The sequence below is a fragment of the Thamnophis elegans genome, chromosome Z (assembly GCF_009769535.1).
Source record: "Thamnophis elegans isolate rThaEle1 chromosome Z, rThaEle1.pri, whole genome shotgun sequence".
NCBI lineage: Eukaryota > Metazoa > Chordata > Lepidosauria > Squamata > Colubridae > Thamnophis > Thamnophis elegans.
The window spans coordinates 112170923-112243011 of record NC_045558.1 but is presented as its reverse complement, the minus strand read 5'-3'; the positions used below and the strand labels follow the sequence as shown (position 1 = coordinate 112243011).

General features: G+C 39.6%; 4 protein-coding genes and 2 pseudogenes across 4 annotated transcripts; all 6 read left to right on the top strand.

The window, feature by feature from the left end:
* The first annotated feature begins 9765 nt into the window (after positions 1 to 9765).
* LOC116521504 (olfactory receptor 14A16-like) lies at positions 9766 to 10716 on the top strand. The gene has a single exon (XM_032236169.1). It carries the CDS (start codon positions 9778 to 9780, stop codon positions 10714 to 10716), a length of 939 nt encoding a protein of 312 aa, XP_032092060.1. The 5' UTR covers positions 9766 to 9777.
* Positions 10717 to 20826: 10110 nt separating this feature from the next.
* Positions 20827 to 21741, top strand: LOC116522904 (olfactory receptor 14A16-like). Its single transcript, XM_032238006.1, has one exon. It carries the CDS (start codon positions 20827 to 20829, stop codon positions 21739 to 21741), a length of 915 nt encoding a protein of 304 aa, XP_032093897.1.
* An 8849-nt stretch (positions 21742 to 30590) lies between these two features.
* On the top strand, positions 30591 to 31529 carry LOC116520716 (annotated as a pseudogene).
* A 3536-nt stretch (positions 31530 to 35065) lies between these two features.
* Positions 35066 to 35980, top strand: LOC116520674 (olfactory receptor 14A16-like). The gene has a single exon (XM_032234965.1). The coding sequence runs from the start codon at positions 35066 to 35068 to the stop codon at positions 35978 to 35980; it is 915 nt and encodes a 304-aa protein (XP_032090856.1).
* Positions 35981 to 53346: 17366 nt separating this feature from the next.
* LOC116520453 (olfactory receptor 14A16-like) lies at positions 53347 to 54261 on the top strand. Its single transcript, XM_032234661.1, has one exon. It carries the CDS (start codon positions 53347 to 53349, stop codon positions 54259 to 54261), a length of 915 nt encoding a protein of 304 aa, XP_032090552.1.
* Positions 54262 to 61713: 7452 nt separating this feature from the next.
* On the top strand, positions 61714 to 62628 carry LOC116520791 (annotated as a pseudogene).
* The last annotated feature ends 9461 nt before the right edge of the window (positions 62629 to 72089 follow it).

The following is a 72089-nucleotide window of genomic DNA, read 5'->3' as shown; positions in this document are numbered from 1 at the left end:
CGCCCACCTGTGCTCACAGCAGAGCTCGGGCAGGTTGCCGCAAGCTCAGGTGGGCGAAAGAAAGTGCTTTAGTCAGTGGGGTGTCAGGAGAGAGGAGAGAATGCTGAGGCATTCTCTCATCTCCCCTGACACCCCATTGACTAAAGCGCTTTCTTTCACCGGCCTGAGCTCGCGGCAGCCCGCCTGAGCTCTGCTGCGAGCACAAGCGGGCGAAAGAAAGTGCTTTAGGCTCAGGAGGGTGAAACAAAATGCTTTAGTCAGTGGGGTGTCAGGGGAGAGGACTGCTTCACCAGCCATAAACCTCACCGAACGTCACTGTCTTATTCTTCTATCTTTTGTGTATTTTTTAAAAAAAGAACACTTGACTTTGTTATCATTGCAAATGTTTTTTACTTGAATAAAAGATGATGAAATATGAAAAATATTGAAATCTGTTTTGACAGATGGGTTGTGGTTGGGTTCTTCTGGGGAAATGGTACAAGCCATGTGGTGGGGAATTAGTGGTGGGTTCCAGATCCCATTGCAACTGGTGTGGTGCAATGGGGCCCGGAGTCCACCACATGAACATGTGCGACACACACGCATGCACGTGTAGCATGCACATGCGTCCTTACCTCCTGTGATGCTCCATGATATCTCTGTGACACACCAGCTGCTTGGAGGAGCATTGGGCAGGCACCGTACACTCCATGCCCATGCATGGAAGTGCCAAAGAGATCAAATACCAGTAAGGAATGTGGGCGGGCGGGCGGGTCCTTGGTAGCACTGTACTGGAACAGGCACCGGTATGCCTGTACCAGGGCATAGCGGTCATAACCCACCACTTTGGGGAAGGGATAAAAAAGAAATTCTAACGTCTTATTGCAGAAAAGAATTTATTTGGAAAATCAAAGATTATAGTCTAGTAAAATTGAGGATATGCAAATTTATTTTTAATACATATATTTATATGTTTTCTTTTTAAATCTTACTCACTATATCTTATGTTCTGTGAAATTTGTTAGCGATTTCCATGGATTTACTGTATTTATTCTATCATAAGTATTCATTTATGTCTCTGTAGGCTTCCATTGCATCTTGTTCTATGAGTGTTGTTTTGGGTATGTAACTGCTCGGTCTCCTCAGGTAGTCAAATGCAGCTTACAAAGGAGAGTGGCTTGAAATACCACAAAGCAAAACATATCCTGCTTGTTTGGATTCCCACCAGAAATTCAACTGGTTTTATTCCACACCTCATTTTTGTTGGCATTCCACTAGGAATTATTTATTATTTTACAGAAATATTTACATTTTTCACCCACGTGAATAATCTGTGTTTAGCTAACCCGGTTCTCAGCTCTTCTCCCAGCTATGGTAGGCAGAATAGAGCATAATTTAAAAACAAAAACTAGAGGTGAAATGGAATCCCAAGCAATGACAATTTCAGTCAAGTCTTATAATTTGATCCTTGTTTCACTTTTCCCAATTTGAACTGCTGGTATGAGTACATGATTTTAGAGTTATTAATGGCTAATTATGTTTGGATTGCTGATATGACTGCAACTCAAGCAATCTGAAATATTATTATACAATGTGATAACTGACACTGGAGCATTTGGGGGTGTCTATAGAGTTATAAAGGCTAATTATGTTAATGCCCTCAGAAGACGGGTGTAAAAGACTCTTGAGGAAAACAAAGCAGATAGTAATAAACATTCTGAATAGGAAGGCTTCAATGCAGGTTGTTGTTTCACTACATGAAATTAAGAAAACAGTATTACATAGTGGGAAGATATTTAATGCTCTTAAAGGATATAACAGAAGAAAAAATAGTAAATCACTTATAAATTAAATGTTTAACAGAAAAGAAATTTCCCTCTTTTCTGGTGAAATTTGATATTTATTTAAATATCTCTGACATGTTTTATCTTGTTGGCTTTATAAATTTTCTGCTTGGAAAAGAATTTAATCAAATGATTACATGTTCTGATATAATGGAGAAAGAAAATAAGTTATTTTGGGAGAGAGCAACAAAATTTAAAATTATTAAGATGAAGATCAACTCTAGACAACAGCTTCAAAGGTGGTATGACTCAGAATCCAATTTGAAGAGATTTCTGTCCTGATAGTAAACAATGAATGTCAGCTTCTGCTTTGCTGTTGCTTCAGCTGCCATGAAACGGGGAGGGAGGGCATGGTATTTGAGTGGGGTTACTCGATGTGCTGGAGGAATGTTCTGGAGTTCTCTGGATGGTCAGACTACGCATGCGTGGGTGTTTCCTGCCTGGACTAATGGCACCGACATTCCATCTTCGTGATGCCTTTTGAAGTTATCTCACACCTGACACTTGAAGGACTTATGATTGGACTAGGCCTATGATGCCAGGGGGTGTGGAATGGGCTATTCTATATATCAACTGCTTTCACGCCTAATTAATCAGACTTCGCTATGCAACCGCTCTTTAACCATTTTTAATTAGTAAAAGTACATTTGATTTTCCACGTATGGAGTCTCATGGTCTTTCTTTCCTAATTATTAAATGGAGAGGTGCTGACAAGTAGCGAAGTCTCAAAATCACCTTTCCAGGAGATCACCATCTACCGTGGAGGGTGCAAATGTCTTCGCCAGCCAGCAAAGGAAAGGAGGGAGAACTCCCCGCCGAACTCTTGCTTCATGAAGATTTGTCTCAGCTGCAGATATCAAGCCCGGCTGAACCACCTCCCCCCCGGTGGTCCACCTCGATAGGACAAAGAGAGGAAGAACCAGGCTGGGATGCGGGGGTTACCCGAAGAAAACACCAGGAAAGACCGCTGGAGGCGGGAGCCGAAAGAAGACCCCAGGGGGGAGATCAACCTGATTACTTGGAACAAAGGTACTTTGGGCAAATATGTGGGGAAGATGAAGAGGTCAGGAGGGGTTGGGAGTGAGAAAACCCACGTGCTGATTCACCCCCCCTCGAGCTAATTCACCCCCTCCTGCTGGGCCTTTTGCCAGACTAGGGGGGCTACCTCCCAGAAGACGCAGAATGGCTAAAATTCCCCCCTTGCCTGTGAGATATGATGGAAGCCCTGCGAAACTGGGGTCTTTTATCATGCAAGTTTATAATTACATGGAGATCTACGGCCCAGATTTTGAATCAGATACCATGAAAATAAGGATGATTTTACTATCATTAGACGGTGAAGCGTCTGACTGGAGTACTGGTTTACATCAATCGATTTCCCCCCTCCTGAGGAATTTCAATAGGTTTATGGAGGCTTTCAAAAGACGCTTTGATGACCCCCTTACTGAGAAACGAAGCAAGTTAAAATTTATAACCCTCGAGCAAGACGACAGACCGGTGTCCCAGTATATTCAAGAGTTTCAATGCCTTTCCCAGTACATGAGGGGGTGGAGTGAAGAAGCCCTTTTGGACAAATTTGCTTTGGGCTTGGATGAAGATATCTATCAGCATTGTGTCAATCGAAATCTCCCCAAGCGCTTAACCGTTTGGTTTGAACACGCTGCTGACATCGAGCTGGATTTAACGAGGCTCCGTTATGCAAGAAGGGAGAGACAGAAAAGGAAGGAGAAAGCTGCAAAATCCACCCCCCCCTACCCGGAAAGCCCCGTTCGGAGGGAAGGGCGAGGGGAGAGGTGGCCCCTTGGGGAAATCAAGGCCAGTAACGTGTTTTCGTTGCGGAAAATTAGGCCATCGCGCACCCGACTGCCGGGCTAAATTACCCTCAACCTCCCAACCCCCATCCAAGCGGGAGGAGAGATCTGGCAAGTCCTCAGACAAGAGAAAGAAGGAAGCTGCCTTCGCTGTGGATTCCAGACCCCCTCGCTTCAGCCAGGCCTTGGAGGGAGAAGCGGACGCCCCCCCCCCAGCTCTTCTGATGACTCAGATGACGACACATCACCTCGTTGGGTGAGTTCAAACAAGGGCCCCATGCTAATCCCCATAGAATTAAAAGTTCCGCCCGATGGGGAGCCGGAATCCCTTCACGCCTTACTTGACTCAGGGTGTTCCTGGTCAATGATCAATCCTGCTATGGTGGAAAAGTTGGGCCTCAAATTACGTACTTTAAAAACCCCCATTGTCTTTTGCCAAATAGATGGGTCCATCGCGGGGGGGCGCTCATTTCTTTACTGAGCCCTTGGAAATGAAAATGGGTTCTCACACAGAACTAATCTCGTTCATTGTGGCTCCTGGGATGGACAGGCCACTCATTTTGGGCCTCCCTTGGCTTCGGAAATGGAACCCTCGCATAAATTGGAGGGAAGGCTGGTTATGCATTCGCACGAAAGAGCCTCCGGAAGGGGAGGGCGTTCCTGAGAAACCTGTTAATTGCAATCCTGAGGTGGCCGCCAGAGGGCAGGAGAGGATTGAAGGAGAGGAAAAGATTCCTAAAGTGTATTGGGACCTAAGGGGAGTTTTCAGTGAAAAGTCTTCCGACAAACTTCCACCCCACAGACCTACTGATTGCTCTATTGACATTCTACCCGGGGTTAAACTACCAAAACCCCAAATATATTCCATGTCACCCAGAGAGATGGAAGAAATGCGGAATTTCATAGATAAAAATTTGGAACGGGGATTCATTGAACCTGCTCGTCCCAAGGTTGCTGCCCCTGTACTTTTCCATGAAAAGAAAGATGGCTCTCTCAGATTATGTGTTAATTTTAAAAATTTGAACGGGATATCGGCCCAAAATGTATACCCACTTCCATTAATGAAGGACATGTTGGCCCAGTTGGGGAAGGGCCGCATTTTCACTAAATTGGACCTCAGGGAAGCTTATTATAGGGTCCGCATAAAGGAGGGAGATGAATGGAAGACTGCTTTCAACTGCCCTCTTGGTTGCTTCCAGTTCCGGGTCATGCCTTTTGGCCTGCAGGGGGCCCCTGCAGTTTTCATGCAATTAATCAATGAGATCTTGCATGACCACCTCTACAAAGGAGTTATCGTATATTTGGACAATATCCTTATCTATATTCACTCCTATGATGAACATGTCGCACTTGTGCGCACTGTTTTGAAAAAACTCAGAGCTGCTGATCTTTATGCCAAATTATCCAAGTGTGAGTTTCACCAAACTAAGATTGACTACCTTGGATATTGCATCTCTCCAGCCGGCATTGAAATGGACCCTGAAAAGGTGAGGGCGGTCACTGAGTGGGACGCGCCTAGAACTCGTAGACAATTGCAAATTTTTTTGGGTTTTGCTAATTTCTACCGTCAATTCATTCCTTCTTTTGCCGAAATTGCGCTTCCTATAACTAATTTGCTGAAATCCAGAGGTGGTCCTAAACCTAAGCCTAGCAAGCCTCTTGACTGGACCATGGACTGCCAAGCGGCTTTCGAGAAACTGAAACGCCTTTTTGCTGCGGAGCCGGTGCTGAAGCATCCTGACATGGACAAGCCTTTCGTCGTCCAAGCTGGTGCCAGCGACGTCGCTGTTGGGGCTGTCTTGTTGCAATCCAACGACCAAGGTAACCTGCAACCTTGCGCGTACACCTCCCGCAAGCTCACAGACACTGAGAGACGTTGGGCAGTTTGGGAGAAGGAGGCGTTTGCGGTGCAGTGGGCCCTGACCACGTGGCGCCATTTTCTGGAAGGCGCTAAGCACCCTTTCGAGGTGTGGACTGACCACAAGAATCTGGAGGCTTTGAGAATGCCGCGCCGTCTCTCCCCCAAACAAATGCGGTGGGCCCAACATTTCAACCGGTTCAATTTCACACTCAAGTACATCCCTGGTGAGAAGAATTTCATGGCGGACGCCTTGTCCAGACTCCCTCAATACAACTGCTCTAAACTGAGCATCGTGCAACCGGTGGTTCCCACTTCCAGCCTGGCGGCTCTGGTGGTTACTCGCCAGCAGGCACGAGCAAAAGTGCACGTGCCTCAAGATTTTCTTTCTGACCTCAAACTCGCCCTTCCCCAGGATGACTGGTTCCAGAAGCATCAGGATGAGTGCACAATGAGGGACGAATTGCCATGGATCGGCGCCAAATTGTATGTCCCCACCTCCCTTCGTCCCGTTGTCCTCCAACGTGCTCACGACTCCAAATTGGTGGGTCATTTTGGTTTTTTAAAAACTTTGCATTTAGTGAAGAGACAATTTTGGTGGCCATCTTTGAAAAAGGACATTGAACTTTATGTTGCCAGTTGCCCCGTTTGTGTGGCCGCGAAATGGCCTCCTGGGAAACCGCAGGGATTGCTCCAGTCTGTCGCCCGACCTGTTGCCCCTTGGAAGGAGATCTCTATGGACTTTATTGTTGAGCTCCCTGAGAGCCAGGGGCACACCGTCATTTGGGTCGTTACGGATTTGTTTTCAAAACAAGTTCATTTCGTCCCCTGCCACAAAATTCCTTCCACTAAGGCGCTGGCTAAACTCTTCATTTCCCACATTTACCGGTTGCATGGGGTGCCTGATCGCATCATCTCCGATAGGGGTGTCCAGTTCACCTCAGTGTTCTGGAAGGAATTTCTCAAACGTATTGGCTCCGCCCAGGGCCTTAGCTCTGCCTACCATCCTCAGACTAATGGCGCTTGTGAGAGGACTAATTCTGTTCTTGAACAATATTTACGTTGTTTCATCAATTATCAACAAGATGATTGGGTGGACTTATTGCCACATGCTGAGGTGGCCTACAACAATTCTGTCCATTCCAGCACTGGTTTCATGCCTTTCCGGGTGGTGTATGGTCAAGATTTTGTTCCTATTCCTGAATTGCCTCGTGACCAGCCGCAAGTTCCGTCCGTCGCTGACTGGAGCGAACGTCTCAGCCGTATTTGGCCTTTGACCCTGGCAACTCTGGATGCTGCACATCGTGCCCATAAAAAACAGGCGGATAAGAGGTGTACACAGCCATATGAATACCGGGAGGGTGACTTGGTTTATTTGTCCACGAAGTTCCTTCACACCACGCAGAAGTCCAAAAAGTTGGGGCCGAAATATGTGGGTCCGTTCCCCATAGTGAAGGTCATCAATCCTGTCTCTGTTCGCTTGCAGTTGCCCAAGCACCTTCACCGGGTTCACCCGGTATTCCACATTAACCTCATTAAACCTATTCGTGTTTCACATTTACGTCCACCTAATGACCCTCCGCCTGCTCCTTTGCTGATCGATGGTGAACGGCATTTTGAAGTTCGTCAAATACTTGATTCCCGCAAGCGGCGTAATCGCATCCAATACTTGGTGGCTTGGAAGCATTTTCCTCCCTCTCATGCGGAATGGGTTGTCAAGTCCCATGTTTGTGCCCCCCGGCTGGTTCGGAAGTTTTATGATGCTTATCCTGACAAGCCTTAATTTTTCTCTTTTCCCCTCCCTGTTTCTTTTTGTGTTTTGTTGTTCGTCTGTTTGTTTGTGTTTTTTTTTAGGCCTGAACGCCTTTTTCCGGGGGACGGCCGGATGTCAGCTTCTGCTTTGCTGTTGCTTCAGCTGCCATGAAACGGGGAGGGAGGGCATGGTATTTGGGTGGGGTTACTCGATGTGCTGGAGGAATGTTCTGGAGTTCTCTGGATGGTCAGACTACGCATGCGTGGGTGTTTCCCGCCTGGACTAATGGCACCGACATTCCATCTTCGTGATGCCTTTTGAAGTTATCTCACACCTGACACTTGAAGGACTTATGATTGGACTAGGCCTATGATGCCAGGGGGTGTGGAATGGGCTATTCTATATATCAACTGCTTTCGCACCTAATTAATCAGACTTCGCTATGCAACCGCTCTTTAACCATTTTTAATTAGTAAAAGTACATTTGATTTTCCACGTATGGAGTCTCATGGTCTTTCTTTCCTAATTATTAAATGGAGAGGTACTGACAATGAATTAATTTCAGATTTAACAGCTTGGTACTTTTCCCACAGGAGAGCTATAAGGAATAAAAACAGTTATAATCTGCAGGAATTGAGTCCAAACCTTCACACAGATAAAATATTTTTGAAATGAAATTAACTGAGTGAACTGATCACTAATAGATACATTAATTATTATTATTAATATCAGTACAGACATTTCACCATATCTCTGGAAATGAATAAAAGAAATTAATGGTAGGATTTCTAAATGTCTTTTTATTTCTTTGTTTTTAAACATTTAAGTATTACCAGTAGCCAGGTGGCATAGTGGAGTATTGCAGACTAAATTTTACTATTGCCAGGATTTTGATCAAGGTTGACTCAGCCTTCCCTCATTCTGAGGTTGGTAAAATGATTGTTGGGGCATTGTAAATTGCTCAGAAACTGCTGGAAAATATTATGTGGTGGTATATAAGTTTAAATGTTATTGCTATTGCTATTTTTTACAAAATGTGAGTATGTGATGTTCCACCTTGTTCAAAGAAATGCTGTCAGAGTTCATAGATATGCTGTGCCTTATTTTATGTGCAAACTCTCCTGGATGGAATAAAGATTGCTTTCTCAATTTAAACTATCACTTTCCTTTCTTCTGATTGTTGGAAAAAGGGATTTATTAATTGATAATTCTAATGTCTGATTTCTATTTGTGAAAAATATAATGTATAATGATAAAAATATTTTATAAAAATATAAAAGTATAATGAGATAATCATCTATAATGGTTACAAATATTATAAATGCTAATAAATACTTAAATTACAGATAACTTGTAAGTGCTTCACTTTTCACTGTTTAGACTGCTGGTATAACTGCAAGCTCAATTTTGTTATTCAATATGATAACTAGTACTGGAGCATTCATAGGTAGCTAGAGTTAATGGCCAATTATGTTAATAAGCACACAGAAGTCAGTTTTACTTTGGTTTGCTAATTTTATTAAAAAGCACTCTGAAGTAAATTTTATTGTGGTTTTCTAATTATGTTAATAAGCACACAGAAGTCAGCTTTATTTTAATGTACAAGACGATTGAGGGAAAAAAAGACAAATATTAATAAACATTCAGAATAGGAATTTTTTCAACTGCAGATAACTGTTTCACTGCATGAAGGGAGAGATTTAACACCATGAATCAGAATCCATTTTGGAGAGGTGTCTATATAAATAGTAAACAACGAATTAATTATAAGTTCAAAATTTCCAAGTAAAAGATATTGTTATATTTATTTGCTATATTTATATTGCCTTTCTTCTAGAAGTAGGAATCACTACACATAGGACATTCTTCAATTTTCCAACATTTCCACAATCCTGTAGAAGTTGTGAGACATAATGATCCGATATTTGCAGCAATATCCCAGGGATGAAAATGTATCTGAATAGGGTTTTTTTTTCTATTAGCAATAGCAGTTAGATTTATATACCGCTTCATAGGGCTTTCAGCTCTCTCTAAGTGGTTTACAGAGTCAGCATATCGTCCCCACAGTCTGGGTCCTCATTTCACCCACCTCGGAAGGATGGAAGGCTGAGTCAACCTTGAGCCAGTGAGATTTGAACCGCCGAACTGCAGATAGCAGTCAGGTGAAGTGGCCTGCAGTACTGCACTCTAACCAATGCGCCACCTCAGCTCTATTCCCAAGCAGTCATTTTGTTCAGTAAATGAAGTAAGAGAACTAGAAAGAAGTAACAAGGGTAAATGTGATGTTGTTTGTTTGTTCTTTAGTATAGATGGTTAGAAAGTGGCAAAAGTGTGATTTAATACTGTATATGCCCATCCTGAATATATTTTTCTCCATGGTCTGATCCTCTGTTAATCCTGACTGTGCTTTATAATTCTTTTAGTTTTCTATTCTCACACTATATCAAAATGCTACTTTCAAATTTTATCTAACTGCATCTCTTTCCTTTGATTCCTTACAGCTATGCCATACAGCTTTGTCATAAATGAAACATGGATAATCAAACCACAGTGCCTTATTTTCTACTCCTGGAATTCTCAGCAACTCGGCAACTGCAGCTTCTGTGTTTCTTCTTGTTTTTTGTGTTATACCTGGCAATCACAATAGCAAATCTACTCATTGTCTGTGCCATAGCCTTTGAACAGGAACTGCATAGACCTATGTACTTTTTTCTGATGAATTTAGCACTGCAGGATGTAGGCTCTGTTTCTGTTATTGTTCCCAAATCCATGCTGAATTCCCTTATAGGTATCAGATACATTTCTTACTTTGGTTGTGTTGTTCAGGTTTTTCTCTTTATCTCTTTTCTGGGTTCTAATGTATCCCTTCTGACAGTCATGGCATATGATCGGTATGTTGCCATTTGCCATCCATTGCACTATGAGAAGGTTATGAATTGGAAAGCCTGCACTGAAATGATGATTCTGGTTTGGGTTACCAGTCTTCTTTATGGAATGTTGCATACCACTGGAACCTTTTCAATCCTTTTTTGTTCTAACGTCAACCAATTCTTTTGTGAAGTTCCACAATTGCTAAAACTATCATGCTCTGGTTTCAATCTAGTTGAAGTTGGAATTATTGTGGCCAGTGTAATTGCAGGATTAGGCTGTTGTACTTTTATAATTGTATCTTATGCCATGATCTTCAATGCAATGCAAAGAATTCCTTCTGAACATGGAAGGCAAAAAGCCTTATCAACTTGTATTCCCCACCTTATAGTAGTGTTTATGTTTTTCTTAAATGGATTTTTTGCCTACCTGAGACCTCAGTCTAACACCCCATCTTACTTAGATTTTGGGCTAACTGTTATGTATTCGCTTCTTCCACCACTGTTCAATCCAATCATCTATAGCATGAGAAATAAGAATATCAAATATATTCTTTCTAAACTATGCAGATTCTACACTTCCAGTGAAAAGATGGCCAACTGACACATATCCAGGGAAGGATCCTTGAGGGATTTTCCTCTTGAATATAGCTTCTTCAAATACCAACAGAAGAACCAGCAATCCTTTAACTTACATGTCTCTTCTGGTTTAGGGAAAGTCTCTGAATTATCTCACAAGATCCTCTGATACAGCAAAAGATCTGCAAATTGCTTCAGGAGCTGCTGTTGTGCTGAAAGCTGGGGAGCAGGGTTGTAATCAGTTTGTGATTGAAGAAATAGTCACCTTAGAATTTATTTTTTTAAATGGATAGTAAGTTGTGCCTTTCATTTCTTGATCATTTTTAAAGGCTATTAATCTTTATTAAGCTAAAAGGGGCTCTTTTTTGCTACAGCCTGCTATTTCTTTTTGAAGATCTCCACCATTTGTGAGCCATTCTTTTTATTAAAGAATAAGGAAGAAGACTACTAAGGGAAGCTAAAATAAGGAAGTGAGACTATTTTTTTTAAAAAAAATGATGGATAAATATAAGGGTATAAAATTGTGATTCTAGTTGATTATTTTTAGAAATTTGTAGCTTGATCTGCTTTGCTGTGGATGGCTAAAACTAAATTTTTCTGATTTTTATGACTCCTGATTGGGCAACAAATCTTAAGTGACTTATCAAAAAGCTAAGTTTTTCCCCTGATGTCTCTAATATATTCCTCACAATTTTGCTTTTTCCTGTCTTTTTTTTTACTTCTATCAATAAAATAATGTTAGAAAGGAGACATACATGAGATGAAGGCCTCTCAAAACAAAAGAATGGTAGAACATCAGATGTTGCTTAGAGAATATCCTACATCCCTAATTGCTAAATGGGGATGTATAATGGCCTCTTTTTCTAAAAAGCATTGCCTCCTTCCTAGAGCTCAGAGAGAGAGAGAGTGACTGGTCTAAAATTAGTCAGCTGACTTTGTGCTTAAGGTGGTAGAAGAACTCACTTTTGCCAATTTTTTTATGCTGCAGCTTGATTCTACAGTTGTTGAAATTCATTTTTTCTCATTAATCTATACTCAATATCCTGAAGAAGTAAAAATAGAATTTTAGAAATGTCTGTAAATTTATTTTTTTTAAAAAATGAAATATATTGGCATAAGTATTCAAACCCTTTCAACAACACTTGAAACTTAAATCAGGTGCCTCCCAGTTCTCTTGATCATTGCTGACATTTCTACATCTTGATGGGAGTGAGTCTGTAGTAAATTAAATTGATTGGACATGATTTGGAAAAGCATACACCTCTCTATAGAAGTACCCACAGCTGAACTGCCTGCAGAGCTCAGAAACAAGATGATTGCAAGCCACAAATCTGCCCAGCCATATGCCCAGCCATGGGCGAGCAAAGATAGACAGTGAGTCAGAGCATTCAGGCAGCTGGACGACTGCCCAGCACTTCCAAAAGGCTGGATCATGTGGCTCCTCCCTGGTGCATCTGTATCCACCTGCAGCTTAGGACCATCTGCTGGTCACAGAACGCAGAACCCACCTGCACGGTATGTGCTATGGAGCTCCTTGGTGGGCAGGCTGCTGCCAGACACTATAAGCCCCTGCACCCTCACTGTCTCCTGTGTGCACTTGGAGGCATCCAATCCCTCATTGTCTCTGTAGTGTCCTGCAGACCAAATCTGGGCCTTATGTTTGACATGTCTGGTTGAAAGTCATTCCTGCACTCAAACAATAAGGCTAGGGCATGTGAGCAAGCAGCAAACCTGGGCCATGTATGGTGTTGGTTCCTGAGCCTGGCCTTAGATATGACCCATGGGATCGCCCTGCCACCTCACCCTCATCCCCAGGTGGGCAGACAGGAGGTGGTGAGCACATGAGCGCTGGATTCCTGGGTTAAAGTTAAGTGCTCAGACCACAGCAGGTTTGCAGGGCACCTGCACGGTATGTGCTATGGAGCTCCTTGGTCCCCATGCATGCTCACTGCATCCTGTGCACACACCTGGGGGCAGGGATGGGTTGGCTCCTCATAGGCTCCAGGGTGATCCCATAGATCTAAGGCTGGTCATGTTCCAGCCTAGGTGGCTGCCACCAGGTTGTAGATCAGCACCGGTCAGCCTGGGCCAGGCAAAAATATCATAGGGAGGTCCTTCACTTCTTCCAGGGCAGCCTTGCCTCCAAACTACTCATGGATCTGATTTGTGGCCCTTGAATTTTACAACCCTGCTTTACACTATACTAGTGATGCCATTCTTGGTATATTGTGTTCAGTGCTGATCACTACAATACAAAAATGATGCTGGGATCCCAGAAAGTGTACAGAGAGGAGCAAAAAGATTATAAGGATCTGAAAGATAAATGATATGATGAATGGTTGAGGGAGCTAGGTATGTCTAGCATATTGAAGAGAGGGATTTGGAGAAATGATATATGTCTTCCAATACTTGAGGGGCTGTCATAGAAAAGAGGGGATTGGCTTATTCTTTAAAGTACCAGAAGGCACCATAAGAAGGCACCATAAGAAATAGTAAATGAGAGCTTGTTAAAGAGTGATTCTAACTAGAAATAAGGAGAAATATGACAGTGAGTATAGTCAGTCAAAGGAATAGTTCGCCTCCTATAGTTTTGGATGTTCCATTGCTGGAGGTTTTCAAAAATAGACTGGGCAACCATTGGACTGGAATGATGTAAGGTATCCTGCCTTGAGTGTGGGTTTGGACTAGAAGACCTCTAAAGTTCCTTCCAGCCCTATAATTCCATATTCTAATAAAATAGATAGATTATTCCTTTATTTGGACAATGTTAGTTGGCATATTGCGTAACGCACTAGGAAACAAATCTCCCAATGCCCTGAAAATGGTTGTGTTTGTCCTATGATTGACAACTTTTTAGCTGTACATCAGGGATGGGTTTCAAAAATTGTTCGAACCTACTCTGTGGGCGTGGCCTCCTTTGTGGGAGTGGCTTGCTGCCCATGTGACCAGATGGGAGTGGCCTGTCACCCATGTGACCTGGTGGGAGTGGCCAAGACGATGTTATTACTAGATATTACTAATTACTAGATATTATTAATATTACTAGATCATTATTAATGCATAGATAACTGCGGGACATTACACACCCACCCACACCCACACCCACAAACTATGACAGTGCTAGGAAAACACCAAAAGAATACCCCCCCCCCCCAAAAAAAAAGACTGCCAATGAAACCAGTTTTTTCCCCCTAAGCCTAAGAACAGGAAAGACAAAGTCACTGGAATAAAAACCATCAAGGTAATGTGGAAAATTATAAAGGACAGGCACTCACAGAACCATCAACCACCTCAGAATTACCTAAACAAGGAGGGTGAAACACACTGCCTTGCAACAAACCTGGCCTGCCCATAGAAAAGCAGCCACCTTGAGACACATAAACCTGGTCTAACACTTAAAAGCAACATATTGCATCACAAATAAAACATTTGCAAAAAGGAATAACATTTCTTGTAATAAACATTCTATAAACAATAAATAAATAAAAATTCCCTAAACTAATTAAAAACTACCACGTTCAGAGAACACCAAAGGACCCGACAATCCTCTCCCTCCTTATCTTTTTCTTTTTTGTCCTAACTTTCTCCTCCTCCCCCCCAACCCCACTCCCTTCTAGCACTGATGATGTTACCAAACTAGGAGTGCTGGAGAGGAGCTCTCACAGGGCGAAGAGTTTCCCGCTACAGGCACAATCTATCTGCAGCTGTAAATGACTGCAAGCAGCAGCTTCAGTCACCTGCTCGCAGCTGACAGTTGCATTTGGGAGCGGAGGTGGTGGCAGCAGAAGTGGGCACAGATGGGATGTCCCCGCTTGCTGAGTAGAACGAGGCGGCGGGGATGCGTTGTTTCAGGGCGCCCCAAGCGCCGGCTCCTCTGAGTGTAGCCCATTCCCCCTCCCAAGAAGACCGTTTTCTTTTTAAAAACGCCTCTGCAGACGATCTTGAAAACCTGCGAGGCATTCCCCCACCCCATTTCTGGTTGCCTGTAGCCTTGGAAGCTTCCACAGAGAAGCTTCTGCAGAGGCTTTTTAAAAAAGAAAACGGTCTTCTTGGGAGGGGGAATGGGCTGCGCTCCTGGTTCTGGGGATTTCCCCCCCCCCCAAAAAAAACCAGTTGCCCATCTCTCCAAATCCTTTCCAGGATTTTCTTTTTAAAAACGCCTCTCTGCAGACGATCTTGAAAACCTGCAAGGCATTCCCCACCCCATTTCTGGTTGCCAGTAGCCTTGGAAGCTTCCACAGAGAAGCTTCTGCAGAGGCGTTTTTCAAAAGAAAACGGTCTTCTTGGGAGGGGGAATGGGCTGTGCTCCTGGTTCTGGGGATTCCCCCCCCCCCAAAAAAAGACCAGTTGCCCATCTCTCCAAATCCTTTTCAGGATTTTCTTTTTAAAAAATGCCTCTCTGCAGACGATCTTGAAAACCTGCGAGGCATTCCCCCACCCCATCTCTGGTTGCCTGCAGCCTCGGAAGCTTCCGCAACTTCACAGTAAAAGAAATTAAGAACTTCTCTCACTCGTTAGATTTTCTTTACTGTGCAAAGGCTTGCTTTAAAACTGCAGGCTCCCGGGAAGGGGGGCAGGGGGAAATGCTGCCCATATGTCCCCTTCCAAAGCAACCTTGCAGGTTTTCAAGATCATCTGGAGAGGCATTTTTTTAAAAAGAAAAACCCTGCAGGCACCCAGCGACAGGGGCTAGGAGCTAGGAATCCGGAAGTTAATTACTTCCGGGTTCACTGATGAACCGGTTCGCATGAACCGGTGTGAACCGAGAGGAACCTACCCCTGCTGTACATATAAATGCAGAGGGTCTTCTGAGATCTAAACAAAAAAAATTCAAATAGCAAAATAAAAAAAGTCTAAATTGTATCTAATTTATTCATCCACCTCTCTTTTTTCAGGTACAGTATATGCATCTGCTAAAATGAAACATGGATAATCCTATGCCTTACTTTCTATTCATTTGATTTTTAAACACTTGACAACTCTAAGTTTTGCACTTCTTCCTGTTTGCCTTATACTCAGCAATTGCAGCAGCAAATATTCTCATCATTTTCTGCAGTAATTTTGGATGTTTGAAAAAATCCATTCATTACTTTCTCATTAATGTGGTCCTCGGGAAGGCGGTGCACCTGGGGATCGAGTGATCGCCTTCCTCCGCTGCCACCATTCCTGGCTCTGGTCATGGCCTCCTCTTCTCTTCTGTTTCATCTCTTGAACAACAATACCGCTGCAATGACTATGAAGATCTTCTGGCATGTCGGTAGCTTTTGCGTTTTTGCCCCATGTCATACGCCCCTCACAGAAGGAGACAATGAAAGACAGAGAAGACGCGGATGAGGATCCAGCACCCCTTCCAATTGATGCCTACCCCCCTCCCTCCCAACCACTTCAGCCACCTCAGACTTTGGGCCCTTTTTGCACTTTTCCGGGCCTCTCAGGAGGGAAAAGAGAGAACAAGGAACTCTCCCTCTCAAACCACTATTAGTTCCAGGTATTCAAACTTGTGCAAACCGCTTGTGCAGAATTAAGATCTGTGTTTAACCTGTCTGTTGAGTGCGTGAATGTATGAATGAAGAAAGAATGTGCCCACTTTTAAATTAACTAATTTATTATATTAGTGTATTCTTTTAATGATTATTGTGGGGTGTGTATGAGAAGAGTGCTTGTGTGGTATATATGATAGGACTGAGAATGCGGCCTGGAACCCCCTCCACTGAGTGCAGAAGCAGAAGTGGATTGGGGCCCAGATCCGCCTCCCGGCCTAGAACAAATGGTATGTGCGGCCTGCCGGGAAGAATGGGGGCCATGGGAGAGGGGGAAGGGTCTATGGGGATGGGGGCGGGATGTCACTTGGAATACAACAATGAACTAATATCTGACTCATTTGCACTCCCACCACAAATGCTATTGGTTTCTATGGTTTTAAATTATACCTTATTCTATTGGCATACCACTAGGTTTCTCTTTCTTGAACTTCTGTCCCGCCTTTCACTTTTTGTTTTACAGAAAGGCTTAAATCTTCTATTCCTGTGTTAATAATCTGGATTTAACTAGTCCAGTTTGAGCTCTTTTCCCAGTTGTGGCAGGTAGAATAAATGGAATTTCTTAAAAACTAGACTTAAAAGATAATTTCAAGTGATAAAATATAGTTTAGGGAGATCTTCTCACTTGATTTATGTTTCACCTCTTATAATTTGCACTGCTGGTATAATTGCCATCCCAATTTTCTTAAGAACATTGTGAGATATTATTATTCTATGTGATAACTGGTAGTTTGGAGATTTGGAGGTACAGTTATTACTGGCCAATTATGTAAGTTAGTTAAGTCAGCAGTCAGTTTTACTTTGGTTTCCTAATCATATTAATGAGCCCACATTAAGCAGTTTTATTTTAGTGTAGAAGATTCTTGAGGGAAACAAAACAGATATTAGTCACATTCAGAATAGGAAGCTCTTGAACTGCAGACAGCAGTTTCACTTCATGAGAATTAGTGGAACATCATTTACTTTGTAAGATATTTAATACTCTTAAATGCATATAAAAGAAGACAAAATCCATGGAGAAAAATAGTCAATTATAAATTGCAAGTTCATCAGAAAAGGTATTTCCCTCTTTTTTTGTAGAAAATTTGATGTTTATTCAAATGCAACTTATATGTTTACAACTTTTTGCTGCAAAAGAATGTTGGCAAATAATTACATAATGATTTAATGAAATAAGTTAGGCTATTTTGGGGAAGAGAACAAATGGGAGGTTTTTTAGATAATATTTTAGAAATTGGACTTCAGACAGTAGATTTAAAGGGAATTTTGAAACAGAATATATTTTGGAGACATTTCAATGTAAATACTAAACAATGAATTAATTACATATCTAACATGTTGATACATTTTGTGGTATTTACAAAGAGTACATAAGAGATATTACAGAATTTTTGGACCAAGCTTTCATGCATGGACTGATATCTCTGGATACAAATAAAAGAAATGGATAGAAGGATTTCTAAATCTCTTTTTATTACTAATTTTAAGCATTTAAGTAGTATATTTGAAAATGTGCTTACATGGCATTCCACAATGTTAAAAAGATGCTGACAAGTCAAGACTTCATAGTTGCAAAAGCTTGTGCCTCATTTCTGACTTAGCATACTTCAGTAAATATACGGAGGTAATACTGGCTTGGTAATATTACTATAGGTAATATTGGCTTGTACTGGATAGGAAACTGTTTTTTCAAATTAATGTATCACTTTCCTTTTCATTGTTTGATAAGGGGATTTATTCATTTTTTCTGCTAAAGTTTGATTTCTTTTGGTTAAATATATATTTATTGTGAGATAATTATGTCTAATATTGCCAAGTGAATATCAAAATACCAGTATTGTTATAAATAGTTATTTTTTCATTTACTATATATCATTAAATACATGGCAAGAATTTAGTATTTATGTATTAAATTTAAGGGGTTTTATGCTATTTTTAGCCTAGCAGCTTATGGGGAAATTGAGAAAAAACCACCTCCATCTCTTTCTCTCTGTCTCTCTTCCCCTCTTCCTCCTCCCTCCTCCCTCTTTATGCTCACACGCATGCACACAAACTCACACTCATTATACAATAAAGAAAATTTTTCTCTCAAAATTTCTGTGTTAAAAAATACAGCAAATTAGAGTATTTCTGTATTTATTGGCTAGATTTACATTGCCTTTCTTCTAGAAGCTCAAAGAATCATTAAACATTTTCTGATTTTCCAATATTATCCTGTTTGAATGTTTAGACATTATGGTGGGTTAAATTATTCCCAATAATTTTCCATTGTTGAAAATGAATCTGAGCAGTGCTTGTCTTCTCCTAGAAATGCTTTTGATCATTAGGTGAAGAAACAGATCTGGAAAGAAGGAAGAAAAAATTGAGGTTAGTGGTTGGTTCTTTAGTACAGACAAATAGAAATTGACAAGAGCATGCTCTATTAGCTCCATACTTCATCTATGTTTACCATGCTATGAGCCTTTGTTCATTCTTTCTGTCAGATCCCTAAGCTAAAAAGCCCCATAGCTTTTTGCCAACTAGATGGTTCAATAGCAGGGGGGCAGCCAGCTTCATTTGCCACAAGCCTCTACAGATAGGCACCAGAAGCCACGAGGAAATACTTACATTTATAGTGGCACTTGGCATGGAATGGCCAATAGTTATGGGTCTTGCATGGCTGAAAAAATGGAACCCCAACATTAATTGGAAACAAGGTACCATAAGAGTGCAGGTGCATGTGACTTTTGCTGAGAATCCAGGCAAAGAAACTGAGGGGGCAGAGCACCTAGAAACAGCAATGCCTGCTTACACTATGCCAACCCAGGGCATACCCAAAGAATATAAGGACTTGGCTGAGGTTTTTAGCGAAAAAGCATCTGATGAGCTCCCCCCCCCCAATGTTCCACTTACTGTGCAATAGTCTACCCAGAGCCAAATTCCTTAAACTCAAAATGTATAGCATGTCTCCAAGGGACCTGGAAGAACTGAGGGCATTCATTGAGAAAAACCTAGCAAGGGGTTTCATTGAACCAGCCTGGCCAAAAATTGCAGCCCCAGGGTTGTTTAGAGAGAAAGAAGATGGCTCTAAACATTTATGTGTCAATTTTCAAAATTTGAATTCCATCAGTGTCAGAAATATATATCCCCTCCCACTCATGAAGGATATGCTAGCACACCTCTCTAAAGGGAAAAAAATTTTCAAAGCTGGATTTAAGGGAGGCTTACTACCGTATCAGAATTAAGGAAGGAGATGACTGGAAAACGGCATTTAACACCCCTCCTAGATGCTATTTAAAGAGCTACCATTTGGGCTACAAGGGGCCCCTGCAGTATTTATGCAATTAATAAACCAAGGCAGGAGCATTTATATAAGGGCTGCTTGGTCTACATAGATGACATTTTGTTATATTCTGAGACCAAGGCAGAACATGTAAAACTAGTCCGGGCAGTTCTGAACAAACTTTGCTTTGCAAAACTTTATGCTAAACTTTCCAAATGGGAATTCTATCAAGAAAAAATTGATTACCTAGGATACCACATTTCACACCAGGGCATAGAAATGGATCCTGCTGAAATGGATCTGGAGATAGAGTATACTTATCTACAAAATTCCTGAAGTCATTGAAGCCATCAAAGAAATTAGGACCAAATTTCATCGGACCTTTCCCGATCACCAGAGTTATTTACCCAGTAACAGTAGAATTACTCTTTCCAAAGACACTCAGGCAAGTCCATCCAGTGTTTCACATTAGTATACTCAAATGAGAAGTAATCTCACAACTCAGACCACCTGCACCTACACCTCCTGTTCCTATGATAGAAGGCAAACAACATTTTGAAATTAAGGAAATCCTGGACTCAAGGACCCACAGGGGGAAAACCCAATACTTAGTTCTTTGCATTTACCTTCATCCCAAAATGAATGGGTAGTGAAACACCATGTTAGGGTCCCTACCCTATTGAAAAAATTTCACTCCCAATACCCAAACCTTGTTAAAATAATATGATGCAATTTCTTTTCCTATCTTTTCACAGGTGGATCTCTTCTTTTTCTAAAGAACGGCAGCATGTCAGGGGGGCCTCAGAATTAAATCACTAGCTGTACCTGTAACAACTGAGATTTACAACTTTTACAACTGGTTTCCTGTTGCCCGAAAGACTGGAGGTCTCAGCACCTCTGGAGGCCATGTGGGATATCTTACTTTAATGTCTAACTAGAAATAGCCATGGGAACATGTGTTTTATTTGACTCTCAGGGCAGAAGAGTTAAGGAAACATCTTCACACTTGTATATTGGTCAGAATCTGTATTCTGACAAATGGGAGGGGTCATTATCAGTTTAATCCCACTTGCATTGCCTAAAGGGTTTCAGATGCTGCTTTGCCTCTAATAGTTTCCATCCTGCTTAATTAAAGGTTCCTTTTGAAATAATCTATTTCAAGAGTCTTTACTTTCTTAAGTTAGGAGAGGAGTCATTACACTTTCTGTACTTTATGTTTCTTTATGTTTTCTATTTTAATTACATATAAAAATACTACTTCCAAAATTGTATTTAATTTTATTTTCCTTCCTCTCTTTCTTTGCAGTTAAACCAGCTTTGTCATAACTGAAACATGGATAATCAAACAGCAATACCTTATTTTCTGCTCCTGGAATTATCAAAAAATCGTCACCTGCAGCTTTTGCATTTCTTCTTCTTCTTTGTGTTATATCTGGCAACTCTAACAACCAATCTTCTCATAATCACTGCAGTAGCTTTTGACCATCAACTTCACAGTCCCATGTACTTCTTTCTCATGAATTTAGCTCTGCAGGACCTGGGCATTGTATCAGTCACTATGCCCAAATCCATGATCAATTCTCTCATGGATACCAGACATATCTCTTATTTTGGTTGTGTTGCTCAAGTCTTCCTCTTTCTGTCCTTCGAAGCTTCTGATGTATCCATCCTGACAGTCATGGCATATGATCGGTATGTTGCCATTTGCAATCCGTTGCACTATGAGATGGTGATGAATTGGAAAACCTGCATTGAAATAATCATTCTGGTGTGGGTTGCAGGTGTTTTCTGTGGAATCTTACATACAATTGGGACTTTTTCAGTACCTTTTTGTTCTAATGTTGTCAACCAATTCTTCTGTGAAATCCCACAATTGATAAAACTATCCTGTTCTGGCTTCAATCTAGTTGAGATTGGAATTGTTGTGGCTAACATCACTGCTGCATTAGGTTGTTTTAGTTTCATTTTCATATCTTATGGAGTGATTTTCAAGGCAGTATTGAAAATCCCTTCTGAACAAGGAAGACAGAAAGCCTTATCCACTTGTATTCCCCACCTTATAGTAGTGTCTGTGTTAATATTAAGTGTATGCTTTGCCTATCTAAGACCTTCCTCTAACACTTCATCAGAATTGGATTTTGGGTCAACTGTTGTATATTCCCTTCTTCCACCCCTGTTCAATCCAATCATCTATAGCATGAGAAATAAGAATATCAAATTAATCCTTTATAAATTTTGGAGATTCTGAAAAAAATATTTTAATGTTTTTATTGTGTTCCCCACAGTTTTTCATTTTCCTGGCCTTTCTTTTACTTTTCTGAATAAAGGAATATGGTAGAGATGGAGGAAATCCAATCTCTCACATCAGGAAAATACTTGAACTCCATATATTGCACAGCAATCTTCCTGCATCTCTAATTACTGTCAATGTAGATGTTTGACAACTCTGCATCTCTAATTACTAAATGTGGATGTTTGACAACATTTTCAGAATGTGTTTACCACTGCCTCCTGCCTTGCTGATGGAGTGAGAGAGGCCAAAGTCACCCACTTGGATGCATTTTTTAAGATTTAGGTTCTGGTTTCTCGCCTGATGTGTCAACATCAACCAATTTTCAAATCCTATAGCCCAGACTATTTTTTTTTTCATGTAGAAATGGTTTGGCAAGACAAGACAACTGGCATGCTAGGGAAGATATGTGAGCTGATACTATCTCGCATGACATTTTCAAATTACAAGAAATGAAAAAAAGTAAGAAATTAAATTAGAATAATGCATAATTCTAATAGAACACACAAAAAAAACACCTTTCAGAAATCTTAAAACTTGATACAAATTGGAAGAGATAATGCATGTTTCCTGATTTAATATCTGGATAAATGAAAGTAGATAGATCTACTCCAAGAATGATATCTCATTGAAATGTGCTGGAGAAATTATGAGTTTCATTTAAGCTACTGATATCAAAAATCACCTTACTGTTTTTATGATATACTGTATCTGCAATCATCCTTATAATGCCTTTTAAAATGTATACAAATGGAAGATTTATTATGTAATTTGGGGCTTAGTATAATTGTATCTGAGAAAGTGTAGTATACTTATTGAAACACTTAGACAACATGAGCAACTTTCTTTGATGAGGATGAGGGGCTTTCAGCTAAAGGGATATGAAATTTTGTTCTATATTTATAGTCTTTTATTGAACTTTGCAGTCTTGTTTTCTTGCCTTATCTGTGGATATTTCTTGTCCATATTATATTTTACTGTTAAAGTTTAAACTTTCCTCTGCTTTGCTCAATAAAATGTTTCAACTTTTAGAGATCTTTTTTTTGTAGATGGTTGTTTCTAATGCACAAACCTCCTATTCACATCTCCTGTGGCAAAAAGAAATGAGCCCATACTTCTTTAAGAATCTTTCTAATTCCAGTTCCATCTGGAGATGTTCATATGAGCCCTTTGTTTGATGAAAGAAGTCAGCATTCTATGAAGGATAAAGACAAATATTAGATTTCTGCAAATCTGTTAATGGATTTGCCTTTGCTGAGTTGTTTAATTCTTGAAAGACCTAACCAAAGAAATTGCTTGGGATATTTTATTAGCAGAGATGTTGTGATATTTCACATTAAATGATGATTAGTGATTTTATTGTGGAATAAACCACAATTTCCCAGAATGTCAAAGCAAGCTAAGTCATAAATCACAATTATAAAAGATATTAACTAGATTAACAATAGCATACTAAGACTCAAATCATGAAACAATATGATTTAGCAAGTTATAGTAAGTAATAACTTCTAAAACACCATTATTTTTTCATATTTATATTTTAAAAGAAGTTTCAGAAAAGTACTTGGCATTGTTACTTCTGTATTAGTTTTTTATGCATTCATATTTATATATGAGGGCATTTTTTTTCCAAAAATAAGAAAAATAAATTATTCCTTTATTTGAGGAATATTAGTTGGGATATTGGATAATACTTTTCTGAACAAACCTAGTAATGCCCTGGAAATCTCACTATATAATTGTCAGAATTGACCACATTTGATTGTAGACATTGCCGAAAAAGATCTTCTGAGTACTAAAAAACATTTTGTAACTATAACAAAAAGTGAGATTGTGAGGGATGAAGAAAATACAGTAGGTATTTGGTTGTTTCTTCAATATACATACAAGTACCAAAATGCAAGTTGTAATCTGTTATCATTTATCTCCCTTACTCCTCATGTCTCTCCCTTTTGCTTTCTAAAATCAAGCTGTAACTTTCTAAATCATATTTAATTTTATTGTCCACTTCTGCATCAGTCATCTTTGTTATCAGTGAAATATGCAAATGTGGACATAGTGCTTTACTTTCTGCTCATTTGTTTCTCAAAATTAAACAGATGTTTCTTTTGCACTATTTTTGGCAATTGCAATAGCAAATCTTATCCTCATCTCTGCAATAACTTTGGTGATTAATTGTACAACCCCATGAATCTCTTTCTCATTTGACTATGTGGCATCTGGATCTGTTTCAAGAATTTTCCAAAATATTTTTCATTTGTTACTTTGGTTCTACTGGTCAAATCATTCTTCAAACCCCTTTACAGTTCTTGATTTCCTCCTTAACTTTTGCCAAATGTCAAGGAAGTGATCAGATGCCCAAACATTTGGTTTCTTTGGAGCTATAGTGAATAAAGAGATGAATAAATATATGTTAACTTTTATTATCAATCAATGTAAACTGATTTAAAAGTAAAAAATAAAAATCATACAGAATCCAATTTGAGTTGGTCACCGGCACCAAAGGTTTATTCTATTAGAATTGGGCTCATGCTGGACCTCATCCTCGGAGAACTTATCTATTGTATTGTATTGTATTTATTTGTCTTGTATGCCGCCCACTCCCGAAGGACTCCGGGCGGCTCACAATAGACAAGGGAAGGGGGAAGACTAGACAAAGACAACACTTTAAAACAAAATCGCAACATTCACAATTTCCGCGGGGCTGGATGTTTCACAGGCCCCCAGGCCTGCTGGAGCAGCCAGGACTTGGTGGCTTTGCGGAAAGCCGGGAGGGTCGTAAGGGTCCGGATCTCGACAGGGAGATCTGTCCAGAAGAGGTACACTGGGCATTATATTCATAGGATTCCTGGTTTGTGTTGCTTTAAGTTGTTATCTCTCCCCATGGACTCACTGGAGAAGAGCCTAATGTTGGGAAAGATTGAGGGCAAAAGAAGAAGGGGATGATAGAGAATGAGGTGGCTGGATGGAGTCACTGAAGCAGTAGGCATGAGCTTAAATGGACTCCAGAGGATGGTAGAGGACAGGAAGGCCTAGAGGAATGTTGTCCACAGAGTCACAATGATTTGGACATGACTTTGCACCTAAAAATAACAAGTTGTTATCTTGGACGTTGATGGATGACTATTAAGTTCTTGGTTGTTGCTTCCTTGTGCCACTGTGCTCTTGGTCAGCTATCAAGACCCTAGTTAACAACTTAAAGCTACCCACTACCAGGAATCATGTAAGTACAATGCCTACAATAGGCAAATGCACATATTCTAGAGAGAGAGAAGTTCTCAGTGATGGGCTTCAACACAAGCCTGAAACCTTGGGAAAAAAAACCTTTGGTCCTGGTGACCAACTCAAATTGGATTATGCAACATTATCCTGGAAAACATATATGTACTTTCATTCACAAAAAAGCATACATCCAAGCAATATTTCTTATAAGCTACCAGGAGTTTGTTAATAACAACAGACATAAAGCAAGTGTGGCCAATTTCTGCATTACCCAATAGTAGGTTCTCTGCCAAAGCTCCCAGCTTAAAGGCCAGTACTGGGTTTTTATTAAAATTTGGCATGATGACTTCATGTTTTTCTTTCTATGGTCATGATACTACAAAACCTACCTTGACCAAGTGGCATATGAATCTGGAATGAGAATTGAAAGTCTGAGAAATTCACCAATCAGAAAAGCTACACAACTATGCAAGATTTACCCCATGCAGAGAAGGAAGGAGGGAGACAGGGAGAGGGAGGGAGGGAGAGAGAGAGAGAAGGAGGGAGGGAGGGGGAACTTTATTCAGCCTGCAAGAGTAAAAAGCAAACAGGTTAGCTCAGAATGGGCTATAAACTTTTAATCTTTTTAAATATGAAGTAGAAATCAAAACATATGGCTAAACTCCTCAAAATATAATGGTCTTCTGCATTGCCATTAGATTTCCTGATAATCATGGCATATTATTATTTGAAATCAAGTATAATTTGAGACATTAATCAGTTTGAAAATTGAAGTGAAATAATGATTCTAGTTTGGATCACCAGTCTCCATGGAATGTTGCTTACCAGCAACATCTTCCGAATCCCTTTCTGTTCCAATGATTTTAATCAGTTTTTTTGTTTATGTGACATTCCAGTTACTAAAAATATTCTGTTTTAGGCTCAACTGGTTGAAACTGGAGTTGTTTCAGCTGCATGATTAGACTGTTTTGTATCATATCTTACATGACAATCTTCAAAATAGTGAGGAGAATCCTATTTATGTAAGGAAGGCTAAAGGCCTTCTCCCTTGTGTTCCCTATCTTACAGTAGTTCACATATTTCTGTAAACTGTTTTGTTTGCATATCTGAGTCCTCTTTATAGCATCCCAGCTTGGTTAGATTTAATGTTATCTATGTAAGGATTCCTCTCCTAGCTTCAAAAGTAAGACTCTTGAAATGGAGTATTTCAAAAGGAACCTTTTATTAAATAGAATGGAAACAATTAAGTTCAAAGCAATGTCTGAATCCCCTTAGGCAATGTGAATAGAATTAAAGCAGTAGAGACCTCTCCCATTAGTTAGAATGCAGATTTTAGCCAATACACAAGTGTGAAGATGTTTCCTTTACCAACTGCCCTGAGAACCGAATAAACATACATTCCCATGGCTATCTTCCATTAGACATTAAAGTGAACCATCCCACATGACCATCATAAACATTGTAAAAAACCAGTTGTAAAATATCAGTTGTCATAGGCACTGCTAATAAATCGACTCCAAGGTCCCCCTCCTCTCAGATGAATGTCAGTATCATTTTCAGGGATAGGACTATCCTAAATTCCAGTATTCCTTTACTCTTTAATCCAACGTGAGAAATAAGAATATCATTTATGCCCTATCTAAACTGTGGAGTTTTAAAATATTTCTTTCAGTGAGGTTTTTTCTTCTTTTTTCTCAGAAATTGACTTTTTTCTTATCTTTGCTCCATTCTTATAGTAAATAGCTACAAAGGGCATTGTAGCTGAGATGCAGGTTTAGCCTCTCAGTTCAATTCTTTGTAAGTCATACTTCTGAGAAATGCTAGATATTTAGCAGCATCTGAACTGCCCCAAAATAATGATAGAACTTTTCACATTCACAAAACCAGAATCAATTCAATTACTGAATTAACACCTTAAACAAAAATCTCTGGAATTGCAGCTCCACTGAGAGATTTCTATGGGAGCTGTTTGCTTCTGCCAAAAGAAAGGCACTCCATTAAAAAAGAGCCAACATTAAAGTTCAATCTGTGTATATTAATTGCACATGAATCTATTCTCTGAGGCTTCTTCAGAGTTTCTAGAGTCTTTGAAGAAAGGAGAATTTCATTTGGAAAACCGTTTTCATAGTGGCTTTCATATCTCTTATCTTGTCAGGCCTTTTAAATCATGGTTTATAATATAACCCACCACTTGTGAGGGACATGAAATATGCTGGGGAAAATGACATTATAGGTTTGATAATGACATCCATTATGATGGAATGCTAATATTACTACAACTCAGGCTGTAAACATAGAATCTTATTCTGAATTTGAGGAGATATCAGGTTCAACCCAAAATATTAACAAAACTATTTTGTTAATAAAATATTAACAAGGAAGAAATGAGGTTGACCAGAACCAATAAGAACTGGGGAGCAGAAACCCTCTAGAGATCATCAAAAGTTGTAGGAGACACAGTCAAGCCATCCTAATAAAGGAGACTTGAAATGCCATGAAAGGCTGTCTTCCATATTGCTTTCACATATAAATGTGAGACTTTAAGGCAATGGTGGGTTTCAAAATTTTTTGGAACATACTCTGTGGGTGTGGCCTGCTTTGTGGGAGTGGCTTGCTGGCCATGTGACCGGGTAGTGCTATATTGACTTCGTCAACATGCCTTTATCTATAGACACTGCTGTCTTTGTTCCTATCTGTTTAGTGGTGTGTATGTATTCTGTACCTCCTTGTACATGCCCTGATTTTCCAAATGGGATGTTCACATTTTTCTTTATGGTCCAGATATTTTTCTGTTCATCCCAGTGAAAACTGTGGAACTGCTAGATACAGAACAAGGTTTGGTCATCCTACAATCTACATCTAGGAATCTTAACATTATTGTACTTTGCAGGGTATATTCTTCAACTGAGTGAAAGATGCTGAAATATGAAACCATTGAAATCTACTTCTTTATGTTTTGTTGCATGGGCTACAGATAGATTCTTCTGGTGAAGTGGTCGCAGCTTCAGGAATTCCCTGCAGGTAATTTACTATTACCTTACTGCAGGTAACAATTTATTACAGGAAACACATTGTTTCCCAATAAAATTGAAGATATGTAAACTTATTTTCTAAAACATATATCCATATGACTCTATTTCTAAATCTTATTTGCTGTGTTTCTTCTGTGTGTTTCTTATTGATTTCTATGGACTTACTTCATAACTTATTCAAAGTATTTTATAGGCTTCTATGGGCTTACAATGTATCTCATCTTATGAGCTTTGTTTTAGGTTTGTATTTGCAGTCTTCTCATGCATCCAAATGCACCCTACAAAGTGGTGTGGCTAGGCATATAATAATGAACTATTATTTTGTTTGCACTCCCACTACAAATGTCACTGGTTTCTATAGTTTTATTGTATACTTTATTCTACTAGCATTCCACTAGATTTCTATGCGTTTGGTGCAGAGGTGGATTCCTATCAGTTCAGATCAGTTTGGCTGATTCGGTGTTAACTCGGCCTGCCATTCCCCTGAACTGGTTCTCTTGGCAGTGCTGTAGGCGCTACCATCTTGTTTTTTGCTTTATTTAAGCAAAAATGAAACAAAAAACATCTTGTTTTTTGCATTTTTTAAATACTGCGCATGCATGTGTAGCATGCACATGTGCAAAGCGTGTCCCTGAGTGAATAGGCAATAGCAGCAGCCAGACCCCACTCCTGGTTTGCTGATATTTCTTTTTCTGCCTTTTCCCCATTTTATTTTGCAGCAAGTCTTAAATTTTCCATTCCTGCATTAATGTTGTGCCCTAACCTAGCAGAGTCCAAGCTCTTTCTCCAGTCCTGGTGTGCAGAATGGAAATTGGGATTATTTAAAAGCCAGAGGTGAAATAGTATCCAAAGTGATGAGACATTCTTCAGGGAGGTCTTCTCATTTGATACAAGTTTCACCTCTCATAGTTTGCACTGCTGGCATGACTGCAGCCCCTATTCTCTTAACAGTCTGAGACATTATTATGCAATATGTTGTTATTATGTTACAATGTTGTTAATAGCCAATTATCTTAATAAATACCCAGAAATACATTTTATTTTGGTGTTATTTTGCAAGACTCTTGAGGGAAACAAAACTAATATTAATATACATCCAGAATAGGAACAGTGAACTGAGTGCACATAGATTTTTTAGTACATGGAAATTATGGGGATAAAGTTTATTTAATATTTAATTTATTTAATACTCTTGAAAGCATACAATAGAAGAATCAATCTATGGAAATAAATAGTAAGGTTTAGAAATTGTAAACGTAACAGAAAATGCATTTTTCTCTTTTCTGGAGTAAATTGGTGTTCATTTAAATATATCTGACTTGTTATTCTCAGGCTTGGCTTTATAACTTTTCCATTGGGAAGAGAATTGAATCAAATAATTGTATAAAGTAGTGTTCAGGTATAATGGAATAAAAAGCTAAATTCTTTTGGAAGAGATATGAATTTTTTTAAAAAGATTATTTTTACAAAATGTGAATCTTAGCATATTTAAAAGTAAATATCAATCAGAATCAATCACAATTTGGAGAAATTTCAATATAGATAGTAATGGTAATTTTTCAGTTACATATGCATAAATTTTGATTAAACCTCTATGCATGTAAATGAATTTTGAAAGAAAATTGAGTGGTTGAACAGATCACTAATAAGTAAATTAGCATGAACAAAGTAATTTACAACCTCTGAGGAATGAATGAACGAAATGGATGGTAACATTTCTAAATGTCCTTTCTCCTTCTTTCATTTTTGCATTTAAGTATTATTGTTGAAAATGTGGATCCATATTTTTGTAAAAATGCTGAGATGTCAGAGATTATAGTTGTAATAGGTTATGTCTCATTTTTCCATCTAAACACTCCTGGAAGCAGGATAATCATGTATATCACCAAGGGAATATTAAAATAGCAGTTACATTTTAAATAAAGTGCTATCTTACTTCTTCTAACCATGCACCATTATATACATGTGTAGGAATCTCATGTATCATTTTAAGGAAATTTTATGCTATGTTTTTAATCTAACAGCTGCTAGGGCAACTGAAAGGGAAAAAAATTCCATCTGTTTGTCACATAAACAAAGACACCAGGATTTCCAAGTAAATGATACAGCAATTTATTTTTCTATTCCTTTGTTAGATTTACATTGCTTTTCTTCTAGAAACACAGGGCACCACACAAAGCACAACCTCCAATTTTCCAACATTACCACCATCCTTTACAAGTAGTGAAAAGTTGTTACTTCTCCAAATATTTCATGGTTGAAAATGGATTTGAGCAGAGTTTTCGGAAACCTAGGCAATCCTGTTGATCAGCAGATGAAGTAATAGAACTGGAAAGAGGAAAGAAGGAAAAATGTGAGGTTTATGGATTTTCTGGGGGGGGGGGGGGTTGTATTTTTGTTTTTAGCACAAAAATGTTGTTTTTTCCCCATTGTCTGATTCTATGTTTATTCATCCATGCTTTACTTTTCATTTTGTTTTCTGTTCTCAACTGAAACGGTCACTTTACAAATTTCATTTAACTGCTTATTACTCTGCTTTCTTGCAGTTATGACATGCAGCTTTGTGAAAAATGAAACATGGATAACCAAACTGCAGTGCCTTACTTTTTGCTCCTGGAATTCTCAGCAACTCGGCAACTGCAGTTGCTACATTCCCTCTTGTTCTTTGTGTTATACATGGCAATTACAACAGCAAATCTTCTTATCATCTCTGCAATAGCTTTTCACCAACAATTGCACAGACCCATGTACTTCTTTCTGATGAATTTAGCTCTGCAAGATGTAGGCTCTGTTTCTGTCATTGTTCCGAAATCCATGGTGAATTCCCTCATAGATACCAGACACATTTCTTACTTTGGTTGTGTTGCTCAGGTATTTCTCTTTGTCTCCTTTCTGGGTTCCAATTTATCTCTTCTGACAGTCATGGCATATGATCGATATGTTGCCATTTGCCATCCACTGCACTATGAGAAGGTTATGAATTTGAAAAGCTGCACTGAAATGATGATTCTGGTTTGGTTTGCAGGTCTTCTCTATGGAACATTGCATACTACTGGCACTTTTACAATCATTTTTTGTTCTAATGTTGTCAACCAGTTTTTCTGTGAAATTCCACACTTGCTAAAACTATCCTGCACTGGCTTCAACCGGGTTGAAATTGGAGTTCTCATGATTAGTGCTGCTGCAGCATTAGGCTGTTGTACTTTTATTATTGTATCTTATGCCATGATTTTCAAGGCAGTGCTAAGAATTACTTCTGAACAAGGAAGGCAAAAAGCCTTATCCACATGTATTCCTCATCTTACAGTAGTGTTTATGTTTTTTATAACTGGATGCTTTGCCAATTTGAGACCTACCTCTGACACCCCATCTTACTTAAATTTTGGATTGACTGCTTTGTATTCTATCCTTCCACCCCTATTCAATCCAATCATGTACAGCATGAGAAATAAGAATATCAGATTTGTTCTTTCTAAACTATGGAGGTTCTGAAGAAAATCTTTATTTTTTTATATTCTATTCACTACAGTTTTACATACTTTTATTGCAAAGAATAAAGGAAACCAAAAGTAAAATATAGTGAAGGGAATAATAGTAATGAAGGGACACTTATCATTCTATAAACATTTGTTCTATTGTAGAAATATATTATGCCGTTATTAAAGTATTTTCCTTTTAATCATTTAATTGTTAAACATGTACTGCTGTAAAAGATATGCATAAAATCAATTGTAACCTTTTTACATTATAAATCCTCTTATATGATTCTTTTATAAGAAAGGACATCATCTCTCATGAAGAACTTTCATTTCTATCTTTTTTTGCGTACATTCCTTAATGCTAGAAGAGTTAATGTGTAACAGATAGATATGAGAGAAAGTAATTTGAGCAAACAAAGTAAAAAAAGATAACTTAGTATTCTGATATAGGAAATAAGAAAATTCAAAAATAAAATAATATGTAGGTATATAGGTAGAAATATAAATAAACCTTAGTCTGCTTTATAATAGTTAGAGAAAAGGACGTATACAAATCTATAACAGTGTTGTGTGTTAGAAATAAATGTTCTTTTGTTTGAAGATGGTTAGAAAGAGGTCCTGCTAAGGAAACGTTCCTTAATGCCCAGGAGATTGAGATAGGAAAAAGCCATGCTAGCAAATTACATTATGGCCAGTTTTGGGGTCGTGTTGATGAACATGTAAAGAGATTATGTTATCTCAAAAGGATTACCTGTGATCAGTCAATGGATCTGATGTAGAAGGGGCATGAGGGGGCATCAAGATAGAAAACTATAAAATGTAATCTTTTGAAATCCAAGGTGTGTTTCTTGACTAAAAACCTCCTGTTGAAGGTGTAGCCCAAGGGCATCACACTTTCTAAACTGCTTTCTTTTTTTTCAATAAAGTCCTTTTGTTTTCACTGACCCAGTTTTTGTTGGCTGTTTGTCATTTCCTACATTACCTTTTCTTTTTCTGATCTGAAGAAGGGTATATGTTAGAAATGGAGACATAGGTGAAATATAGGTAAATCCAACCTCACAAACAGAAGAATAGTGGAATTCCAAAAGTTTTTCAGCAAATATTTTTCATCCCTTATTACTGTTAATACACATCAGCATCACATGACATATAGGGACTTTCCCCCACTTCGCTAAATTGGATGGCAACCAAGGACCAGAAGCCAGACCGCAGCTGCATCATAAGCCACTTTAAACCCCTCCATTCCATACATGAAGCAGACTGACACCCACCATGAAGACCTGACACAGACACAAACACAAAGCCAAACCACAGCAATGCAGTTTACCAGCTCAAATCCCCCGGCAACTCAGACTAAGCCGAGCACAAAACCCCCAACCAATCAGAACACACCTCCACCCAATCAGAACAAAGCCAAGCTCCCACCCAATTAGCTCACAACCCCACTGGCAGTTAATAGGAAGAAACAGCTTCAATCTCACCTTCGTGGAAGTTGTTGAGCATCTCGGAGGAGGAGCTGTGCTCGGGTTCCCCAAGTTGGTGGCCCAGGAGAGTGAGATGTCCAGGATCTCAGAGGAGGAAAAATCCTCAGTGTGTCACCTCACAGGGCACTGAGGGGCCACCCAAGCCCTGCTGCACCTCAGGCTGCCACCGCTGCTGCCACCCCGTCAGAGCCGCCTTGGCAAGGCCCCTCACTGTGAGAGGGGGCTGAGAGTGCATGCGGCCAGCCGGGCTGAGGAGATGCTCCACCTCTGCTTCCTCTGGAGCTCTGCTGGGCTGGCTGAGGGTAGGCTGGCTTAAGGGTGGGGGGAGGAGGCTGAGGGATGACGCAGCTGGCGCCCTGCCACAGACAAAAAAGTCTGGGCGGGAGGGGAGGGGGAGGTTGAAGGGCTTCGGCTCCCCTTGGAGGAAATGGCCAAAGCTCATCAGAGGAGGGGCGGAAAGGGGAAAGGGTGTGGCTGCAGCCCAGCCACACATATAAAGGGACCATCGGGACGAAGCTGGAGAGAGGCCGAACTGTTCCAAATATAGTATACTCACTAAATGAATGCTATGGTAAATGACACAGCTCAATTACAATGCAATGTCACATGAAATAATTAAATCAAAATGAAAATAAATTGAAATCTCTGAAAATTCAATATAACAATGCAATCGGAAACATTGAAATGGAATCATGAAATATTTAGTATAGCGTGTGTTGCTTTTATGGCCACCAGATAGCGCATGATACAAAAAATCATGTTTTTACCTGTCACAGGTGTGACATCTATGTAATATACGCATATAAAGCATTCACGTATTTGAATGCAATGTTGTGCCAAAATTTCAAAGCAATTGGTAAAGAACTTTTGGAGATTAGTGATTTTGAACAAACAATCATTATATTTTTATTTATATAGATATATAGGTGATGGTGTTAACTTGGTTAGAACTGATTTGGATTTAATTACCTTTGTATCATTGTCATTTAGTGTTGGTTATCACGTAGTTTCTTAGATAGAGATAAAAGTTTTTCACCAAGCAAACTGAATCTCTGTTTGTTTGCAATGTGAACGCCGGAATGTGACAGCAATACAATAATCATAATGGATTTTTTTGCACTCCAACTACAAATGCCACTAGTTTCTGTGATTTTATTGTGTAACTATTGACATTCCATCAGGTTTCTATGGGTTTCGTGGTAATTCTTTTTTCTGCCTTTTCCCTTTATAATTTGCAGAAAGGCTTAAATTTGCCACCCCTGCATTAATGATGTGGCCCTACCCTAGCCTAATTCAAATTCTTTCCTCAGACATGACATGCAGAATAGAGGATGAAAATTTTAAAATCTTAGACGTGAAACAGAATCTCATGCTTGAGGGAGATTTTCTCATGTGATCCATGTTTCACTTCACAATTTACACTGCTGATAAATTGTGTTAACAATTTGAGCTATTATAATTCTGTGGGTTATAATAACAGTCCCTGTAGTATTTAGAAATAGCTATTGTGTTCTTAATGACTAATTATGACAATAAACGAACTTTTATTTTAGGATACAAGTCTCTTGAGGAAAACAAAACAGAAATTAATATAGTGTAGAAAATCTCTATGAGTGTAGATAAATGTTTCACTACATGAAAATTAGTAGGACATCATTTACTTAGTGGTAAGATATTTAATACTCTTAAAAACCTAAAAGATATAATCTATAGAGACAAGTCAGTTATAAATTAAAAGTTTAACAGAAAAAGTATTTCGTTCAATTCTGGAGAAAATTGGTGTTTATTTGAATATGTTTTATATGTTACATATCAGAGTTGGCTTTATAATTTTTCTGCTGGAAGAGATTTGAAGCTAATAATTGCATAAAATAGTTTTAGTATAATTTGGAAAAAGTAGATAACAAGGTTTTTAAAATATTTTTTCCCAGAAATTGGAATTCAGGCAGTATATGAAAAGATATTATGAAACAGGAATAGAATTTGAGGAGATTTCTGTATAGAAATCAAACTGCATCTCCCTTCTCTGTTTCCTTGCAGTCATGTCAGCTGTCATAAATGAAACATGGAGAATGAAACTGCAATTACATACTTTCTACTCTTGGAATTCGCAAACAACCGGCATCTGCAGCTTTTGCATTTCTTCTTCTTCCTTGTGTTGTATCTGGCAACTATAACAACAAACCTTCTCATCATCTCTGCAGTAACTTTAGACCATCGACTGCACAGCACCATGTACTTCTTTCTCAAGAATTTGTCTCTACTGGACCTGGCCATTGTTTCAGTCATTGTACCCAAATCCATGATAAATTCTCTCATGAACACCAGATACATCTCCTATTTTGGTTGTGTGACTCAAATCTTTCTCTTTCTCTCCTTTGGAGCTGCCGATTTTTTCCTCCTGACAGTAATGGCATATGATCGGTATGTTGCCATTTGCCATCCATTGCACTATGAGATAGTAATGAATCGGAAAACCTGCATTGAAATAGTTATTCTAATTTGGGTGATAGGGTTTCTCTATGGAATGTTGCATGCCATTTGCATTTTTTCCGTCGTTTTTTGTTCTAATGTGGTCAATCAATTTTTTTGTGACATTCCACAATTGTTAAAATTATCATGCTCTAGCTTAAATCTATGTGATATTGGAGTTCTTCTAGTTGGTATCATTGCTGGACTAGGTTGTTTTACTTTTATAGTTCTATCTTATGCAGTGATATTTAAGACAGTGTTAAGAATCCCGTCTGAAAAAGGAAGGCAAAAGACCTTATCCACTTGTATTCCCCACCTCATAGTAGTGTCTACATTATTATTAAGTGGATGCTTTGCTTATCTGAGACCTCCCTCTAACATTTCATCTTACTTAGATTTTGGATTGACTGTTCTCTACACCATACTTCCACCCCTGTTCAACCCAATCATCTATAGCATGAGAAATAACAATATCAAATGTGTCCTTTCTCAACTATTGGGATTCTGACAAATTATTTCAATGTTTTGTTCTATTCTGTTCATTACATTTATTCATTTTACTGACCTTTCTTTTACATTTCTGAATAAATGAATAAAAATAGAAAAGAATGGTTGGGAAGGATGTAAATACTATCTCTCAAACCAGGAAAACTCTAGCATTCTGTACATTACTTAACTAAACCCTGCATGCCTAATAACTATCAATGCATTTTATAGATGCTGAATATGGATATTTGGAAGTTTTGGAATTCCAGAAGCTGATATTTCCTGATTTGTAGTGAAATGAGGATCAGGGTGTAATGCAATTGGGTAAACGCCTGAAATGCAGAGGAGTTTAAATTGTGTGGCCTATTTTTTCCTGTTCTTTCCTGCATAAAATGGCTCCCCTTTAATACTAGCCTATAATATGGATAGTTATAGCTTCAGCCTTTCCAGAAGTACATAGGCCTTTTAACACTTATCTCCTGAAATAGTCATTTCCTCACAAACTTTGTTATTTAGCACATTTCAGTCAACCTCAACTCCTGGCAACTGCATGATCAAGTTTCTACAGCTTTCTTGGCAATAATTTTCAGAAGGGATTTGCCATTGTCTCCTTCCAAGGTCTGAGAGAGGGTACCTGTCAAAAAGTCACTTACTTCTACATTTTCAAACTCCTGGTTTTTAACATGATGTCTTAACTTCTACATTAAAATGCTTTCCATATTCTTTAGCTAACAATATTATTTATCTCCTTTAGAAGTGTTTTGGCAAAGCCAGACACTTAGCAGGTTGAGCTGATATTATCTTGCATAACCTTTTGATAACCACAAGAAATGAAAAAAATAAAATAAATTAGGATGATACATAATTCAGCTAGTAGATCAAATAAGCTTTCAGAAATTTTACAAATTGATGCAAAATAGAAGAGATAATATATGTTTCCTGGTCCAATACCTGGAGAAGGAAATATACATAGATCTACACCAAGGATGGTATCTTTTTGAAATGTACTTGAGAAATAATGATTATCATCTAAGATACTGATAGCTTATACCAAAAGCCATATTGCTATTTTGTAATATCCCTGCTATCACCCTTTGATTGTGTACAAAATGGAAGATTCAACAAGTATTTTGTGGCTTGGTATAGGTTTACTTGGGAACGGTGTCATATACTTGTTGAATAACTTAGGCAGCCTCAGTAACTTACGTTGATCAGGCATTTTCATGAAATGGAACATAACATTTTCTCCTACATTTATAGTCCTCTATTGAATTTTTCTGTCTTGTTTTCTTGAATTATCTGTGGGTGTCTCTTGTCTGTGTTATATTTCACTGTTAAAGATATTGTTTTGTTCTGCTTTACTGAATAAACTAAACTTTTAGGGGGGGGGAGTTGTGTGTATGGTTGTTTCTTTCTAATCAACCTCTTTAAGTATCTTTCTAATTCCAATTTCATCCAGAGATGCCTATATCAGCCCCTGATAGACTTCTTGTATGAAAGAAGTCAGTATTCTATCAAGGAAAAAGAGAAATTTGATTTTCAGTTCAGTTCAGTTGAGTTTATTTATAGGCCGCCCTTTTCCCTGAGGGGACTCAGGGCGGCTAACAACTTATATGGGAGGGGAGGACATACAATAACATAAAAACACAATATATAATTAAAACCAAGCAACATTCATACAACATTCGGGTGGGGGCGGACTATGGTCTTACCCCCAGGCCTGACGGGATAGCCAGATCTTGAGGGCTGTGCGGAAGGTCTGAAGGGTGGTGAGGGTACGAATCTCCACGGGGAGATCGTTCCAGAGGGTCGGAGCTGCTACTGAAAAGGCTCTCCTCCGCGTAGTTGCCAGCCGGCACTGGCTGGCAGATGGCACTCGGAGGAGGCCTAATCTGTGAGATCTTATGGGTCGAGAGGAGGTGATTGGCAGGAGGCGGTCTCCCAAGTACGCAGATCCACTACCATGAAGGGCTTTGTAGGTAGTAAGAAGCACCTTGAAGCGCACACGGAGATCAACAGGTAGCCAGTGCAGCTCGCGGAGGATAGGTGTTATGTGGGCGAACCGAGGTGCACCCACAATCACTCGCGCGGCCGCATTCTGGACTAGCTGAAGCCGCCGGATGCTCTTCAAGGGCAGCCCCATGTAGAGCACATTGCAGTATTCCAGTCTAGAGGTCACGAGGGCGCGAGTGACTGTTGTGAGAGCCTCCCGGTTCAGGTAGGGTCGCAACTGGCGCACCAGGCGAACCTGGGCAAATGCCCCCCTGGTCACAGCCGACAGGTGGTAATCAAAGGTCAGCTGCGGATCCAGGAGGACTCCCAAGTTGCGAACCCTGTCTGAGGGGTGTAAAATTTGGCCCCCCAGCCTGAGCGATGGAACACCAACCAAATTTTTGGGAGGGAAACACAACAGCCACTCGGTCTTTTCTGGGTTGAGTACAAGCTTGTTAGCCCTCATCCAGTCCCTAACAGCTTCAAGTCCCTGGTTCATCACGTCCACCGCTTCATTGAGTTGGCACGGGGCGGACAGATACAGCTGCGTATCGTCCGCATATTGGTGGTATCTTATCCCGTGCCTCCGAATGATCTCGCCCAGCGGTTTCATGTAGATGTTAAATAGTACGGGGGACAGGACCGACCCCTGCGGCACCCCATATGTTAGGGGCCTCATGGTCGATCTCTGTCCCCCGACCAACACCGACTGCGACCTGTCCGAGAGGTAGGAGGAGAACCACTGCAAAACAGTGCCTCCCACCCCCACCTCCCGCAGTCGTCGCAGAAGGATACCATGGTCGATGGTATCGAAAGCCGCCGAGAGGTCAAGGAGAACCAAGATGGAGGCGTGGCCTCCATCCCTGGCTCTCCAGAGATCATCGGTCAATGCGACCAAAGCGGTTTCTGTGCTGTAACCAGGTCTGAAGCCGGACTGGAAGGGGTCCAGGTAGTCGGCTTCCTCCAAGGACCGCTGGAGCTGGTAGGCCACCACCTTCTCAACAACCTTCCCAATAAAGGGGAGGTTGGAGACTGGACGATAGTTGTTAAGTACGGCTGGATCCAAAGATGGTTTCTTCAGGAGGGGTCTCACCACCGCCGTTTTAAGTGCAGCGGGGAAGTGCCCCTCCCGAAGCGAGGCGGTAATAACCGCTTGGATCCAGCCCCGTGTCACCTCCCTGCTGTTAGCAACCAGCCAGGAGGGACACGGGTCCAGTACACAGGTGGAGGCACTCACAGCCCTCATGGCCTTGTCCACGTCCCCGGGGGTAACATCCTGAAACTCAACCCAGAGATGGTCTACCAAATTGTCCTCTCGTGTCTCGGCTGGCTCTGCGAAGGTGGAGTCCAAATCCGACCGAAACCAAGCAACTTTGTCCGCCAAGAACTGGGCATAGTCTTCAGCCCTACCCTGCAAGGGGTCCCCCGTATCCCTCTTATTTAAGAGGGAACGGGTTATCCTAAACAGGGCGGCTGGACGGGACTCGGCGGACGCAACCAAGGTGGCAATATAAGATCTCTTTGCTGCCCTAAGTGCCCTGATGTAATCCTTGGTGCAGGTTGTTAAGAGTGCTCGGTTCGATTCGGATTTATCGGACCTCCACTGGTGCTCTAGGCGTCTCCTCCGGCGCTTCCTCTCCCGGAGCTCCTCGGTGAACCAAGGAGGCCTCCGGGATCCGCCGCCTCGGAGGGGCCGTAGTGGCGCAATCCGGTCGAGGGTCTCCGATGCTGCCGAATGCCAGGCAGCAACCAGAGTCTCTACCGGACTGTGGGCGAGAGTATCAGGAATAACTTTTAAATAGGTTTAAAAAAATGTGATGGAGATTGGTATGAAAATGTAGGTTGTATCATGTTCTCATATCTCTTTTCTTCCCTCCCTCTATGTCTCCCTTTTGCTTTCTGATTTCACTAAATATCAAAATGTACCTTCCTAAATTGTATTTAATTTTATCTCTTTATCTTAATTTTATTTACCACTTCTGCTTCCACAGAGTTTCTGGAGTCTTTGAAAAAAGGAAGTTTTTATCTGGAAAATCACTCTAGCAGCTTTCATATATCATATCTGGCTAGGCTTTTTAAAACATGATTTATAATGTAATCCATCACTTGTGGGGGTGGGCAAATATACTATGGGAAATGACATTAATGGTTGATAATGACCCCTTGTGATGGAATGCTACTGTTATTAAAATCATGTTGTAACATAGAATCTCATTCTGAATTTGAAGAGATGCCTGATTTTTTAAGATAGGTCAATCAGGTAACCAACTCCACAAGCTTAACTAAAATTATAGTTTTAGAATCTTGAAATACACGTCATGATTAAGCATGGCTTGTAAAATTAGAACAAAAGAAAAGTTTGATCCAAAATATCAACAAGTAATAAATGAGGTTGACTAGAGTCAATAAGAATTGAGGAACTGAAACTCTCTTGAGATCATCAAGAGTTCCAGGAAATCAAAAAAAAACCATCCAATGAAAGGAGACTTGCAGTGCCATGAAAGGCTGTCTTCTAACACTTTCATGTAGAAATAGGAAATTTTAGTGCATATGTAACAATAGTGATGCTTGCATTATAATACTATAATACTGATGTTGTGATCACTCTTGTCTATGGTGTTTTTGTTTCTACCTGCTTAGCTTTGGGAACAATAACCAGACCCAAACACGAAAAAGTCAATTAGTTCTTTTATTGGTCAAACCTTTACAAAGGAACCATCTCAGATGTAACTAGATAAGAATTAACAGCATCGGTGTGTGTGTGTGTGGGGAGGGATGTCAGACTTTTCCCCTTTAATACCAACATAGGGATTCCAGACTAATTCTCCATTTGACTCCTCCACCTGGTTCAATATGTCTCTCTTCTATATTAGCAGACGGTATGCATCTTCTGGTCCACAATACATGTCCTCTCCATGGGATGTTCCATTTTTTCTTCACGTTCTAGCTATTTTTCCATTCATCTCAACCAAAGCTGAAGAATTACCAGATACAGTGAAAAAGTCAATCATCCTACAATCTGCCTCTTAGATTTTATATTTTTTTAATCTTACTCTTTATGTTCCTTTAAACTTTTAGGGTTATGTATTATGCAATTCTTGCAAAAAAATTAAGCTTGAATGAAAGATACTGAAATATGAAAAATGCTGAAATCAGTTTCTTGATGTTTTGCCATATGGCCAATGGATGGGTTTTTCTGGGGAAGTGGTACAGGCCATGGGAGGTGGGGAGAATAAATTCTGCAATTATCAATTGTCAATAATTTATTGCATAAAATATTTCTAAATAAATTTGAGGGTATGTACACTAATTTCTTACATAATTATTTATATAACTAATTCCCTTTCTAAATTTTCTCTGCTGTGTATTTTTTTCTTTCAGATTCTTTTTAATGATTTCTTTGCATTTACTAATGTAATGGGTGTAATTGATTTTTCTAGGAAAGTAGTATAGATTGCCCAGGGGGGGGGGTGTCTATTACAACCTTGTTGCAGGAACACTTTATTACGGGAAACAGATTATTTACCAAAAACACTGAGGATATATTTACTTATTTTCTAAAACATCTATATAACCCTTTTATATAACCCTTTATTTTTGTGGGTTTTTTCCTGTGATTTTGTTTATTGATTTCTAATGAATCTATTGAATTGCTTACTCTAGTGTAGGTATTTTATAGATCTCTGTGATCTCTCTTCTTTACTCAAGCTAGGAAATGCACCATAGAAAGGGGTGTGGCTTGGAATAGAACAATTAATTATCATCTTGCTTGTTTACCCTCCCACCACAAATGCCTCTTTTTAAAGACCTTTATTGTATATCTTATTCTATTGGCATTCCACCAGGTTTCTATGGGTTTCATGAACTTCTTTTCCGCTTATTCCATTTTTTTATTTTATAGAAAGTCTTGAAAATTTTCACTCTTGTATTAATGATCTGGGTTAGTTCTCAGCTCCAGCCATTATGGATCAACTAGTGGATGACATTTCTTAAAACCTAGAGCTGAAAGAGAATCCCAAATGATGAAACTTGCTTCAGGGAAGTCTTCTCATGTGATGCAAGTTTCACCTCTTACAATTTGGATTGCTGGTATGACTACATCCCCGATTATATTAATATAATTTTGAGATATTATTATGCTATCTGGTAATTTGTACTGGAGGCATCTACAGACTTGTTAATGGCCAATTATGTTAATAAGCACATAGTGCTTGGTTTTAGTTCACATTTCTAATTATGTCAATAGGCATACAGATATCAATTTTATTTTGGTTTGATAATTATGCTATGTATTATGTTGAATTAACATTGAGAATAGAAACCTCTTAGACTGCAGATAATTATTTCACTATATAAATATTAGATCAATAATAGAAAAATTGAGCATACCAATTAACAGAGTTGGACGGGACCTTGTAGGTCATCTAATCTAACCCCACCCCCACCCAAGCAGACCCTACACCATTTTTGATAGATGGCAGTCCAGTTTCCTCTTGAAAGCTTCCAGTGATGAAGCTCCCACAACATCTGAAGGCAAGTTCTTCCATTGGTTGATTGTTCTCACTGTCAGAAATTTCTCCTTATTTCCAAGAATCTCTCTTTGTTCAGTTTTCATCCATTATTCCTTATCTGACCTTCAGGTGCTTTGGAAAATAGTTTGATCCTCTCCTTTCTGTGGCAGTCCCTCAAATATTGGAACACTTTTATCATGTCTTCCCCGATCCTTCTCTTCACTAGACTAGCAATGAACAGTTCCTGCAACTGGTCATCATATGTTTTAGCCTCCAGTTCCTTAATCATCTTGGTTGCTCTTCTCTGCACTCTGTCTAGAGTCTCAACATCTTTGTATAGTGTGATGACCAGTGACGTGCAGTGAGCTTTATGGCTGGTGAGGCAGCATTTTTTTAGACTTGTGGACTTCAACTCCACGAATTCCACAGCCAGGCATGCTCAGTTCTGATTTAAAGCGACAGCATTTTTTCCCCTTGCAAAATAAGTTTTCCTTAATTCTTTTTCTTCTCCCTCCCCCTCATTCCTCCCTCTCTCCCTCCCTCCCTACTCTCTCAAACAGACACATGCACACAGAGAAGTTGGATCCCTCTCTCACTCACTCACTCTCAAACAAACACAAACACACAAGTTGGATTGGATATATTTTCCAATGGCTTGAAAGCAGCTCCTCTGCCCCCCCCTTTCCCCTGCTGCCTTCTGATCCGAGACTTTGATTGCAGGTGGAGCCATGTTGCCTTTTCAAACTTATAATCAGTGAAGCTGGGCTTATATACTTTTATCCAGCTCTCTCTCTCTCTCTCTGTGTGTGTGTGTGTGTGTGTTTGAAAAGGCAACGTGGCTTTGCATGCAATCAAACTTTTTGAATTCCTCCCCCCTCCTCACACATATGCGCCTTTTCCAGCTGTTTCAGAGAGGATTTCAACTCTGCTCTTGCCTGCCCTTATAAAAAGAAAAAAAATGTGAAAGGAGAAAGGCAAGAGCTCTGAGGTCAGACTGAGCTAGTTGCTCCCAGAGAACTCTAAGAAGCCTCTAAAAATGCATTCTACAGGAGGCGAGAGAACCACGTGCCTCCTTTGCATAAGGAATTTTCCCCTTTTAACCCTTGCTTTACTCTGCTCAAGTGATCATAAAGTTAGAGTAAAAGAGGCATGTGGTTTTCTCGCCTCCTCCTGCACTAAGCAGAGTCATCCACTGTGACTCTGTCAGCAACTATCTTAGACTTTTTCCTTTTTCCTTTGTTTTTCTTTTCCTGATGACAGTGGTGCGGCCCTGCCTCCCCTGCCTCCCCTGACTGCACGTCCCTGGTGGTGACCAAAATTGGATGCAGTACTCTAAGTGTGGTCTTACTAAGGCTTTATAAAGTGGTATTAGTACTTTCCTTGATCTTGATTGTATCCTTCTGTTAATGCAACTTAGGATCATATTGGCTGTTTTGGCTGCCACTGCACACTATTGACTCATATTTAATTGGTTGTCCACTAAGAGTCCAAGATCCCTCAGAGAGTTACCACTATTAAGCCTGTTTTCTCCCAGTTTATATGTGTACTTTGGGTTTTTCCTGCCTAAGTGTAAAACTTTACTTTTCTCTACTTTGAATTTCATTTAGTTAGATAGGGCTAGTGTTCAAATCTCTCAGGATCCATCTGGATCTTGATTCTATCATCTAGGGTGTTGGCCATCATTTCAAACCTCTCTGGACATGAATAAAAGAGATTGAAATATTCCTAAATATATTTTTAAAAACATTTAAATATTGTTGAATATGAGGGTCCACATTATTTAATGTGATGGTTTTTTTTTTAAAAAAAATTAATTTTAAAAAAATGAGTTGAAAATGACAAAGTGACAAAATTAGTGATACACATTTTCCAAAACATCTGTGTACATAAATCTATATTTTATTTATTGTGTTTCTTCTTTTGTAAGTTTTTCTTTCTGTTTTCTTATCACCCTCTTCTTTGTGGCAGCCCATCAGATATTGGAACACTGCTATCATGTCACCCACAGTTTTCCTTTTCACTAGACTAGATGTATACAATTTATTTAAACATTCTCCATTTGTTTTAGCCTTCAACCCCAAATTATCTTTGTTGCTCTTCTCTGTGCTCTTTCCAATGTCTCAATATCTTTTTATATTGTGGTGATTGAAATTAAATGCAGTACTCCTGAGGAGGAGCCAAAGTCGCGATGATATGGACGTGCGGTCTCAATGCTCCAAGACCGCAGCCGATACTTTTGCCGCTGGGTGGTCCAATCGGACCTAAACCATCACGTAGAGACAGCGAACAGGAAGAATATGTCTTGCTGATCTCATGGATGTTTAGCTAGAATAGGACATACAGTAAGTATTCAGTGTTAATGGAGGATTTTAGAAATAGTAAATGAAATGCCAGTATGTGGTTATGTATTAAATCTTGGTATATTTTATGATGAAGGATGTTTAAACAATTATAGTCAAATGAAAATGGAGATATTATGATAGTAACATGTATAAATATCTGAGTTAAAATACTTGAGTTAATATGAATTACGTTTGTTGACTGTGGAAGAGATGCACAAAAGTCTTTTTGTAACCAACTGATACACTTTCTACAGTATGTAAAGAAGGATGTGTTGTGTTTATTTTGAAAATAAAAAATAAAAAAAAATTAAAAAACTGTTGGAAGAGGGCATTTACTAATCCTTTCTGCTAATGTCTGATTTCTTTTGATTCAAAATATTTTACAGTGTGATGATCATGTATAATATCACCTTGTGCAGTGGTTCTCAACCTGTGGGTCATGACCCCTTTGTTGAACAACCCTTTAACAGAGGTTGCCTAACACCATCCACCTCCACTGGTGTTGTCCATGCTCAGGAGCATGTCCTAAAGTGGCAGCTGCATGAAGAGTGCTGGGTGGTGAAGCAGCCTCCTCCCACTTCCGGGCACAGCCTAGAAACCACCCTGCCCAGTCTTCATGCCAAGAAAAGGGTGACATGCCAAAGGAGGAGAGAGATGGGTTCTTCTGGGTGGTGGATCAGCTTCAGCTCCAACGGACATCTGAAGCGAGTGGAGTTGGTGGTGCACCAGAAAGCAGGAGACCAGTGAGGCAGTTGAGCCACCCACTTCAGCCAGGCTCTCGCCCAGGCAGGTGCATGCCGGGATTCAAGCTGCCTTGTGCCTGGACGTTGCCTTTGCTGCCCCCGCTGTTGGTCCTGTCTTGCGGGCTAAACTGAACTCAGAGGCTTTTTGGCCCCCGGGAAGGACTGGCAGGAGAGGCCGGAGGGGAGGACAGGCTCCCTCCACCCATTCCATCCATCCCGAGGTATTCCACTCAGGATGGAGCACAGTTTGATGTAGCTTAAGCCTCCATTTAAAATCGCATTTAAAGGGCAACTTCTTAATCTGTTTTTAAGGAAGGAAGGAAGGAAAAGAAAAGGGAAGAAGGGAGGAATGGAAAGAAAGAAAGAAGAAAAGGGAGGGGAAATGGAAAGAAAGAAAAAAGGAAGGGGCAATGGAAAGAAAGAAAGAAAGAAAGAAAGAAAGAAGAAAAGGGAAAGAGGAATGGAGAGAAAGAAAGAAAGAAGAAAAGGGAGGGTGGAACAGAAAGAAAGAAAGAAAAAAGAAAAGGGAGGGAGAAATGGAAAGAAAGAAAGAAAGAAAGAAAGAAAGAAAGAAAGAAAGAAAAGTGGATAGGTGGGTGTGTGGGGGAAATGGAATGTAAAAAAAGTAAACTTAAAGTGAAACTCATGTAAACCACGAACTGCTGCTGGAGGCAAGGAGGAAGGTTGTTTTATCCTGGAAAATCCCAGCCTGGCTGATCTTCTCCCAAACCAAGATTGGCAGATTAATCATTATGCTTTAATTATGTTCAATTTGTAATAATGAAAATACATCCTGCATATCAAATATTTACATTACAATTCACAACAGTAGCAAAATTACAGTTATGAAGGAGCAACGAAAATAATTTTATGGTTGGGAGTCACCACAACATGAGGAACTGTATTAAAGGGTCGTGGCATTGGGAAGGTTGAGAACCACTGACCTAGTGAATATTAATAGAAGATTTATGTTGTAAGTAAAGCTCATTCTTTAACTGAATTATACACAATTATATATAATTATAAATAATTAAATACATGCTAAGGAATCTAGTATTTATATATTAGTTTTGATGCTTATTTTTCTATTTCAGAATCCAACTCTGTTGTCACTGGAGCTCCTGGCTTCCAAAATAAAACCTCTTTTCACAGCAGCTCACTTTCCCATCTGCTCATTTTGTTCATCACCAACCTCATCATTGTGGCTAGAAGGAATGATTATTCTTCTGACATTATGTACCTTGTGCCTCCCTGTACATGGCCTCCCCTTTCATTGGGATGTTCAGTTTTTCTTCACTTTCTAGCTGTTTTTCCCAGTCGTTCAAAAATCTGTGTCTAGGGATCTTCTAATCCTTGTATCTTATTTTGTATATATCTTAATTTTGTGGGGATTATTTTGTAATATTTGCAAATTTTTGAGTAAAAAATACTGAAATATGAAAAAGGATGAAATATTTTTCTTGATGCTTTGCCATATGAATTTAATTGGTTCTTCAGGGGATATGGTAGAGACCACAGGGGAGAATATTACCTTATTTCAGGGAACAATTTATGGCAGAAAAACAAAAATTATTAACCAACAAAACTGAGGATCTGTATGCTGATTTTTAAAACATGTATCTATATAAACTCTCTTTTTAAATTTTATTTGCTGTGCTTCTGTGAGTTTTCTTATTTCTACATATTTATTGTATTACTTATTCTACTATTCTATTACAACTATTTTATAGCTCTCCAGAGGCTTACATTATACTTAGTTCTGTGTTTTAGGTCTGTATTTGCGGTGTACCCAAACAGCCAGAGTTGGGAATGACTAGCATGTATGTGCAAGGGAAACCTTTACTTTTACCAAACAGCCAAATGGACTCTCGAAAGGGATGTAGCTTGGAATACAACAATTAACTATCATCTTGTGTGTTGGCACTCTCAATACAAATTCCACTGTTTCCATGGTTTTATTGCAACTCATTAAGCATCTATGGGTTTCCTGAAGTTTTCCTCTTCTGCTTCCATTTTTATTTTCCACTCTTGTCTTAATGATATGTGCTTAACTGGGCTTAACTAACCAACTTATCAGCTGTTCTCCTAGAGAAGGTGGGATTTCTTAAAAAGTAGAGGTGAAAGAGAATACCAAATGATGAAACATGGTTCAGGGACTTCTTTTCACCTGATTCATGTTTCACCCTTCACATTGGATTGCTGCAATCACTGCAGTCCTATTTCTGTTAGCATCATTCTTAGATAGATTAGTGTTATGAGATAACTGGTACTGGAGTATTTTGAAATAGCTATAAAGTTACTGATAGCTAATTATGTTAATAAGCACATAGAAGTCAGTTTTATTTTGGTCTTCAAGACTCTTGAAGAAAAAATAACATAATAAACATTCAGAAGAAGATCCTCTTAACTGCAGATAGCAATTTCACTACCTGAAAATTATATCAATCATAGGAAAATTAGCATCAGCAATGTAATTTCAAATCTCCCTGGATATGAATTAAAAAATGATAATATTTAAGTGTTTTATTTTAAAATATTAAAGTATTATTATTGAAAATGTAGGTTCACATTGCTGAAAGAAATTCTGAGATCTCAGAGTTCATGGTTGTAATAGTTCATGGCTGCATCTCAATTTGTGGCCAAACTCTCTTGGAAGGAATAGAGTTTTGTATTTGATGGGAGAATGGTTTCTTCAAATTGAAGTATGACTTTCCCTCTGATTGCTGAAAAAGGGAATTTATTTATTTATTCATTTTGTCAATATCTGATTTCTATTTTAAAAATATTTTCCAGTGTTCCAATGTTTATTATGTATAAGGTTGTGTTTTTCTTCTGTTTAATTACATGTCATTAATGCACGTTTAGGTTTCTAGTATTTATGTATCAGACTTAGAGCTTATTATACTATTTTTTCTTTTTTCAAGTAGATGTAAACATAATTCCATTTGTCTGTCATATAACATACACACACACACAACACACACACACGCACACACACACACACACACCACATTGCACAAGGGGGCAATATCTCCTCTCAAGATTTTCAAGTGGAAGATACAGCAAATTACTGTTATATTTATTTGCTAGATTTACATTGTTCTCCTTCTAGAAGCACAAACAACACACATAACAAGCACATCCAACAATTTTCTAACTCAGTCACAATCCTATATGAGTTGTAAGAGATTGTAATAGAAGTAATCTTCTATGTCTGAAAGTAAACTTCAGCAGGGTTTTCCTAACCGTAGGCAATCCTTTTAATTGGGAGATGAAATAACCTAACTGGGAGTAGGAAAGAAGAAGGGGAAAATATAAGGTTGGTGTTTGTTTGTTTAGAATGTGTGGATTACAATGGACAGAAATTAAAGGTGAACTCTTCTACTTTAATGTGTCCAGCCTACATGTATTCTTTCCATAGTCTGTTTCTCTCTTCATTCCGTTCATATTTTATATTCCTTTTTGATTACTGTTCTCACCACATATCAAAATGCCACTTTCCACATTTGATCTAACTGTATCCCCCTTCTCTGTTTCCTTGCAGTTATGCCCTGGAGCTTTGTCTGAAATATAACATGAATAATCAAACAATTTCTTACTTTTTGCTGCTGGAATTCTCAAAAAGTTGGCATATACAGCTTTTACATTTTTTTTTGTTCTTTGTGTTGTGTCTGGCAACTGTAACAATAAATCTTCTCATCATCTCTGCAGTAGCTTTTGACCATCAACTGCCAGCCCCAGGTACTTCTTTCTAATGCATTTGGCTCTACAGGACTTGGGCATTGTTTTAGTAATTCTTCCTAAAGCCATGATAAATTCTCTCATGAACACCAGACGTATTTCTAACTTTGGTTGCTTTGCACAGGTCTTGATCTTTGCCTCCTTTGGAGCTTCTGATCTATCCCTCCTGACAGTCATGGCATATGATTGGTATGTTGCTATCTGCAATCCACTTCACTATGAAATGGTGATGAATTGGAAAGCCTGCATTAAAATAACAATTGTAGTATGATTTGCAGGTCTTCTGTATGGACTGTTGCACGCCACTGGCACTTTTTCTATCCTTTTTTGTTCTAATATTGTCAATCATTTTTTCTGTGAAATTCCACAGTTGCTTAAACTATCCTGCTCTGGTTTCAATCTACTTGAGGTTGGAATTCTTGTTGCCAGTATCATTGCTGCACTAGGTTCTTTAACTTACATGTTTGTGTCTTATGCTATGATCTTCAAGGCAGTTTTAAAAATCCCTTCTGAAAAAGGAAGACAAAAAGTGTTATCCACTTCTTTTCCCCACCTTATTGTAGTATCTATGTTACTATTAACTAGAAGCTTTGGCTGTATGAGATCTCCCTCAGATACTCCATCTTACTTGGATTTTGCGTTGACTGTTCTGTATTCTCTTCTTCCATCTCTGTTCAATCCAATCATTTATGGCATGAGAAATAAGAATATTAGAAATGTCCTGTCTAAACTGGAGATTCTGAAAAAAAATATTTTAATATTGCTTCTATACTATATATTATATGTATGTGTTATGTGTATATATGTGCATGTGTATATTGTTTGTACACTGATTTTCTAAAACAGGTATTTGTATAACTCCTTTTCTAAATATTAACCACTATGTATCTGATCTGTGAGATTTTATACTGATTACTATGGATTTATGGTATTATTTACTCCATTATAGGTTTTGTAAGTCTGTATGGGCTTACATTGTATCTCATTCCCTGAGCCTTGTTTTAGGCATGTATCAGTAATCTTATCAGGTACCTACATTCTCCCTACAAACAAATGTGGCTTGCAATACAACAATATAATAATCCTGCTTTTTTTGACTCCCACACAAATGCCACCTATTCTATTATTTTGTTTTGTAATGTAAGGTTTGAGAATACGTTGAGACCCATAGAAGTTGAGAACACATCCAAGTCACAATGAGCCAAACATGAAACTTAAATAGAGGCTTGAATAACAACCAGAATTTAATCTTTGATCAAAGACATGATGGTCGGTTGTTCCCAACATACCACAAGGATATGCGGGGAAGAACTACCCTTTAGAGAAGGTGTAGCTGCTTTTTATACAGTTAGAATAACATCCTGGCTTTACAACACTGCTCACTAGTTTTACCAACTGTATCTCTTTCCTCTGTTCCCAGGATTGGCCATTTGTCCCCCTGTTGTGAAGGGCACAGATCAAAGGTGAGATACCTTCTCAGGCAGAAGGGGGACATATCAAAGGTGTCAGTTTTACAGCTCTTTACAGCTCCATTCAGGATAGGTTCTATGCCCATAGACTGCAGATTGATAGGAGTTCAAATGGCAAGGATTTGACATTTGCCAGATATTCTACAGACCCTAATAACAGTGCCACAGGAAGTCAGTTGCAGGGAACAAAAGGCACTTACAGCGTGCAAGCTTATATGTTACAAATACAAGGCATAATATATGTGTGTTACAGAAAACAAATATTTCTACTAAAACCAACAAGTTTGTATCCTTATTACTATTTCCCTTCAGTAACTTTTGGCATTCCATTAGATTTCTGTAGCTTTCCATAGACTTCTTTTTGGCCTTTCCCCCTTGTAATTGGCAGAATTATTATCCACTTCTAGATATGTGGACATACCTAGCCAAGGTCAATATCTGGTTCCTGCTGGAATTCTGCCATTCTGAAAAGAAGGGTGTATGCTTCTTGTGGGTATGCTTCTTGGAATTGAATTCTTTGAATGCTTTCACTTTTGCTGTAACTGCATGGGAATTAGGGAGGGAGATTGTTCCATCATGATGGATTCCCACCAGCCAGTTCCAGCATGTTACCCAAATCCATGGTGCCCTAAGGATGATTGCTTATCACTATCCCATCTCATAAAACCTTTGTGGAATCATAATGGCTACCGGTGGGCATGGGGTACTAGTTGAGGGTTGAACAGGAGAAATTAGCTTAACATTTCACACAAGAATCTCCAGACTCTGCCTGACTTCTCTGCTGTCACTTCTCTCAGTAAAAGTATCTTTTGAACTATGATTTGTTTCAAGAGTCATGCTTTCCTGAGAAGATAGTCGAGGCAGGTCCTTACAGTCAAGTTCTTCCCCTTCATGTGGGATGCAGGATAGAGGGTGAGATTTTTAAAAACTGGAGGTCAAAGAGAATCACAAATGATGAAACCTTTACCAGGGAGGTCTTGCCACTTGATTGTTTTTCATCTTTCAGAATGTACACTACAGCCCCCATTCTGTTAATAATCTGAGATATTATTATTCTATGTGATATGCTAACTGATCCTTGGGGAAGCTATAGTGTTCTTAATGGTCAATTATATTAATGAGGACACAGAAGTCAGTTTTATTTACATTTGCTAACTATGTTAACAAGCACATATAAGTCAGTTTCATTTTGGTGTACAAGTCTCTTGAGGGAAATAAAACAAAATTAATCAACATTCAGAATAGATATATTTATGACTGTAGATAGAGGTTTCACTACATGAAAATTAGTGGGACAGCATTGACTTAGTGGTAAAGGCAGATTTGGAGAGCTTTCTGTGTAGACTTTAAAAATTAATTAACTATATATTTAACATTGGCACCTTTTCCACATGATATTTATCAAGAATAAAAAGCAGTTATAATTTGCAGAAATTTAGAGCAAATCTTCATGCATGAACTGATCCCACATGGATGTATTAGCATTGGCAAAGACATCTCATCATCTATCTGTATATGAAAAAAAGAAATGCATGGTAAAATGTCTTTTTATTTCTGTGTTTTTAAGCAAGTTAAGTATTATTGTTGAACATATAGTAACATGGCTTTCGACATTGTTAAAAATGGTGAGATATCAGAGTGAAAAGGTGCAATAGGTTGTGTCTCATTTTCTGTCTAAACCCTACTATAAATGTGTTTGATTTATATTGGATGGGATACTGCCTTTTCAAACTGAGTTTTCATTAGCTTCTGATTGTTGGACAAGGGGATTTATTAATTTATTCTGCTGATATTTGAGCTCCTTTGATTAAATGTATTTAACAGTGATATAATTGTGTGCTTATCACTAAGTGGATATCAAAATAGCAGTTAGTTTGTAGCTTACGTTCTATCATTTTCTACCTAATACTATGCTATTAAATACATGATTAATAATCTTGTATTTAAGTATTAGTTTAAAAGCTTTTTCTGCTATTATTTTAGCCTAATATCTGGCAAGGAAAGTGAGATAAAAGCATTGCTATCACTTTTTTTTAACACGCAAAAAGATTATACAAAAGGAAATGTGTGTTCGCAGGATATGCAAGTAAGAGATGTAGAAAATCATTTTTATATTTCTTGTGTAGAGTTATACTCACTTTCTCCCAGAAGCACAAAGCATCATACGTTGGATTTCTCCAATTTTCCAACACTTTCGCAATCCTGTAGGAGTGGAGACACATTATGATGGATCAGATTATTCAGAGTAATCTTCCATTGATGAAAATAGACCTAAACCAACTTTGTTGTACTCCAAGCCAATGGTTTTTATCATTACATGGGATAACACAACTGAAAAGAGGAAAGTAGAAAAATGTGAGCTTGATGATTGGTCATGAAGTGCAAATGGGTAAAAATGGGAAACATTGTACTCTGCTATCCCCATCCTACGTCCCTGTTTTCAGAACCTCTGTTCATTGCATCCATGTTTTATGTTTCTTGATGTTTTCTATTCTCACCACATATTAAAATGCCACCTCCAAAATGTTATATAACTGAATTTCTCTCCTTTCTTTCCTTGCAGTTATGCCAGCCTTGTCATGAATAAAAGATGGAGAATCAAACTACAGTGCCTTATTTGTTGCTTTTGGAATTCTCAAATAATCGGCATCTGCAGCTTTTGCATTTCTTCTTTTTCTTTGTGTTATATCTGGCAACTGTAACAACAAATCTTATCATCATCTCTGCAGTTGCTTTTGACCATCGACTGCACAGCCCCATGTATTTCTTTCTTACAAATTTAGCTCTACAAGACATGGCCATTGTTTCAGCCATTGTCCCCAAATCCATGATAAATTCTCTCATGAACACTAGACAAATCTCTTACTTTGGTTGTGTTACTCAATTCTTTTTCTTTCTCTGCTTTGAAGCTTCTGATTTTTCCCTCCTGACAGTTATGGCATATGATCGGTACGTTGCCATTTGCAATCCATTACATTATGAGATGGTGATGAATTGGAAACACTGTGCTAAAATAATTCTTCTAGTGTGGGTTACAGGTATTCTTTATGGAACGTTGCATACCAGTGGCACTTTTTCCATTCTTTTTTGTTCAAATGTCGTCAACCAATTCTTCTGCGATATTCCACAGTTGCTAAAACTATCATGCTCTGGATTAAATCTACTTGAGGTTGGAATTCTTGTGGCCAGTGTCATTGCTGTAACAGGTTGCTTTACTTTTATACTTGTATCTTATGCAGTGATATTCAAGACAGTGTTAAGAATTCCTTCTGAAAAAGGAAGGCAAAAGGCCTTATCCACTTGTATTCCCCATCTTACGGTAGTGTTTATGTTTGTATTAAGTGGATGTATTGCCATTCTGAAACCTTCCTCTAACACTCCATCTCTTTTAGATATTGGATTGACTGTTCTCTATGCCCTGCTTCCACCCGTGTTCAATCCAATCATCTATAGCATGAGAAACAAGAATATCAAATATGTCATTTCTCAACTTTGTAGGTTTTAATGAATTCTTTTAACGTTATTTTTATTTTTACTCTTAACATTATTGGTATTCTTTTTTTCCATTAACCTGCCTTATTCCTTATTCAGAGAAGGAAAAGAACAGTTTGTAAGGAAGACACTTCTTTTATTCCTGAAGAATGGTAGAACTCAAAAAGTCACTCAGCAAATATTCTGCACCACTAATTATTAATACACTTTTGGGGTGCTGAATGTGGATGTTTGACAGCTTCTGGCATATCATAGTGTGACTCCCCTTGATTTTTGATGAAGTGAGTATTGGGGAGTAATGTCATTGTGGAAAATATGTGCAATGGAGAATAGGATTTGTTTTTTAAAAAAATCTCATTTTGCTTTCCTGTATAAAATGGCTTTCTTTCATTGTTTTCAGATAATACGGCAAAGGAAAGCTTTATGTGCTTCAAACTTTAAATGATCAGTTGCTCACTCTTTTTGTTATTTTGTTCTTTTAAGTCACCATTTGCCTTGACAAGTACCTGCATTTTTTCTTGGTAGGATTTTCAGAAAGGATTTGCCACAGTTTCCTTCCTAGGACTGAGGAGAGGGAGAGTGATGGCCCTAAAGTCCCCCATTTTGCTTCGTTCCTACCACAAAAGTAGACCTCACCAACTTCTGGTTTTAATCTTGATTCATTAAATTCTACATCAAACTGTTTTTAACACATGCACACCAGAGCATTCTTTCTTTCCCTTAGAACTCCTTTGGGAAATTGAAAAACAGGGTGGGCAGAATGAGTAAGTTGGTTCTAACTACCATAACCTTTTGGGAATCACCAGAAATGAAAAATCAAGATGTATAATTCAAAACCGATATAGAATATCATTTAAGATTTCATTAACACTAAATAGATACAAAGTGGAAAATATGAGACAGGTTTTATTGTATAATACCTGAAAAAAGGAATATAAATAAATGTACATCAGGTTGATATTTTATTGAAATGTTCCTGAGAAGTATTTAATCCAAGCTCGTGAAAAGATATACCAAAAGCCTTATCCAGGTTTGTATCATCTATGCCGCCATCTGTCCAATACTTTTTTAAAATTTATTTTAGTTAAATGTATATAACATCTATACTTAAATGAAGATTCACCAAATAATGGCTCAGTAGGAGCATATTTTGAAAGGTGCAATATGCTTAGTGGCATCATTTAGGCAATATCGGTATCTTCCATTGAGAATGAGTCCTTTAAATTAAAAGGGTATAAAATTTTCATCTATATTTGTGCACCTGTATTCAGTGCTGGGATTCAGCTGGTTTGCACCATTTCATGTGAAACAGATGTTAAATTAGCATTCCTCGTGGACCCAGCTTCAATCATGCTGCCAACTTAATTCTTCGCCCCTCTCACTTTTACCCACAGACTGACCAATAGTCCCTGCACACAGCTACAACCCTCCATACATTTCCCCCAATTCTTCACCTTCCTGCACATGGTCTCAGGAGCATTAACTCCTTGTCTCTATGGTAACCCCTCTCCTCATTCCTTGGAAACCTCACCTCTGAAATGAGCCTCATCCAGATGGCTAAAACAGCTGAAGACCAATGTGCAGAAAAGCACCCTAGGAAACAGCCTTTTGGCAAAGAGTGAAAATTTAACAACCGGTTCACCCAGGATCAGTTTGGTCATCTCAGGAGGCTCATTCCACGTTTGCAGTGAAGTTGGAGGATGTGGGTGGGCCACACCTCTCACAACAGCCAACCTGACCCTGGCAGAGGTGGGTTGCTCCTGATTCAGCTGCTGGACCACCACCATTTTGGTTTTTAGTCATTGTGCATGTGCAATTCACTGTAAATTGTTTTGCATATACACAAAGAACAATTTACATAGAATAGTACACATGCATGCAGCGCGTGGGTTGAGAACCAGTAATAAAAGTTGAAGCAACCCACCTCTGTATCTTGGGCAACCTAATTGTTAAAGTATTTGAATACCACCACTGCCTGCATTTATGGTTCTTTTCTTGTTTATGTGCCCTATTTATGTAATTTCCTGTTGATAGTATACTCTGCAGTTGTTGTTATTCTTAGTTCTGTTTTATTCAATAAACTCTTTCAACTTTTACTTAATTTGTGTGGGAATCTCTGTGTAATCCATACACCTCATATTCATATTTTTGTGTGGCATATAGAAATGAGCCCATACCCTTCAAGTGTCTTTTTAATGCCAGTTTCATCTGAGGATCTCCAAGACTCTTGGATGGTTACCAAAAGTCTTTGACTTTACCAAATATGAAGAGCTTTGAAACTATGTGAAAATTCCCCATCCCCTTTATTCAGCGAGTACAAGGGAAAAACCAGCAAGTTAGCTTTAAAGGACTCTAAACTTTTAGACTTTTCTTAATATGGAGAAATCCAAATGTGTCATTAAACTTATCCAAATATTATAGTCATTTTCACTGCCACTACTCTGCATCAATGTTATAGAATATGATTACCCATGCTGTTACACAAAAATCCTATTCATATGTTTCCTTTTGATGTAAGACAGTCAAGAAACCAACTGCTGAAGTTTAACTGGAATTATACTTTTATAATCTTGAAAGCCTGGATGTGTTTTCCTTTCTCTTCTTTTTATACAGATGAGAAACATCTTGGATACAGTTTGATTTTTTAAATGCTTTCCTCATTTCTTTGGTGTCAAGATCATTTTTGACATTGTTGCTGCATAGTTTTCAACTGTTTTTAAGCATCCTGTTAAGGCATGTTGTTTTTAAGCATGGTTTGTAAAACATGAGCAAGATAAAGGTTAAATCCAAAATTGTAACATGGAAGAAATGAGGTTGATCAGAACCAATAAGACCTGATGGAACTGAAACACTCTTGGGATATTCAAGACTTCTGTGACATACATAAAAAGCTACCTTCTACCCCTTTCATATATAAATATAAGAAACTCTCATCTATAATTTCTATTATTTTGTCCTGGGACATCTCCAGAACATCTATCAAAATATTTGAAATTATCTGAACAAAGTCCTCTCCTTTTTCTTCTTCTATGTTTTGAAATCTTAAGAAAAATTCAGACCTATCCATCTCCCATCTTAATATTCCACTGCTCTCTCTTTCTACATCACTTAGTCTGATCTCTAGCTTCTCGGTTTTCTTCTCTCCTTCTTGAATTTTATTTTCAATTTTTTGAATTCTGTCTTCGTATTTCAGCATCCAGTTGTGCATACTTTCAACTTTCCCTTCCATATTATCAACTTTTTGCACTATGCTTTGATTTTGTTGCTCCATTACCTCCATTTTTTTTACAAGAGTGTCTAGCTTGCTATCTTTACTGTCAATTCCTGCTTGCATTTTCTGCATCATTTGCATAAGTGTTTCAAAATTTGCTTCCTTCTCTTTTTCATGCTGAGACATCGTCAGTGTTGTCCTCTGGCCTCCCGCAGGTGAGGAGGCAAAGGTTGATGTAGAGCCAAAAGCAACTGCTTTTCTACTCATAGTCAATTAGTATTAGAGGATGGAGGGTTATAAGTATAGTGGATGAAGTACGTAAAGTACGCAGAGGAGAGGAGGGAGAGATGAGAAAAGGGGGAAAGAGAGAAAAGAAAAGGGAGAAGGGAGAGAAAGGGAAAGGAAGAAAAAGGAACTTTTCCAACTATTTTGTTCAGAATTTAAATTGGATCATCTGTTGATGTCCCAATTTGTTCAGAGAAGAAAGAAATGCAGTAAGAATACCAAAGAAGATAATAATAATAATAATATAAAAAAGAGACACCCCCCCCTCCAAAAAGGGAAGGAGAGGTGTTTCAGCTACAAGTGGGAAAAAGAAAAAGCAGAAAAAATGTAAATAGTCAAGAGGTCAAAAAAATGATCCAAAGGTTAAAAAGAATAATCAAAACAGAAAAAAAGTGTAAAAGATCAAAAAGTCAATAGTGATGATCAAAAAATAAAAAATCGATGTTGATGTCTCCACAGCAGATGGTGTGAGAATGGTGTTGAGAGATGAAAGAATGCCAACAAGCTAAAACAAATGATTTTTTCGGACTCTTCCCCCCCCCTAAGATAAAAGTCTTTCCAAGGTCACTCTCAGCTCTGCTGTTTTGTCTAGCAAGATTCTAGCTGCGTAAATACATAAATCAAATGCATTACAGGAGGGATTTTGATAACAAAGTTCAAGTCCACTAGATGGCAGTGTTAGCTTGTGATTTGTAGTTTATAGCTTACTTTAGCCTGTCGTTCCGTAGCGTTTGTTAATTACTAATTGTTAAAATACAACCAAAAGGCTAAAAGGGAACAAAACAAAACAAACAAACAACAAAAAAAAAACAGATCTTCAAGGCACTTTAAGTTTGAAATTCACTGTCCCCATTAGGTTCAAAGTTAAAAATATCAACAACAAAAAAGGAGGAACACGAGAGGCCGATTTAAATTACAAAATAGTCCAGCCCGGCTTCCAAAGATTAAAAAAAGGAACAGAAAAATAAACTTCCAAACGGCAACATTTATCCCCGCCGCTTTTCTCACTAGTCAGCCTTATTTTAAACTAAGTTTCCAAATTTAGAGTGTTCTCTTTCCAACAAGAAAAAAGGATTTAAAACTCACACCAAACGACATGCTTATATCCACTCTCTCTCTGGGCTTTTGCATTTGTAGTCAGCATCGGCTGATCCGGAAATCACTAGGTTAGGAGGGCTTTCCTTAGGTTCCCAGAGATTTTGCGAACATCTCTGGGACCACTGGAGTTTCCCCCACCTCACTGTCTCTTCGGGACAGCTTAGATTCAAAACGAATCGTCCAAATAACCCGGTATAGATAGTCTCTCAGGAGCTGCCTGAAAGTCCGTCTTCTCACTGCTAAGCCCTGCCTTCTTCCCCCTGAATATTTCACTTTTGCTGTAACTACATGGGAATTGGGTTCAAGGATTGATCTATCAGGATGCATTCCCTCCAGCCAATTCCACCCTGTTAACCAAGGCACCCTGAGGATGATTTGATATCATCATCCCACCTCGGAGTTCTCATGGTACCGTATTGGCTACTGGTGGGCATGGGGCATTGGGTGAGGGTTGAACAGGGGAAATTAGTTTAACATTTCACATAAGAATCTCCAGACTCTGCCTGATTTCTCTGCAATCACTTCTCTCAGTAAAAGTACCTTTTGAACTATGATTTGTTTCAAGAGTCATGCATTTCTATGTTCATGCACCTATATTGATAGTTGACTTCTTGTTTACATGCCTTATTTGTGAAATTTCCTGTTTACGGTATACTCTGCAGTTGTAGCTATTACTTTATTCAATAAACTCAACTTTTATTTAATTGTGTGTATATTACTTTCTAATCCATGTACCTCATTTGCATATTTTTGTGTAGAATGGAGGAATAAGGAAATACCCTTCTAGTGTCTTTTTAATGCCAGTTCCATCTCAGGATGTCTAGGACTCTGGAATGGGAATCAAAAGTCTGAGACTTTCAGAAATATTAGGAGCTAGGGAACTGTGTGAAGATGCCCCAGGCCTTTATTCAGCAAGTACAAGGACAAAACAAGCAGGTTGGCTTTAAAGGTCTCTAAACGTTTTGACTTTTCTTAATTTGGAGAAATCAAAGTGTCACTAAACTTATCCAAATACAATGGTCATTTGCACTGCCACTGCTGCAAATTTATAGCATATGATTATCCATGCTGTAATATAAAATCTTATTCTGAATTTGAGCAGATGCCCCTTTTTTATGTAGGACAGCCAAGAAATCATCTCCTCAAGTTTAACCAGTTGTACTTTTATAATCTTGAATGCCTGATTGTGTTTTCCTTTCTCTCCTTTTTATACAGATGAGAGACAGCTTGGAGACAGTTTGATTCTTTTTTATGCTTTCCTCATTTCTTTGGTGTTAAGTTGATATTTGACATTGTTGCCACATAGTTCTTCGAATGTTTTCAAGCAACCCATTAAGGCATGTTGTGCTTAAGCATGTTTTGTAAAATAGGAGCAAGATAAAGGTTCAAGAGAAGTGAAAGAGAATCAGAAGTGATGAAACATGGTTCTCACTTGATTCTTGTTTCACCTTTCACAATTTGCCCTGCTGGTATGGCTGTGGCCCCAATTCTATTAACAAGCTCACTTATTATTATACAATATTATAACAGGAGCATAGGAGATATCTATTGTGTTCTTAACGAACATTTACATTAATAAGCATGGAGAAATAAGTTTTATTTATTTTTTGCTAATTATGTTAAGAAGCACATAGATGTCAAATTCTTGTTAGTGTACAAGTCTCTTGAGGGAAACAAAACAGTTATTAATAAACATTCAGATTAGAAATCTCTATGATTGCAGATAGATGTTCCACGACATGAAAATTGGTGGTACAGATTTGACTTAGTGGTAAGATATGTAACAGTCTTTCAAGGATAGAATGTATAGTCTATACATGAAAGTAAATCTCTTATTAATTGAAAGTTTAACAGAAAAGGAACAAATTACTATTTAGAGTATTTCAATACATTTTCTGTGTTATAACAGGGCTAGCTTTATAACTCTTCCATTCGGAAGATAATTGAATCAAATGACTGCATAAAGTAGTGTTGTAATATAATAGAGAAGCTATTTAGGAAAGAGAACTTTAACATTATTTGTTAAAAATATGGACTTAATACAGAAAATCTGAAGTTGTTATTAGTCAGAACACAATCTAGAGAGATTTCTATATTTGTGTTAATTGTATCTTTCACTCTATAATTTGCAAAAAAATTAGACCACATCTTCATGCAGGTAAATAAATTTTGAAATGAAATTGTGTGGGTGCAGTAATAGATAAATTGTGATCTATAAAGTTATTTCACAATTTCCATGCATACGGATCAAAGAAATGGATGGTAATTTTAGTAGTGTCATTAAAAGATAATTTCACATTTTTAAAAATGCTGATACGTCAGATTTTAGATCCATAATAAGTTGTTTATCTTTCTGTAGTCAAACTTTCAAGGGAATATAGATGGGTATTCAAAGAGAGACTGATTTTTTAAAAACTGAGCTTTCATTGTTGTCTGATAATTGGACAAGGGAATTAATTTATTCTGTTAATATCTGATTTATTTTGATTAAATATATTTAAAGTAGGATAATAGTGTATATAATATGGATGGTAAGTATGGAAGAAGCAAAGAAGGAAAGATGTCAGATTTACAACTAGTCCTTGAGTGGATTTATGATGGGTAGAAATTGACAGAATATACTCTGTGTGTACACACACACACACACACACACACAGAGAGAGAGAGAGAGAGAGAGAGAGAGAGAGAGAGAGAGAGAGAGAGAGAGAGACTTGTCTATGGTCTAATCCTCTATTCCTTGGGTCCATGCTTTATGATTCTTTTTGTTTTCTGTTCTCACCACATATCAAATTGTCACCAAAATGTATCTAACTTCATTTCTCTCTTTTGTTTTCTTGCAGTTATGCCCTACAGCTTTCTCCTAAATGACTTATGGAGAATCAAACCACAGTATCTTACTTTTTGCTTCTGGAATTCTCAAAAAATCGGCATCTATAGCTTTTGCATTTCTTCTTCTTCCTTGTGTTTTATCTGGCTAGTGTAACAGCAAATCTTCTCATCATCTCTGCAGTAGCTTTTGACCTTCGACTACACAGCCCCATGTACTTCGTTCTAATGAATCTGAGTCTACAGGATCTGGGCATTGTTTCAGTCACTGTCCCCAAATCCATGATAAATTCTCTCATGGATACCAGAAACATCTCTTACTTTGGTTGTGTTACTCAAAACTTTTTCTTTCTCTGCTTTGAAGCTTCTGATTTGTCCCTTCTGACTGCCATGGCATATGATCGGTATGTTGCCATTTGCCATCCATTGCACTATGAGACAGTGATGAATTAGAAAGCCTGCACTGAAATAGTAATTCTAGTGTGGTTTTCTGGTCTCCTGTATGGAATGTTGCATACCATTGGCAGTTTTTCCATTCTGTTTTGTTCTAATGTGATCAACCAATTCTTCTGTGAAATTCCATAATTGCTAGAACTATCCTGCTCTGGCTTAAATTTATTTGAGGTTGTAATTGTTGTAGCCAGTATCATTGGTCCACTAGGTTGTTTTATTTTTATTATTGTATCTTACACAGTGATCTTCAAGGCAGTATTGAAAATCCCTTCTGATCAAGGTAGGCAAAAAGCCTTATCCACATGTATTCCCCACCTTACAGTTGTGTCTATGTTATTATTAAGTGGATGTTTTGCCTATGGGAGGCCTCCCCCTAACACACAATCTTACTTAGATCTTGGGTTGACTGCTCTGTATTCCCTCCTTCCACCCTTGCTCAATCCAATCATCTATAGCATGCGGAATAAAAATATCAAACATGTCCTTTCTCAACTATGGAGATTCTAACAAATTCTTTTAATATTTTAGTTACCTCAATTTTTCATTTTTTGGCTTTTCTTTTACTTCTATGAATAAAGAATTAAGGTAGAAAGGGATAATTGTGATGAAGGCAAATCCAAAATCTCAAATCAGAAGAACCATATAATTCTATATGTTGCTTAGTAGAATAGATAGAATAGAATTGTTTATTGGCCAAGCATGATTGGACACACAATGAATATTCTCTCAATGTACATAAAAGAAAAAAAAAACATTCATCGAGAATCATAAGATACAACACTTCCTGATAGTCACAAATTACTATTAAGCATTCAAATCATTTTAGGAAACAAATAAAACAATATAAACTGTAAGGATACAAGCAACATGGTTTTAGTCATAGGTGGGAGGAGATAGGTGATGGGAAGGATGAGAAGAATAATAGTAATACAGTCTTCATAAATAGTTTGACAGTGTTGTGGGTTTTAGACATTCCCCCCACTGAGAGACTGACAGAGGTTTCCATCAAGGTCTTCTGTTCCGGCGGGAAATAGAGGTTGAATCCCATTGGTCAAGGGGTCTGACAGATCCCTTTAAAAGGGTAGGCTGCCCGACTATTCCCCAGGCGGATGTTTACTTGACTTGCAATAAAGAGCTGTTGTTACTGAAGCCTTTGTGTGCCCTCTTTACCTAACAGTGGGAATTAGTTGTTTAGCAGAATGGAATTTGGGGAAAAAACTGTCTTTGTGTCTAGTTGTTCTGGTGTGCCTTATAATGTCATTTTGAGGGTAGAAGTTGAAACAATTTATGTCCAGGAAGTAATGGGCCTGTAGATATTTTCACAGCCCTCTTTTGGACTCATGCAATATACAGGTCCTTAAAGGAAGGCAGATTGGTAGCAATTGTTTTTTCTGTAGTTCTAATTATCTGTTGAAGTCTGTGTTTGTCTTGTTTGGTTGCAGTGCCAAACCAGACAGTTATAGAGGTGCAAATGACAGATTCAATAATTCAGTAGAACTGAATCAGCAGCTCATTGTGCAGTGTGAGCTTTCTGAGTTGGAGGAGAAATGACATTCTTTGTTGTGCATTTTTGATGATGTTATTGATGTAAGGTGTCCATTTTAAGTCTTGAGATATGATAGAACCTACAAACTTGAAGGGGCACGGTAGCTCAGTGGCTCTGTGGCTGAGCTTGTCAATCAGCAAGGTTAGCAGTTCTGCACTTTGAATCCATAGCACCACATAACAGAGTAAGCTCCTGTTATTTGTCCCAGCTTCTGCTAACCTAGCAGTTCGAAAGCAGAAATGCAAGTAGAAAAATAGGGACCACCTTTGGTGGGAAGGTAACACCTTCAGTGTTTAATTATGCCAGCCACAAGACCACAAAGACATCTTCAGACAGTGCTGGCTCTTTGGCTTTGAAACAGAGATGAGCACTGCCCCCTAGAGTCAAAAACAACTACCACATATGTGCGACGGGAATTTTTATCTTTACCTTTTAGAAACTTGAAGGTCTTTACTGTTGATACTGTGCTGTCCCAACAGTATATAGCTAATTTAGGAATTAGGAGCTGTCTCCTTTAAGAAACTACCTCATGGGAAATGTAACTACCTTATGGGAAATGTAGTCCCATAACATATGACCACATCTGTGCCCGCTGATTGGGCAGTGGGGTACTCTGCCCGGGAAATTGGTTTATTACTGGGCACTCACTGAATCGCCATCGGCACCACCAGAAGCAGCTTTGCACCAGAGGCATGGGTTAGAGCAGTGATGGCGAACCTATGACACGCGTGTCAGTGCTGACACGTGTAGCCATTTGGGGTGACACGCACAGGATTTCATGCGATTCATCCTCGGCTCCTGCACGGCCGCCGAGGATGAAAGAATCTGTGCTGGAGGAACGGGGGTGGGTGGGACGTGTGATCTCCCCCGCCCACACTCACTTACTGTATTGCCGCCGCCCCTTTCTGAGCGCAGGGGCTGCTGGTAAGGTGTGCGTGCCTTGCGCACACACGTCATCAGCGCGGCGAGGGAGGACCCGCAGGAGAGGAGCGTGGGAACAGTGCGCGCCTCTCTCCAGTCAGGCCGGCACAGAGAGTCTACTCTTGGGACTGTCGGTTACGACCGCACCACCGCAGGGAACAGCGGAGTGCCAACGGGAACTGTGAGCGCCATTAGCAGCAACTATTGGGGTGCCATGGACTTGTAATTGCCCACAATAACTGAGATAAGTGAGGGGGAGGTTGTGTTAGCTTGTTAGGCTAGTTAACCCCTAATTGGCTATCTATAATTCTATCTGCTGTCACTGGCCCACTGATGGAGCACCCAAAAAATAAAAAACAAAGGTTAAGTAAAGGGAGTGGTAGTGGCAGTGGCCGACCCTTTCAAGAGACATGGAGCGAGATGTATGGCATTATAGAAAAAAATGGCAGATCATTTTGCGTTCTATGTACTGAAACGGTAGTAAGCAGAACGTGGAATATAAATAGACATTTTGAAACTAATCATTCCCAGCTCTTGGAAAAAAGTGAGGATGAAAGGAGGGAATACATTTCCAGGAAGCTACACCTTTATAAGAGCCAATCTAACTCCATCCTTAAATTTATGAAAGGCTCTACAAATTTAAACTCTGCAAGTTTGAGCATTGCTCACTCCATAGCTCAGCATGCAAAAGCGCTTAACAAAGAAGTTACTAAGCAGGTATGTTAAATAATTTGTTTTTGGTTTATTAAATACAATTATATATTGCAATTATACATTTTTGTAGTTTAAACTATAAATTGCGCAAAATTATGTTTTTGTCGAAGTGACACACAACGCGAGTTATGCTCGATTTTTTGCCGATTTTTGACACACCACGCCAAAAAGGTTGCCCATCACTGGGTTAGAGGAATTAATGTCTTTTTACACTACATGATGGGACAGATCATGGAAAGTCAGAAGAATCTTAACAGTGAACTGTAAGTTTTGCTATTAAGGATGCCTGATAATAAACGTGATCTGAAAGATATTCCTAAATGTGGAGTTAACTGGCTGCCCCAGCAGAACCTCATTGCCCGGGGCAGAACAGTAAAAAAGACATTAAAACTCCTTTAGCTTCCTTTGTCTTCCTCTCTGAGCTCCGAAGCAGAAGACAGTAGAAATCCTTTAACCTCCTGAGAGTGAAAAGGCTTTGAAGTTTATTCCCCTCAAGAAAAAGATGATGAATGATTTGCCCCCATCCAGAAGCTCCTGAGTAAATAAGATGTGGAGGTGGAATCCCAAACTCCGTTTGCATTTTAACTGAGAAAAGCTGCCAGGATTTTCCCACCCCCCTTTGGAGCAAAGAGAAACATCCCATTTCAGCGAGAAAGGCTGATTATCTCTCCTGAGATGAAGGACGTTGTTGTGATTAAGAAAGTGTGTTAAAAGGAAATCAGGATTTGCATGATAAAGCAACCCCCCTTTTGTTCCCAAAACTAACAAGAAGAGAAGTTCTTTGTGTAGTAAATGCGTCATGGAAAAATCTCCATGCAAACGAAATTTGAGTAAGGAGGAGGTCATCAGCCCAGAGCAGACCTCCCAACTCCTTTAAACTTTATTGATGAGTTGTCCTGGCAATGAGAGGCAATAAAGAGGCCAACCGATGCAAGCCTGCAGAAAGCCAAAACAGACATAAGGCAGAGGCAGACCAGCTGAATGAATTAAAAGAGAGTGCATGTTATGTTCTTGCTGATTTGTTATTGTTTGTGAAGTGGGAAAAGGTGCAAGCCCTTAGGAGGTATCAAGGCAGCCAGGTCCAAGAGGGGTTCCGAGTTTGGGTGCTCTCCCTTAGGAATCCCAACATTGGAGAGGCAGCTAAGCAAAAACTCAATGGGAAGCAGCCATTGCCCATCTCTCCAAATGATAGACACAAGCAGCGCCATCTAGTGACCACTCTAGAACTGCAGTCCAGTACCTTAAGCCAACACTAGCAATGCACTCGAGAGGCTGGCAGGTGAACTGCGCTTACATCTCCAAAGCTTGCCAATGCACTCTAGTGGTTGGCAGGTGAACTGCGCCTGCATCTCCAAAGCTTCTCAACACACTCTAGTGGCTGGCAGGTGAACTGTGCCTGCATCTTCAAAGCTTCTCAACGCACTCTAGTGGCTGGCAGGTGAACTGTGCCTGCATCTCCAAAGCTTCTCAATGCACTCTAGTGGCTGGCAGGTAAACTGCGCCTGCATCTCCAAAGCTTCTCAACGCACTCTAGTGGCTGGCAGGTGAACTGTGCCTGCATCTTCAAAGCTTCTCAACGCACTCTAGTGGCTGGCAGGTGAACTGTGCCTGCATCTTCAAAGCTTCTCAACGCACTCTAGTGGCTGGCAGGTGAACTACGCCTGCATCTTCAAAGCTTCTCAACGCACTCTAGTGGCTGGCAGGTGAACTACGCCTGCATCTCCAAAGCTTCTCAACGCACTCTAGTGGCTGGCAGGTGAACTGTGCCTGCATCTTCAAAGCTTCTCAACGCACTCTAGTGGCTGGCAGGTGAACTGTGCCTGCATCTTCAAAGCTTCTCAACGCACTCTAGTGGCTGGCAGGTGAACTGCGCCTGCATCTCCAAAGCTTCTCAACGCACTCTAGTGGCTGGCAGGTGAACTGCGCCTGCATCTCCAAAGTTTCTCAACGCTCTCTAGTGGCTGGCAGGTGAACTGTGCCTGCATCTTCAAAGCTTCTCAACGCACTCTAGTGGCTGGCAGGTGAACTACGCCTGCATCTCCAAAGCTTCTCAACGCACTCTAGTGGCTGGCAGGTGAACTGTGCCTGCATCTTCAAAGCTTCTCAACGCACTCTAGTGGCTGGCAGGTGAACTGTGCCTGCATCTTCAAAGCTTCTCAACGCACTCTAGTGGCTGGCAGGTGAACTGCGCCTGCATCTCCAAAGCTTCTCAACGCACTCTAGTGGCTGGCAGGTGAACTGCACCTGCATCTCCAAAGTTTCTCAACGCTCTCTAGTGGCTGGCAGGTGAATTGCGCCTGCATCTCCAAAGCTTCTCAATGCACTCTAGTGGCTGGCAGGTGAACTGCGCCTGCATCTCCAAAGTTTCTCAACGCTCTCTAGTGGCTGGCAGGTGAATTGCGCCTGCATCTCCAAAGTTTCTCAACGCAGCTCAGTGGGCAACAAGTGTACTGCACCCACATCTCCAAGTGTAGCAACGCACCCTAGTGACCGACAAGTGCACTGCGCCCACATCTTCAAGTCTTGCAATGCACTCTAGTGGCTGACAAGTGAACTGCAGCTACCTCTTCAATAGCAATAGCAATATAGCAATAGCAGTAGACTTATATACCGCTTCATAGGCCTTTCAGGTCTCTCTAAGCGGTTTACAGAGAGTCAGCATATTGCCCCCAACAATCTGGGTCCTCATTTTACCCACCTCGGAAGGATGGAAGGCTGAGTCAACCCTGAGCCGGTGAGATTTGAACCGCTGACCTGCTGATCTAGCAGTAGCCTGCAGTGCTGCATTTAACCACTGCGCCACCTTGGCTCTTCAAGTCCTGCAGCGCACCCTAGTGGCTGACAAGTGAACTGCAGCTACATCTTCAAGTCTTGCAACGCAACCTAGTGGCCAAAGAAGGGAGTTGGACTCAAAAATTGATAATGGATTCTAGATATTTTCTGAATTAATCCTCGTTATAGAACTTTTCTAACCATGGCAGAAGGGTCAGACATGCCTGAACCCATCATAGACTCAGAATTGGTCACCAAAAGCTCAGAATTGGATGCCCAACTATCAGAAAAAGCAGAAACACATCAAACTGCCTATGACCTAAGACAGCATAGAAAGCCTATGCAGGTTGTGCAGTCAAACCTCTTGGAGGAATGGGACAGGGTTTATCGAAGGCAGGAAAGTAACTGGAAGCAGTTGTAGCATCTCTGCGACAAACTCGAAGACGATTTACCCCTAAAACGCCTCCATTCTTTATGTAAAGATATGGACGAAATCTACGAGCTATGGAGATTTTATGGAAACCACCTCACTGATATCCAATTACAACTAAATGATGATGAAGAACTCCAGAAGAAAATGCTGCACATTTATATGTTAAACAAAGAGCGCAAAAAGCAGTTCCGACGCAGCAAAGACCTTATACAATCCAATCTGAAGAGGGAAACAGCCCCAGACAAGAAGGCTGAGTCTGAAGCGTCTCGACAGTCATATGTAGGTCCCTCTCATGCTTCCAGCAAAGCGTCCTTATCCTATCCCAAGGACACATCAGAAACAAATGCCAGATCTGAAGTGTCTCATCGTTCGCGAGCACCATCTCAGGGGTCACATGCATCCCCCTCTCACGCTTCTAAGAGGACATCCCCATCTAGTCCAAAAGTTACACAGGGAGAAAAGACCACATCAGTGAGGTCTCATCGTTCACATATGACATCTCAACAGTCACACACAGTTTCCTCCCATGCCTCCAGAAAGGCCTCATCTTCCCGATCAAAGGCAGGTAGCAGCGTCTCACAGCAATCTTCCCATTACAGCCAAAGGCCACGGATATCTGCAGCTGCAGAAGCACAAATAGAAGTTGAGGTGGCTGAGTTGGATCTAGAGTTTATACGAGAAGAGCAGCTGCTGAAGGAAAAGTCAGCAACCACGGCAGCAGAGAGGGCAGCTGCAGCAGCCAAAGCTCGGGCAGAGTTGGCAACCATGGAAGCAGAGAAGGCAACCATAGCAACCAAAGCTCAGGCAGAGAAGGTGGCTGCAGAAGCCAAAGCTCAGGCAGAGTTGGCAACCATGGAAGCAGAGAACGCAGCTGCAATAGCCAAACTTAAGGTTCAACTGGAATACCTTCCGTGCAAGCGGGAAGCGAAAAAAAGACTAATACAGGCCAAAGTTCTGCAGATGAAGGCTAACTGTTCCTCCCTCAGCCACAGTCCTAGGAAGCTGGAAAAAGATAACCAGCACAAGCATGTTAAGGCCTACATGGAAGACCCAAGCCCACCACAACAGGAACAAGGTGGAAAATCTCGAGCTGGATCACGAGACTCAATACTCGACAGTCTCATCAATGTCCAAAATGAAGAAATGCACATCATGACATCAACATGCACCGGGTCCCAGTGCATGGTGGGGAAGGAAGTCAATGGATTCTGCAGAGAAGCATTAGATGGTAGTGCACAGCTCCCACTGCCACGGTTACTAGAATGGGACAACCCACCAGATGATCGCAGTCAGGTTGCGACACTAGAGGTAGCAAGTATCCCACCTCACCTGAAGCACATGAGTAATCACTCTCCTGTTCTAGATCCCAAAGCCGAAATCCTGCTCTTGCCAGGAACAGACTCCTCCAACGCTTTCACCCCTCAACAAGTGGTCAAAGGTCCAAAGGACTCCCCATCCGCCCTCGAGACAAAACTTGGAAGGGGCATCTTTGGGATGGTGTATGTCGATCGACCTCAGGTCCCAATCCAGACAAACGTCTTCACAACTTCCACTCTCAGTAATGGAAGAACATCCCACTTGAAACCATGCCAAGAACATTTCACGACCTCATCGATTGAGCCAGTTTTAGGAGCAACAGTGTTCCAGACCAGCAAAGAAGACAATGACTTAGTCTTGTCAATAGAGAACAAAAAATTTCTTAGGCTCATGGTCAAGGAATTCCAACAGAAGGCCCCCAAGAATTGGATGGCTCCAATACCCTCTTACATACCAAGACAATGGTTTCCAAATAACTATGAGCAACCTTTCCCTCGCCTATTCAATCTGAGACAAATCATATACATGAAAGCTAATTTAGTAGAGTTCATAAACCAGATGGTCCAGAACGGACATGCAGAACTTACTCCACCTCTGAAAATTGATGAAGAATGCGGGCACCCGCCATCCTTTAGAAAGTGCCAGCCACAAGAGCCAGACCAGATTCAAGCACTTTTCGATACCAGCGTGCAATCCCAAGGTCCCTCTCTGAATAAAGTGTTCTTCAAAAGTCCCAACCTCACCAACAGTCGACTCAGCATGCTCATTCACCCCAGAAACGAAGCCATAGCCATCATGGACAACATCCAGCAGATGTTCTACTTATTCCTCATCAGAGAAAACCATCAAAGTTATCTATGTTTCATGTGGTCCAGCAATGAACAGCACAACCAACAGAAGCAAGAACGGCCAATATGGCGAGAATCCCTGAGTTGTCTCCAAGGCTTTCCTGTCCAGCGCAAGTACGTTCCCACCTTGCCTATCGCCACAACGAAGGCAGTAACAGCTGTAGGATACATCAAGATCTACGGTGGGGAGAACAATGTTCACATCGTCTACGGTGGGGAGAACAACGTCCACATCAGTCTCATCATGGGAATGGTGAAACTAGCACCACAACTACCCATCAACCAGTCCCAAGAATCAACTCACTTCAAACAACTCTCCAGACGGAAGCCTCTCACGTTGGGCTTAGCAGTAATCATCTTCACCACCCTCGTGGTAGAGGGTGCAGCCATCATCAACTCTCAAGCCTTGGTTCCAGAGTTTTTGGATCCTGAAATACCAACTGCCCTTACTCCAGCCACCTTACTGACCCAGAAGACAGGTGACTGGCCAGAACCAGCAGGGAACTTCATTCCCAAAGACATTTATTGGAACTTGTGGCCTAAGGGACTTGTGTCCACTGGAACTCATGGCCTATGGGACTTGTGCACCAAGCCCCACCCAGTAATGATGAACTAGTTCGTCAGATGGAGGCTCAGGTCGCAAAGCAGATTTCTACCAAGAAACTCTACACCAGACCAGTCAGCGACCCAGAACTGTTGCCACGAAAGACTGAACTAGAAGATTGAACCTCAAGCTTTGCATGCTTTGTGTTTACATAATTGTTTGCACTGTTTGATGCTATGCCTTGTGTAACCCAGTTAATCAGTTAGGTAGAGTTGCATGCTCAGTTAATGTCAGTTAATTACATGTTTGATATTAAGCCTTTGTTTATCTTAGTTGATTAGATAGTCATGCTATGTCTTTGTGTAACTCAGTTAGTTAGGCAGTCAGCTTGCCTTTTTTTCATGCCATGTTTTTTGTTTATCTTTAGTTAAAGGTTAGTTGATAGTGGAATTTATAATTCCCGGTGGGGAGTGTGCTGTCCCAACAGTATATAGCTAATTTAGGAATTAAGAGCTGTCTCCTTTAAGAAACTACCTCATGGGAAATGTAACTACCTTATGGGAAATGTAGTCCCATAACATATGACCACATCTGTGCTCGCTGATTGGGTAGTGGGGTACTCTGCCCGGGAAATTGGTTTATTACTGGGCACTCACTGAATCGCCATCGGCACCACCAGAAGCAGCTTTGCACCAGCAGCATGGGTTAGAGGAATTAATGTCTTTTTACACTACGTGATGGGACAGATCATGGAAAGTCAGAAGAATCTTAACACTGAACTGTAAGTTTTGCTATTAAGGATGCCTGATAATAAACGTGATCTGAAAGATATTCCTAAGCGTGGAGTTAACTGGCTGCCCGAGCAGAACCTCA

Bases quoted from the DNA above. Each gene is read 5' to 3' on its own strand.
- LOC116521504 (XM_032236169.1), top strand. From the start codon at position 9,778: ATGGATAATCAAACCACAGTGCCTTATTTTCTACTCCTGGAATTCTCA.
- LOC116522904 (XM_032238006.1), top strand. From the start codon at position 20,827: ATGGATAATCAAACAGCAATACCTTATTTTCTGCTCCTGGAATTATCA.
- LOC116520674 (XM_032234965.1), top strand. From the start codon at position 35,066: ATGGAGAATGAAACTGCAATTACATACTTTCTACTCTTGGAATTCGCA.
- LOC116520453 (XM_032234661.1), top strand. From the start codon at position 53,347: ATGGAGAATCAAACTACAGTGCCTTATTTGTTGCTTTTGGAATTCTCA.